The sequence below is a fragment of the Miscanthus floridulus genome, unplaced genomic scaffold (genome assembly GCF_019320115.1).
Source record: "Miscanthus floridulus cultivar M001 unplaced genomic scaffold, ASM1932011v1 fs_504_4_5, whole genome shotgun sequence".
Taxonomy (NCBI): domain Eukaryota; kingdom Viridiplantae; phylum Streptophyta; class Magnoliopsida; order Poales; family Poaceae; genus Miscanthus; species Miscanthus floridulus.
In genome coordinates, this window is record NW_027096853.1 from 1 (window position 1) to 60,000 (window position 60,000).

Consider the following 60,000-nt stretch of genomic DNA (forward strand, 5'->3'; position numbering starts at 1 on the left):
CACAAGGACAAAATTTGACATCACATTGTCAAAATATTATGTTCAGACCCTCAAAACTACAGATTTGTGTTTTAGGGAACCACAAATCTGGTCTACGAAAATAAGCAGGCATCAACTAAATCTGGGTTTTGCTGAAATTCCTAACAATGGTCATCAGCAAAGGGCCAGACCACCAGAGTCATGTTCCATAGCTGCGGTCTCCAGCATCCCCAAGGCCTGGGACTATGAAACTGCAGTACATTAGCGAGAATGAGTTAGCAGTGCAATAATCATGATTTATGCATATGTTGGTAAAAATAGAATTACCCTTTCTCATTCACAATTTGATCCATAGTTCCTGTATACACACAAATCCTGCAGAAAAGAGTGATAAGATATACAATCATCAAGGTAACCTTGATACTAAAAATGCAACAAATTTATAGAACTTCAGAATGCACCCTGGGAATCTTTGATTGAGTTTCTTGATGGCAGGAGGAGCAGCAACAGCTGATATCTGCATAACAATGACTGTTTAGAAAATAATAACCATTTTCTAATCAACAAACAGATCTGTTTCATCTTTTTCATTATTATTTTTTTTTTTTTGCTTCACGAACTTACGATTCTTATCTGACTGATTTTAGCTCCACGCTCCTTAACCAGATCAACTGCTGCAGTGATTGTTCCACCTGATGGAAAACACAAGGTAAGAAGAAAGACGACCACTCAAACACAGCATGGGTATAGGAGTGAAATCAATCAGGCAAACTCAAAAAGAATGACAACCCAATATAAGAATTGGCTGTGATATACAAGGAAAAGGATTACCAGTTGCTAGCATAGGATCCACAAGGAGTATATTACATCCTTTTGGGAATCTATCAGGTAGCCTGCACTCAAAATTATGTTCCATTGATCATCAGGAAAACAAGTACCATTGGTAATTTCATACAACACTATAGCTTGCAACTCAACTATTTCAATAGATTGAACTAGGAAAAGATCTTGTGATGCATCAAATTAACTAAAAGTGTACAATAGAAAAGAGTAAGCTGGAACACAGTTCATAATCACTGTGGTTCCAACCTTGTCTGATGAAAGTGACTTCTTCATCAAGAAAATTAAATTAACTAAAGAATATTTAACAACCTCCACTATTTGTTTCCTAGCTACAAACAACAACAACAACAACAACAAAGCCTTTAAATCCCAAACAAGTTGGGGTAGACTAGAGTTGAAACCCAGCAGAAGTCATCAAGGTTCAGACACGTGAATAGCTGTTTTCCAAGCACTCCTATCTAAGGCTAAGTCTTTGAGTATATTCCATCTTTTCAAGTCTCCTTTTACTGCCTCTACCCAAGTCAACTTCGGTCTTCCTCTACCTCTCTTCATGTTACTATCCTGGCTTAGGATTCCACTACGCACCGATGCCTCTGGAGGTCTCCGTTGGACATGTCCAAACCATCTCAACTGGTGTTGGACAAGCTTTTCTTCAATTGGTGCTACCCCTAATCTATCACGTATATCATCGTTCCAAACTCTATCCCTTCTTGTATGACTGCAAATCCAACGCAACATACGCATTTCCGCGACACTTATCTGTTGAACATGTCATCTTTTCGTAGGCCAACATTCTGCACCATACAACATAACATGTCTAATCGTCATCCTATAAAACTTGCTTTTTAGCTTCTGTGGTACCCTTTTGTCACATAGGACACCAGATGCTTGGCGCCACTTCATCCACCCCGCTTTGATTCTATGGCTAACATCTTCATCAATATTCCCATCTTTCCGTAGCATTAATCCTAAATATCGAAAGGTATCCTTCCTAGGCACTACTTGACCTTTTCAAACTAATATCTTCCTCCTCCCGAGTAGTAGTGCCGAAGTCACATCTCATATACTCAGTTTTAGTTCTACTGAGTCTAAAACCTTTGGACTCCAAAGTTTCTCGCCATAACTCCAGTTTCTGATTCACTCCTGTCCGGCTTTCATCAACTAGCACTACATCGTCCGCGAAAAAGCATACACCAAGAGATGTCCCCTTGTATGTCCCTTGTGACCTCATCCATCACTAAGGCAAATAGATAAGGGCTCAAAGCTGACCCTTGATGTAGTCCTATCCTAATCGGAAAGTCATCCGTATCTCCATCACTTGTTCGAACACTAGTCACAACATTGTTGTACATGTCCTTAATGAGCCCGATGTACTTCGTTGGGACTTTATGCTTGCCCAAAGCCCACCACATAACATTCCTTGGTATTTTATCATAAGCCTTCTCCAAGTCAATAAAAACATGTGTAGGTCCTTCTTTTCTCTATACCGCTCCATAACTTGTCTTATTAAGAAAATGGCTTCCATGGTTGACTTTCCAGACATGAAACCAAATTGGTTCATAGATGCCCCAGTTATTGCTCTCAAGCGATGCTCGATAACTCTCTCTCATAGCTTCATAGTATGGCTCATCAACTTAATTCTCCGGTAATTAGTACAACTTTGAATATCCCCTTTATTCTTGTAGATCGGTACCAATATACTTCTCCACTCGTCAAGCATCTTGTTCGATCAAAAAATATGGTTGAACAACTTGGTTAGCCATACTATAGTTATGTCCTTGAAGCATCTCCACACCTCGATTGAGATACCATCCGGTCCCATCGCTTTACCTCCTTTCATCCTTTTCAATGCCTCTCTGACATCAGATTCTTAGATTCTCCGCACAAAGCGCCTATTGGTGTCATCAAAAGAGTCATCCAACTGAAAGGTTGTGTCCGTATTCTCACAATTGAACAATTTATCAAAATACTCTTGCCATCGATGTCGGATCTCATCCTCTTTCGCCAAGAGATACTCTCTTTCATCCTTAATGCACTTAACTTGGTTGAAGCCCCTTGTCTTTCTCTCACGAACCCTAGTCATTCTATAAATGTCCTCTCCTTCCTTCGTACTCAAATGTTGGTAAAAATCCTCGTACGCTCTACCATTTGCCACACTTACAGCTCGCTTTGCAGTCTTCTTTGCCACCTTGTATATCTCTATGTTGTCCACACTCCTGTCATGGTACAAACGTCTATAGCATTCTTTCTTCTCCTTAATAGCCCTTTGGACTTCCTCGTTCCACCACCAAGTATCTTTAGCCTCGCCTCCACTTCCTTTGGTTACTCCACACACCTCTAAGGCCACCTTCCGAATGTTGGTTGCCATCTTCTCCCACATGTTGTTTATGTCCTCTTCTTCCTTTCAAGAGCCCTCTTTGATAACCCTTTCCCTGAATACCTCTGACGTCTCCCCTTTCAGTTTCCACCACTTTATTCTTTCAATCTTAGCTTGTTTATCTCTACAGGCACGCACCTAAAACGAAAGTCTGCCACCAAAAGCTTATGTTGAGAAACAACACTCCCCTGATATCACCTTGCAACCCAAGCATGCTTGTTTGTCCTTTCTTCTTGCGAGGACAAAGTCAATCTGGCTAGAGTGTTGTCCGCTACTGAAGGTCACTAGATGACATTCTCTCTTTCTAAAGAAAGTGTTGGCTACCATCAGGTCAAAAGCTACCGCGAAGTCCAAAACTTCCTCCCCCTCCTGATTCCTACTACCATACCCAAAACCTCCATGAACTGCCTCGAAACCTGCGCTTGTAGTTTCCTAGCTACAAACAAACTACATTTTTATTGAGATAATATTTCGTTCTGCCAAATGAAGTTACATAGCTTTAGTAGAGCCCCAACTACTGTGTTATAACATATCAACGACATTTTTTATCTAAATGCAAAACAAAAAGAATGGCACCTACTTATTTAAGTAAACAGAGGGCAGCAGCGTTGTCTCATCCCTGGACATACCTTCATTTAGTATAGGTAAAAAAGGAACATTAGCAGTAATCAATAAGCATGCTTAAATAAATACATAAATTTATCTAGAAAACTAGACCAGTTTTTATGTGCTAAATTTGTCCAGTAAAAGAAAAGTTGAAGCACACCATGTGTTTCTGGACATACTAGTAGCATATTCATCAGCAGAAAGTGTTTCGATCAAATATGATGTTCTTTGTAAGTCAAAAGATGAAAACATATTGCATCACAAACATCAGCAAGTGAGAAATTGAGTTTTTTTTTCCCAACAAATCAAAAGTTATTTTTTCTCACCTAAATGGAAAGTTCTAGTTGATGGCAAAATTGATGCTGCAAGATCTGCAAGAGCAAGCCCTGCTCTAAGAATAGGTACAATCTGAAATATATCAATAAAATTCAAGGTTATTTAATAATAATGCCAAATTTGCAAAAAGATACATTGAAGAGAAATACAAACCATGATTGGCTCCATCTCACTGACAGATTCAACAACCGCAGTGCCCACAGGTGTCTGGATCTCCCGTGTTACTGTCGGCTACCAGAAGAAAGTGGAGAACTATCTCAATGATCACATACTCAACGAAATAAAATTCATCATTACTGACTGCCCAGAATAAAATACATTACAAGTTTCCTTTTCACATCGCAGTGATCATTATTTTCACATCTACCCTAAATTTATCTTAACATCAAACACTTGCATTAGCACCACCAAATAAAGCATTTCCATCTAGTTTTAGGTAAGAATTAGGAACATACCAACCAATCCCGAGTTGCCTCATAGATTAGCAATCTCCCTAACTCCCCCATTGCACTCCCTGCAATTAATTGTCACCAGTAAAGCACGACGCACCAAGAATAAGGACGAGATTCAGAAGAACAATAAAAAAAAGGCACAGCACTCACTGAAGGCATGGGAAGGGGTGGAGTGATCGCGGAGCACTGAGACCCAGTGGCTGATCAGCGGGTGCCCCGGCACCACCACCTGCCAACGGCGCAATAAACCACCAACACCTTGATCTCCGACGAGTATTACGGCACCAATCACTAATACAACGTGGGAGCAGGTGGGTTCGTACCTTGAAATCGTCGGCGGCCGCCGGTCCGTTGTTACAGTTCTCCATCCTCCGTACTCAAGATTGGGACCTTTGCTGGAGGCCTTTAGGGTTTTAAGTGAGTCAGCATTAGGACGAAAAGCAATCGGCGGCAAGGGGAGGCGGCGGGATGGGAGTGCAGGATGGCAAGTTGGGAAGGCGGCGGCAGTGGCGGATTCCATAAACGAGCCAAGGGGGGTGCTGAACAATAGAAGGCTAGGAAGACTAGAAATTTTACTAGCCGTATACTAATCGATATAACAAAGATTTATATCAATTCAAAGTCCTAAACAATTAAGTGGAACATTGAAATAGAAAAGTACCAAATCAAGAGCCTTCCATAGCAAAAAACAAAAAACACATATGCTTTCACGATGTAACCCATCAATTCGCTTCCTATAAGCCCTGGACCAGCAACTATTTCATCCATATTAAGTTCAATCCGCAGTTTTTTTTTACTCAATCCGGCTATCTCACTACTCTTTGATACATATTTCTTAGGCCTTATTTAGTTCCTCCCCAAAAGTTTACACCCTATCCCATCGAATGTTTGGACACATACATGGAGTATTAAATATAGACTAAAAAAATAACTAATTGCACAGATTGCGACTACTTTGCGAGACGAATCTTTTAAGCCTAATTAGTCCATGATTTGACAACAAAGTGCTACAGTACACACATGTGCTAAAGACGGACTAATTAGGCTTAATAAATTCGTCTCGCGGTTTACTGACAGATTCTGTAATTTATTTTTTATTAGTATCCGAACACCCCATGCGACATCCCCATGTGACACTCCAAAACTTTAAACCCTGAAACTAAACAAGGCCTTAGAGATATGAAGTGTTGCAAAGTAAAATGCAATTATTAGTAACTAGATAAGTATTCAGTACATATGGGCGGCTCTTAGCCTGTCACCTCTCACCGTGCGACACTGCTGCGACGTGCTGGTCCAGGGCCGTGGAGCGACGGGGGCAGGGGCCGGGAGCCGGCCAGCGCCAGCCGCAGTGCCGCACGCCCAGGCCACGGAGGACAGAAGGGGACAGGAGAGAGAGGAGCTGCCGCCTGGACGGGGGCACGGGGATGCGAGGACGGGCGACGGGGGCACGGGGCGACTCGCGACTTCGCGAGCGGCGAGCGCTACGGCCGCTCGAGTCGGGGACGGGACGAGCCGCCGGCTGGGGCTGAAGCTAGGGATACCGGTGTTTTTGGGCTGGGCTGTGAAGACTTGCTCTGTGTTAATTCGGTCCCGCGGGGGGGTGGCGGCGGGCGGGCGGCCGCCCCTGGTCGGCGGGGAATTAGGGATGGATGGGCGTGTTTCTGCAATTGTGCTCCATAAGCGCGTGGTTGGACCATACATGGGCCAGGCTAGGCCATGTTTGCTACTCCCTTGGTTAAAAAAAATCGTCTAAGATTTATATAGGTTAAATTTGGTTTAATTAAGTTTATAGAATCTTCTTAAAAAAGTAAGTTTATAGAAAATACTATTAGTAATGTTTTTATCTGTTAATAAACTATAGTCACGTAATAATCATTTTCTTAATTTTTTGGTCTTCTTTGTTTTTTTAATAAACACGGTTGGTCATAACTTGTAAGCACGTCTATGCTTAGAAGCAGATCGAGAAACATTATATTTTGGAAGTAAAAATAGATAAAGCTAAAATCGTGGTTAACTTGTGAACTTATTTAATTTGATGTATTCATAATAACCTTAATGTGTTATCATGATACTTTTAAATCTATTATCGCATCATTTCTAAAAAAATGTTCTTAATATTTGTAGCACATGTTAGCAAAAATGATATGGGTCCATCCATGCTACCTATTGTACCAATGAGGCCATAGCTTTTAGGTAAAACTAGAAGGTACTCCGCGTGTTACTACCGAGATTGCAAAAAAAAATAAAAATGAAATTAAGTAGAGATGATATGGATAGCTTGTATTAAAAGGTTAAAAGTTAGTGGCATGGTATGTCTATTAATGAAAGATGATGTGAATAGTTAGTGGAACATGATGTGGATGTTTGCATGTTGAGATAAACTCGAGATGATGTGGATAGCTTGCATTAAGAGGTTGGAAGTTAGTGACATGACATGGCTATTAGTGGAAGATGATATGGATGTCTTGCATGTCGAGAGAGAACTTGAGATGACGTGGATAGCTTGCATTAAGAGGTTGGAAGTTAGTGGCATGACATGGCTATTAGTGGAAGATGATGTGATTCCAAACTTCAGGCAACTTTTCATATAACCAAGAGATGTTCATGCTTATGTGATGCACATGCAAGAGACATGATTAACACTACTCAAGCACATTTTGCAAAGGGTTAACATTAAGCAAAATAGTTTGTCTCTATCTTTAAAAGTTTAAGTTAGGTCTCATTTTTTAAACAATTGAACTAAACACCTCTGTCACCACTTGCAAGATTATGAACTAGAGCTCATGATCACCATTGGATATGTCTTGTTTGAGACTTGAGTTTCGTCTTAACTTGAGACTGACAACTAGGGTGTCACAGTCTACCTATGGATAATGGAAGACCTGGCATAGCTGAAGTCATCTTTGTAATTTTCTTTTAGACCCTTTGGTCATTTTGTAATAAAGTTAATGTATGTACATAAACACTAATATGTATCACTAATTGTCTTGTATGTATGAAGAAACTGATCTTGGCATACATCTGATGTGCATTCGATTCCTTGAAACTGGGTGTGACATACGGTCAGCGCAAACCGTTCCCAATCTTGCGCCGTGATTAACATTGTTGCCAAATGGATCGAAACAAACTTCAACATGATGCACATCGTCACCTAGGAGGATCATCAGGTGTGACCAAAATGATTTCTGGTCATGTGGTATGGTAGGTGCAAATCATGCTCTGATCTTGCGCCGAGATTAATAGTCTTCAAACGGAACGAAATAAGCTTCCACTTAGACGCATGACACCTAGGAGGATCATCGAGTGCGACCAAATTGATTTTCACTAGTGGTACAGTGGATGCAAACAATGCCCCAATCTTGCATTAAGATTGACGCTATCTCCAAATAGACCGAAATGAGCTTTCACTTGGCCCACGTCTTCTAGGAGGACCATTAGTGCAACCAAAAGGATATCCGACACTGTGGTAGAGTCGGCATAAACTGTGCCCCGATCTTGCGCCGAGATTAACACTATCTCAAAATGAACCAAAACGTGCTTTCAATTAACCCATGTCACCTAAGACGACCATAGGGTGCGACAAAAATTATTTCTAAGCCTGATGGTACGATCGGCACAAACAGTGTCCCTATCTTGCGCTGAGATTAACACTGTCTCGAAATGGACTAAAATGAGTTTCTGCTTGCTCTACATCTCCTAGGAGTACCATCAAGTGCGATAGAAGTGATCTACAAGCTTATGGTACGGTCCGTGCAACAACCTATGGTCTAGTCTTGCACTGAGATAAACACTATTGCTAAACAGATCAAAACAGTCTTCAACACGAAGCACCTAGGATCATGAGGTGCGACCAGTACAAACCGTGCCCTGATCTTGCGACGAGATTATCATTATCTCCAAACCGAATGGAACGAGCTTCCACTTGGACCCATGTCACCTAGGAGGACCATTGCATGCAACCATATCAATTTCTAAGCCTATACTACAGTCGTCGCAAGCGGTGCCCCAATCTTGCGTCGAGATTAATGCTATATCCAAACCGACCAAAAATGAGCTTCCACTTGATCCACATCTCTTAGGAGGACCATCAGGTGCAACCAAAATGATCTCTGATCATGTGATATAGTTGATGCAAACGGTGCACCAATCTTGCATCATGATTAACATTGTCTGCAAACAAACTGAAACAAGCTTCCACCTAACCCATGTCACCTAGAAGGACCATCAGGTGTGACCAAAATGGTTTCTAATCCTATGGTATGGTCGATGCAAACTGTGCCTCGATCTTATGTTGAGACTAGAAGTATCTCCAAACGGACCGAAAAGAGCTTCCGCTTGTCCCACAACACCTAGGAGGTCCATTGGGTGTGACCAAAGTGATTTGCAAGCCTATGGTATGGTCTGTGGAACCGTGCTCCGATCTTGCATAGAGCTTATCACTTTAGCTAAATAGATTGAAACAAGCTTCAATGTGATGGACGTTACCTAGAAGGACCATCGGGTGCGACCAAAATGATTTCCGATCCTACAACACTGTTGGCGCAAACTGTTCCCCGATCTTGCGCCGAGATTAACAATATTGCCAAATGGATTGAAACAAACTTCAACATGATGCACATCACCTATGAGGACCATCAGGTGCGACCACAATTATTTCCGATCCTATGGTACGGTTGGCACAAACTGTGCCTGGCTCTTGTACCGAGATTAACATTGTCTCGAAATAGAGCAAAACGATCTTCCAATGAGACCAATGCCACATAGGGGACCATCGGGTGTGACGAAACCGATTTCTCAGCTTGTGGTACAGTCGACGCAAATAGTGAACCAATCTTGCGTCCAGATTAACGCTATATGTGTTGACAGCAAAATTATGTTCAAGAAGAGGGGACCTCGAGGTCTAAATTTGTCAAAGGAAAGCCAAAGATATTCAGCAAGGATCGGCTAACCAGGTCGAAATCAAATAAATAAGATGAGATCATCGTTCCAAGATAATGGGCCCAATTGGCAGAAATGGCCGGACTCAGCAAGAGACGCATCGGGTTCCATAGAAAGGAAATATTAGAGTCCAAGTTATCTTAAATTAGAAAGTTTTGTTTTCTTTTCTAAGTTTTCGTAACCGGTCTTGTTCAACCAGGACTCATAGTCAAGCCTCGGGTATAAATAGTGAGCGCCGGCTATTGTAATAGACATCTCTCATCGATCAACAAAACAAATATCTTTACTTTTCGGCTCACGCCACCCCTTAGGAGTAGGAGTAGAGTAGATTTCGACGAGTTCTTTGGGCAAGCAGGGTTGCATCGGATGAACTGACCTCCGACTTGTTTGTGAGTATCCGTCACAACTTATATTGTTACTTGTGAGGCTGCAACAGACAACTGATCTCTTGCAAGTCGCGGTATAAGTTAGTTATCGATCTATATTGTTATTTGTAAGGCTGAAACATATGACTGATCTCTTACAAATCACAGTATAGATCAGTTATCGATTCGTATCAACCTTTACAAAGCTGCAACAGATGATTGATCTCTTATAAATGTTGGTATTAATCAAAGTTATCGATATCGTGCTAAATAGTTTACTGTTTAACACAATGTCACCAATTGCCAGATCTAGATTGAGATTTGTTGGTCTTATTATTTTGATCTATCGTCTGCCAATTATTATCACAGTTGAATTCAATTCTTGACGTTAGATCCAGTTTGATGACTAATCCATCTCGATCTTGATCGTACATGGCGGGTGCCTGAGGTCGTGTTTTGTTAAGAGATAGATTCATTGATCGCCATTATCCGGTATGACTCCGCTATCAATGCTGCATCAGCTGACTCGATCTGTTGATAGTGTGTCAGATTGGACATTGTCGGTTAATAGATCTATCTATTAAGAAGAGCACGACGTCAGCCGCTCGTTATGTCTCCATCTGCTATTTAGCCGATGGCCTGAGCTTCCACGCGTATAACATGCCTTCATGATTTCTTTGCGATGTAAGTAGATCCATCGATTCCTGGTCTCTGATCTAGGGTCCTAGTGTCAATGCTGCATCAGACGACTCGACCTGTTGATGGTACAATAGATTGAGCCTAGTTATTTGTAGTTTTATTTACATGCAACGGATGAGTGATCGTATGCTATACGATAAGATCTCCGGAATCGACTGTTTTAGTCGATAGCCCTGTATGTCAAGGATGTACTGGCTATTTACATGCTTTTACAGGCTGTTGCGTGTCAACGCGCGTGATGGCGGCGGAGGAGGTCGGCGCATCGACGGCAAGCAGCTGCCTAGCACCTGCTTGTCGGTGATGATGTATCGACTGACAGAGCCATTTCCACCCCTTCGTTCTCTGGATTTTGCAAAGAAACGTGATGGTCACTTTTAACAAAAGTTGTTGATCTATAATAGATCTCCAACTTTGATTAAAGAAGTGACATCCAAAGATCACTAGATTTTGAGATTTGGAATGTTGAACAAGGGTGCAGTGAAACTGAAATATGGGTTCAGTTTCAAGTTTTGATTAAGCTACTTTGGCATTTAATTAATGATCAACCATTAATCAAACATCACAACTAAATGCACAATAGCAAAGCTCAAGTGTAGGACCAAAGAATGGTACAAAAGTTGGCCACATTTTATTTGTGAAAATTCATGTAATAATTTACCAAAGTATGAATTTAAACACTGATTTCCAAGGACGAGCAAAATGGCTGTCTGAAAATCAACCTTAAATCCAACCTTTGGGCTCCAAATTAAACATGTTTAATTTAGAAACATCATCACTTTTTGATTCTACATTATAAAAGCACACTTTGTACTACAAGTTTTATTTTAGCAAAATTTTATATGTTTAAACAAATTCTCATATATAAATTCACAAAGAGCCTTAATTGATATTGTTGTTAACATTTCATGTATCACCTAAAACACATCATAATTAACATTAACATGCTTATAACTTAAACACGAAATGCATGAATAAATCAATACTTGCTAATTATGTTTGATGATGCTCATGATCAAACTTTTAATGGCATTTTAACATCTGGGATGTTACAATCATCCCCCCTTAAAGAAATCTCGTCCTAAGATTATGAAGTGATAAAAAGCCTTGGGTTGAGTAATGGAAAAGGAAATGTGTCAAACACATTAACTTGCAAAGAGTTCATAAAACAACAAGGGTTGGTTCGGAGATTACATCGAGATCAATTTGAAGGTTGCAAGTAACAAGGGATTTAGAAAATTCAGGAGAAGTACTGATGTGAATTCCCAAAAGGGATTCCAAGAGAGAGAAAGTACATTAATTGTGGACTATAATAGATCATGATCATAGACCCCGATAACAACGAGTGCCCTGTATTTCCTTATGGTGGCCAACGACAGGAGGTTCCAGGTTTCGACGCTGTACCGTTGTCACTAATCATGGTACCACCATAGGGTACAATTGCAGTAACTTTCAACCAACACACCAACACATGTCGCACAACGGCGACGTATACGGGAGCCTACGGCCGTTGCTCGTCATAACCTCATCCTCACCCTGCGACGGCGTGGCTGCCCAGGGGAGCCACCCACTCAAGCAGTGGTAGCAGCTTGGCGGCCCGGCACAACCGCCCGCTCAAGCGGCGAGGGTGGCAACGGCGTGGTCACCAGCCCACTTGCCAATCTCAGCCGATCGCGAGGGAAGGGAGAGGGATCATCGAGATAACCACAGTAGCACGAGGGTGGGTGGGAGGCTCGGGAGGGCTGAACCATCTTTTTCCACCTTTAAATAACAGGTGCATCATGTGACGGTTGTGGCTAGGAGAGAACAGAAAAAACAAAACTGACGGTATTCATGGGATTGTAACTTTTCTACTGGTGAATGGAGAATTTGTATAATTCCTAACATAGGGAATTATTATCTCTTTACGTCGGGACACATTATGGCAAAATGCTACAAACATCTGGGCTGAATAGAGCCTGTTGATCTAACAAGGCATATATATCAACACACCCTGGAACCTCCATTCCATTCTCACGCTCAGCTCCTGCCGGCATGCATGGCAGCCCGGACAAAATCTTCGCATGTCGCATAACCACTCGAAAATACATCCGTCAATGCCCCCATGACATCAAAGGCCTCCTGCATATCATCTGATGAGGTCATGTCTTCAAGCCAGGAGAGCAGGTTCTTGGACAGCCCCACCATCTCCTTCATGTTAGCCAGCTTCTCTTTCATCTGGATCTCCCATTTCTCGAGCCTGCCAGCGGATTCATCTTCCTCACCCATCTTGCTCATGCTGGATGATTTGCCCTTCTTGAAGAACTGCTGTAGCTGCTCAATCAAGCCAGTGTACACCAACATCGGCTGGACGATAGCGAAGAGCTTCTCGTCACTTGTATCAGAGGATGAACCTTCGTCTGACCGAACTGCCAATGATGACGAATCTGATGACAGCTTGAGGGTTGACCGCCCGTGCTTATGTTGCATGTAGGCGTGGTAGATGCCCCTCTGTAGGAACATGGGGCGGTGTTGGAGCCAACTCTCGTATGACTCCGACAGAAGGGAATAAACCATCATGAACTGTACAGTCTCCTCGGAGGACCCTGAACCACCACGGGACCCAGAGACAGATGCTGAAACTCGAATAGGAGAATCCAGTGTTGATGCAGAGCCGGACAAGTACGTGGTGACAGCCTTGGCCATCACATGACGCTGCTGGTTGGCACTTCCATCTGCAAGATAAGAAGCCATCTGGACCATGAATGGAAGAAACCGGGAGTTGCTTTCCCTTCCCCCACCTTTGCAGTCTGTGCTAAAAGAAGCGCCTGTTGCAAACCTTGCTAGCATCTGGAGGAGCCAAAAGCACCATCTTATGAGAACAATTATGTGTAATATGAATAAATAATCCAAACATCGTGCTGAGCAAAGTAAACTGCAGGTGATACTTTGAAATTTATTTTATAGACCGAAGTACTATCTGTTCTGCTTTAGATATCAACAATGTTCAGAAAGGCGCTAGGCGCTCTCTAGGCGGTGACCCTCAGCCTAGAGCCTAGGCAGGCCTAAGCGAGCCTAGGCGTTTTTCTAGGCGCTAGCATTTACATACATATATGTTTAAAAAAGAAAAGGAAATAAGAGATAAGTGGACTTTATTAAAGAGAAAGGTCTGTTAGCAGGCTAAAAGAAGCCCAATAGCAGTATTTTCAGTCCAAGTCCAACATATTCATATATATAGTGTGTAACCCTAAGAGACAACCCTTCTCTCCCATCCCAGCCGCCAGTCGCAGCTCATCCGCTTTCTCCCTTCGTTCTCTCCCGCAGTATCTTCTCTCCCGCTGCTTCTACCCGAAGTCCCTACCGATGGTTCTCCTGCCTCCGACGGCGGCAGCTCTTCCGCTCGCCCTTCGTTCTCCTCCCCCATGGCGGCGCTCGCTTGCTCCCGTCCCGCTGCTGCGTCTCGTCTTCCTCCCGTCCGTGCCCCAGCCTCCCCCTGCATGCGGCCTCCTGGCCGCGTTCGCAGCCCGCCCTCCTCCCAGCCATGCCCGCGCCCGCCGCTAGCCTCCTCCTGGCGCGCTCGCCGCCACCCGTTGTCATTCCCGCAGGCAGCGCAACCCTGGATCCGGGGGCACACCGCCTAGCCTCCACCTACCCCCTTAGGCGAGGTGGTGCCCCTCCGCCTAGCGCGTAAGCGCGCGTAGGCGAGCGCCTAGTAGCGCCTTGAATTTCACTGGATATCAACATGGCTTCAAATACTCCCTCCATCCCTCCATCCCACAAAGAGTGTCATTCTCACTTCCCGAGAAGTACATTTTCAACTTTAACCAAGCATATACAAGAGATTATTAATGTTTATGATACATAATAAGTATCATTAGATTAATCGTTGAATATATTTTCATAACAAATTTATTTGGAGATATAAATGTTGCTAATATTTTCTACAAACATAGTCAAACTTAAGAAAGTTTGTTCTGCACAACCCTATGTGACATTCTTTTTGGGACGGAGGGAGTACATCTTGACCCCTACTCCCTCCATTCCAAATTATAAGACGTTTTGACTTTTCTAGATGCATAGTTTTTGATATGCGCTTAGATATACACTATGGGTGCGCTTGGTTTGATGGATATCCCTAGATGGGAGATGGCGGTCCATAGACAAGCCTATGTTTGGTTCATGGGCGAGTTGAATATGGATATTCCTTGACAGAAGAATATTCTTCCAGATGCTGGATAAGCCAACAAAAAAATTGGCAAGAGAGCTCATCCATGTTTTCTAATCTTTGCCGTTAGTAAATAATTAAGGGTTATTAGTATGTTATATTATTGCTTACTAATTATGATGGCAAGATTAATTTTGATGCGCTAATATGTTGATTAGTGCATGTTTTATATGCCAATCAGGATAATAGTGGTGCTAATTAACATCTTATTTGTAGTTAGCTATTATCATGACAAAATTAGTGTTAGTGCATATTTATTAGTATAATTAGTTGTCATTTTCAAAAAATATAAATACAATTAGTCAAGTATTCTTATCCCATGCACTTTCATCCATCTAACCAAATAGAAAAATGCCTCAGCCAATCAATCAAACCAAACATGCAGCATCGATAACCATATCCCGAAATTCTTGGATGGCCATACGACCATACCCCATCTAGCCTTGTTCTCAAACAAAATACACCTTATGTTTAGATGCATAGTAAAAACAATGTATCTAGAAAAAACAAAACATCTTATAATTTAAAACAGAGGGAGTACTTTTGATCTGTGTATTAGTAACACAATTCAATGATATAGAGGCACTTATGATGAATGATGATTGATGAGAAATCACTGACATTTGAATACCATGAGTGGTCAACGATTTCTGGAACTGATAAGTATATTATTACCAATAGAATGGAATGACAACAACATTGATCACAACGATAAAAAAAGAAACAAGAATAAGCAATATGCTATCCAACTTTCAAAATATTCATCAGAAAAAAGCTTTATGTCAATGCAACAATTGATTTCTCAGGGACAAAAAAAGGCCTGCATTATCTTAGAACCTGGCATGGTATATTTCTTCTCAGCAAGAGAATTTAAACCAGGGCATGAAGTAAAGCAAAATCTAGGCAATAATACAAAGTGCAGTCCATACCAATTGAATTACAATGAAATGTATGATTAGGAATTTTTGCGTTATCTTAAAACAAAAATTTATTATAACTGAAGTCAGCATTACATACCAGCACAATGTCATATGTCAACAACCGGAGACGACTCCCATCAGCTCGTCCAAGTGAATTCAATTGGTCCCAGTACTGATCAACACACCTAGTGTACTGCCCAAGAGGAACGGATCGCCCCCTCAATGGAAAGATACAATTACACAATGTCTCATTGTTCCGCAAGGTAGCACCATCCCATTCCTTTTTTGGATTCTTCAGTGCAGCATCAGCTCGTTTAGCTTCCTGATGGCATTGGTAGTGTATGATGTTGAAGTGGCTAACAGTGGTGTAAACACAATCCCCACGGCCACTACCAGAACTTGTTGCACCTAAGTTCACTCGTTTACTGAATGCATATACTCCCAACATGTCTGTTGGTCTTAAGGTGTACCCTTCTCTACAAACCATACACGCTACACCATCCTCCTCTTCTTCCACATCATCCAAACCTTCAATTGTAGGCTGAGATACAACAATACGTCTAACTCCATCAGAAGCAAATTCTTGACGCATTCCCATTCCCTGGTATAGGGGAAAAAAGGGCAGTGCCCATTAAAATATGCATATGTAGAACCGTGGACCTAACAGTTATTATGATTAGAAACATTTGCAGAATAGAACTTCTGAAACAGGATGGATAACATCAGAAACATGGCAGCTGATGAAACTATAAGACTTACCTTTAGTAGCATCGCTCTTCTCTCAAGAGCACGGCGACGCATCTCATCCCTTGTAGCATGTCGCAGCTCTTGAATCTTCTCTCCTAGGAAACCATCACCATTATTTTCATTATTGGCTAGCGTATCCAAAAGATTTTCTGCTCTTGCACCAATTTCATTTTCACCAGGCACCCCTTCCAAAGCATGGAGCAGTGGTAATATGCCTTCTTCATCAATGCATTTCTGTGTAGACAGATGGCCCTTGGCCAGCCCCTTCAACATTGACAGAATGGGTGGAATAGATGGCAGTTTTAAGCCAGCTGTCCACTCTTCACTTGTTCTAAAGCCAGTCTGTCCTGCAGAAGCAAAGCTTTCCTTCACATGCTCAACAGCAGCTTTCGTAATGCCCTTCTCCAGAATAATATCCTTCAGCCTCTCACCACACGAACTAGTCTTGAGTGACTCTGATACACGAACAAAGTTTTCGACAGCAGATCGCTGTGTTGATGCCTTTTGGCTTATATTGTCATCTTTTGGATTATCTTCATGTTGCTTCTGCAATTGATCAAATTCAGTCCAGTCCCTAAGGTAGGGCTCAAAATGTTGAATAAGAGCTTCCATAGCTGCTGGCTCCCCATAGGTCAAGTACGGCAGGATCCTTGCCACCATCTCCTCATTCCTTTGTTGCTTGTTTGATTTTTTGGCACCTGAAGGATGACATATTCTGTCCAAAAACATGAGAACAATTTTCCTGGCCTCCTCACCAGCACCAGTCGCCTCAATACTAGTTGTAAAAACACTTTGGGCGATGCTTATGTCACTCTCATTAGCTTCCATAGTAAGACTTTCTACAATTAGTAGAATACCTTCAGCTGCTTCCATTGCATCCGCAGAAAATGCACGTCTAGCTGTCTCAAGCAGCAAACCCAAAGCACCCAGACGTAATAGGGCACATCTATTTTCACGGATTTTGCAACAATACTTGAGAAGGTTAAGAACAGAAGCCAACTCTTCTTGATTAGATCTGAACTCATCATCACGCAGGCTCTGCCGAAAAAACATAGGAACATTAATACAAAAGTGGTCAATCTCAAGCCTTGTTAACAAAACTGGAACACAAAATTCACTTTTTTTCAAGTTCATGTGGATAGCTGCTCAACAGATTGGAGAGCAAGGGATGAAGGTAAGGTAACCAACTCAATGTATAAACTTAAAAAGCGCATACCTGAATTATGCTCAAAATAATCTCAAGGCCTCCACATTCCCTAACAGCACCTGCTATAGCAAACTCAATTTCAGGATCTTGTGATTCCTCCCTTTCCTCATCCAGCTCTTTAATCATAGGCTCAGTAGCTTCACCATCTAAACCCTGATCATAAAATACGAATGTCTTATGAACATTACACTGAACCAATGTTAGTAAAGTCAGAACGTCTATGAATCCATCATGAATTGTCTGAAAGTGCTTAACCCAAAGATGCAAAGAATCACAACAGGCACAATAAATACTAAGTAACAGAAAGAAAAACACTCTCCTCCAGATTAGTTTATTATAGTACAACAATTTTATTTTAAAAACAGAAGGTGTAACAGGATTTGACAAATCTGTATGAAGGCACGCAAGAAATCAGCGTCTTATTGAGTATATGTAGATGCACATCAATATAGCAAATAAGCGACACACAGAAGTTCCAAGTACTAGTGGACATTATACTAGTTTAGTTTATTCGCCGCTAACAAACAGTTCTTATAGACAAGCATCAAGGTCCCTTTGGACCAAATAGGTGATAATCAAAATAAAATATTAAAGTAAAGAAAACAGAAACCTTGATCCCCATAGCTAACCTGCAGTCTGTAGGTCACTGTCATTGGCGGGCAATCTCTGATAGATGAAGCAGCAGTTATTGCGCTGACATTGGACAAAGAATGCTGAGTTTGACCATGGTGCTTCCTCCATACTTGCTCATAGACTTGGGAAATGCTCAGATCAAGTGAGATTATACTACCACCAACTAATAATTCCATACCATAATCATCCTCCAAAAGTCCAATTAAATCAAGCTGGTTACATATTTTGTTTTTCACATCCCGCATTAGAGGGCCAACATCCACACTGGAGTAAGGGTTCTTTGTCATAGAACCCCTGATGAACTCCTCTTGAGTATGTGCCTTGTTCAGTATCAAAAGATAAACAGGCTCTGGTTTCACTGGGCAAATCAGATTGCAGAGTTGCTCCACAATAAACTGCAAAAGAAAGTTTTTGATAAGACAAAACGGCAAGATAATAAATAAGTTATTCCCTCCATTTCTTTTTATAAGGTGCATTACGATTTGAGAGTTTTTTGTCACATATAATCCTTGTGTCTACTGACTATCTAGATAGTACTAGTAGTATATGGTCTTTTACTTGAGAGTTAAGCCTTAGTGCTTCTCTCTAAGTTACCTAGTTATCTCTGTTAAAGCTGTACCCAGCTTCTATCTTAGCATCTAGAATATGCATAGTATCTACTTTATGCAGTTAGAATATGCTGTAGTAGTTGGGATGCTTTCTTATGTACCAAGTTTAGTTTTCCTATATAATGAACCTAAAGGCAACCATGGTTAATTGCTGCCATCTAGATCCTGAGTCCAATTCCCCACTTGTATGTGTTACCTGGCCAACATTACTAGCTGCCAACATACGTAAGTCTGACTATATGCAATGAAAGCGAGCTAGTTTGCTTCAAACAGAACCTGCCTTCTCCCTTCTAAACTCCAGCTACTCTATTCACCTCTGCTCATCCTATAGCTGCTGCATTTCTAACATTTTCAAGAAGTACTTTGACCATTAATTCCTTGTACAATTATATTATCAACTACTACAAACCAACATCTTACTAAAAGATGTTAAATACAAATCTAGATGTGCACTAAACTTACATATAGTTTGACCAATTGATGACCAAAGTTTACAATGTTTAACTTTTACAATTTCCGAATTCTAATTCACCTTACATTCAAGTTCAATGTTTAACTTTTATGAATCCTAATACACCCTACATTCTGAAATGGGTAGCATGCATACTATGTTTAGAGTTGCTATCAAACTATAAGCACAATATCAAAAAAAAAAAGGTGCTCATACCAAAGACGTCCGTCTCTTTTTTTCCTTCACATGCTTCTGCAATCCAGAGATGCAAGCACAAATAAATTGACGTTTGTTTTCAGTACTCTCAACAAGCAAGCTATCAAGAAGGTCTTTCAAAAGACGATTGCAGTCATTAATTAACTTTGTCTTTTGCACAACAAGCCCACGGATCACCAGAAAAGCTTCCAGCACCTCAGATAGTAACCTATCACTCATAAACCTATGAGGGGAAAAAGGGTAAGGACATCGAAAAGTAACCAGGCATATTGGTAGCTTAATTAGGAGCACAAACAAGAGTTTTACCTTCCTCTGATATTGGGAATTTCAAGGAACTTGTTCAGGAGCTCAACAAGCTTATGGAGAATGAATCCCTGTGATATATCAATGCTTAGGCTTCTTTCCTGTGATTCAACATTGGACACTTCTTTTGTTATCAAAGAACATAATGTTGTCAAACAACCACGAACAGTTAGGAAAAGACGAGAAGACTCTGAATCAATCATGGTCCCAAGTAACTCAAAGTACTCTGCTGCACTGTCACCAGCTGAGAGTGTTCGAGGAAGTAGTGACATGAGCAAGTTCAATAACTGAAATTGTCTAGGAGTGTTTGATGGGCATAGCAAGCTTATGAGAGTGCATATCTCAGATCTTATTGACTGGGAACACGAACTTAAGATCAAGTCTGACACCCAGTAGCCCAAGGCAAATTTCGAGAAGTCACTCTTACTTGACTCCAGACATGCACGACGCTTCCATCTGAGTCCATATTTGAGAACCAGATAATCGGACTTATATGAATCATGACGTGCCTTCTGAACAGATCCTTTCACTGCCTGGGATACTTTGTACTGCCTCCGGACGAAATCTAAATATGATGCACCATTCTCCCATTCAGAATAGCTCAGAAGTGGAATATCCTGGCCTCTTCGACTTCCATAATGGATTTTTCCAGATATATCGGACTGAATCTTAGCACTGGGGTTATTAGATGTGTTACTAGTTGTATCATCGTTCTTAGAGTGCAACGTCAAGCTAGATACTCCCAAACCTGACTCTTTGTCCCCACCATCAGATTTTGGAGGCGTGCAAGCCTGAGAAATTATCCTCAAACAAGGAAGAATAATATGTTCCGAAATTGCAGGATGTTTTGCTCCAACCTTAATAGAAGAGAACAACAGTTGAAAGGTGACACGTAATCTTGCCTCCCAAAACTCATCCACAAGAGCACAAGTCTCTGATAGCAGCAGTAACTCTTCTCGTGTTGATTGTGCAATGTCCATGGAACGATGGTGCTCAAGACAATACATCACCTTCCTCTGAATCAAGTTGTTTAATTCCTGAACCGCATCTTCATCACTTTCAGAGAATGAACATAGCACAGCCCTAGCAAGAGTGCGTGCTGTCCTAGGGCCCTGATGAATGTTGTTTTCAAATAACTCTGATAAAATTCCAGCACTAACGAGCTGCTTCCTGCAGTATTCATGTTTTGAAAGCACTTGTAATAACTCTAAGCATTGTGTAACAAATGTAGTACTACACCCATAACAACTATTTGGAGACCTTGGTATTGAAAAGGCTGGTAATGCATTGGTATCACTAGAACTTTTCTGGTGCAGATATGTCATTAAAACACGGCGCAGCCCTTGCAATGTCTGAACACTTTTGCTCACAGAATCAAAAGCTGCTTTGCATTTTTCACCATATAGAACACCAAGAAGTGCAATCTTGCGATTTACCTTGCATGTGGGCCCAGGCAAGGACACCATCATCTGCTGGACAGCATCCTTATGCTGCGAGTCTATCTCGTGTTCACCTATGCTTGACACAAGTTTGATGAGAGGCTTTTTAAATCCCATCAGTTGCTGGTACCGCCTATGAGCATTTTCCGATTCTGACTCTATTGCTGCCAATCCTTTTCTCATGTCGTCATCATTTTCCATGTCGTCAAATGAAAAACTGGGTTTTGCCATGAAGTGGAATTCAAAACGACCATATTTGCTGTATCCACACTCATTGCAGAGGAAAGAATCAAGATTTTCGTAGTTAATATTTCTACACTGCCGGCACTGATATGCATTTTCATGGCAATTACTACATATGCCGTGCTTATCAGTGACAGACCTGCTACACCGTGGGCATTGCAGTGACTCAAGGGAAGAAGCTTGAAGATTCTCATAAAATGAATCAAGCTCAATCATGAAATTGCATGCTGTAATCGGAATGGGAAATTCAACCTTCAATTCTGTCTGATTAAATGCAAGATGGCAGCTCTTAGCACGCTTCCAGAGAGTCCAATTATTCTTCAATTCTGACAAGTCAGTCACAGGCCTGTTGTTGTAATACAGGTTGAGTACTTTCACCGATTTAGACTTACGAGCATCATAAACATTCATTGTAACTGACTGTATAGTAAAGCTTCCAGTGCATTTTATTATAATTCTGTTGTCAGTAAATTTAGTCTCGGACTTGAGGGTTTCGAGCTTCGTCCTTGAATACGGAACATCTGGACAGCTGCAGGTAACACAAGGCTCACTCTCTAAGTAATAGCCATCAAACTCCACTAAGCAACTCAGCGTGTTGTATATACGAGAATTTGGATGATTTGCCAATAGCTCATTCTGAGAATGGAGCGTGTCAAAGATGCAGCTTATGACCTCAGATGTCAAACATTTATTCACAAGTTCAGAGTCATTCTGCTTTGCACTCAAGTCATTCACTTTCCCAAGTAAACATGTCATGAGGTCAGTGTACTCAACAATGTTTTGTCCATATATTGGAAGATGTATCACCTTCTGTAGTAGAATTGATAGCATTGTCTCCCTAAGTGGGTTTTTTGCATGGTACCACACTCCAAATAGAACACATTTAGCCTCATGACGGACACCTGCTGAGTTCCATTCTAGCAAGAATATGTCAATAAAGTGTTTCAACATGTCACCTTTCTTGTCACTGAACATCTCTACAACCTGTTCCATGTCCACGCAAGATTTTTCCGAGGAACCTTCAGAACAATCATCAGCCTTCCGCTTCTTTTTCAAATCTGAAGACTGTGAGGTAGTTCTCGTAGAACCCCCGACGTCAGTATTCTCTGTTTTTTGTGCATTATGATTGGCATCTTTTCCTGAATAGAAAGCCAAATTTAGAAGCTTGAGAGTCTGAATAACACACTCTTCACTGAAATGGTAAAAATTGTCCATGAGAAATGGAAGAAGATCCATGTGCTTCAAGCAGAACTTTTGCCAATTCTTTGGCCTTGCCGCAGCCACATCACAAAGAGTCGACAAACATTTTATGAGCTTAACACTTCTCTCATAAGGCACAGGATTTCGGAAGCCTCCAGACTTGTTTATGATCTTATTAAGTTTCTTAACTTCATGGGAGTATTGCCACGAATCCCTCACACTATAGTAGTGAGTCTTGCTGCCACATAAATGAAGGAAGAGCCTCCTTGCATACCTCCGAACAAATGTAGTATGAGGATTGCTAATATAGCTGCAAAGCACGTCTTGATATCCATCCAACTTTAGATCCTTGGTGTTGGGAACCTTGTAGCATCTATCCTTCTCAGCAGACTTCTCCTTCTCTGGTCGAACCATACTATATACAAGCCGGAAAGTATTCTCCAACAATAATTTGTAGTAGTCCATGAACAGATCAGTTGGATGAGATTTAGCGTATGAATCTGAAAAAAAGGGAGAGAAATTTCCAGCTGGCAGTTCTCTTCTTATTGTCAATAGGGATCCACAGCCTGAACCAGAAGAACCAGCTTCTCCATTTATGGATGATGACTTGAAAACATGAACAAGTTGCAGCAGAATATCCATAAGATAATTCAAAAATGGCTGCTGCCTGAGGGCAGAACAGGCACGGACTAACTGGGAAGCAAACTCATTTTTATCCTGGTCAGCACTGGATGGCGGAAGAGTTATTGTTGTTGACGCCAGAACCTGATCAGGACCTTTCTCTGTCAAATCAGAGCTCCCACTTGACTTTGAATGAGAATTATCACTCCCAGGCTGATGCCAGTTGCGGAACATAAGTGTGAAGAACATGAAAACAAGGATCGATACTTCTCCAAAAGTGCATCGTGTTTTGGCAGGGAACGGTTTATTTACGTTGACTTCATCCATAAGCCACTTCACAAACTTCTCCAAATCCAAATTTTCTGGCTTTGAACTATCCATGAAAGGACCACCAACTGCAGAAGAAAGCCTGTAGAACAACTGCATTAAAGGTATGGCTCGGGTACCAGCAGTGGTCCCCATCCAGCCTCTAAGCTCTTCAATTAGATGGTTAAGTACCAGGGAGTTAATGGCACGTTTTGATGCAGAAATTGAAACAGTTGTCTGGTCTGTAATAGTCTCAGGTAAGTCTGCAGACTCATGTACATGAATTGGGGAGGTCTGAACACTCCTATCAGCATGAAGAACACCAGAATCCGTTAGCTCATCGACAGAGAAATGGATTTCACTGCCTTCACCTCCAAATGTATCAACTTCAATCGGTATTGCTGACATCGGATGATCTTTTGAATGGGGTGCTGGTAGGCGATCTGCATCAAGTATCTCATAGCAAGTTTCACATAGGTCAAAATCTGGACATATGCTACAGTGCCACCTTTGCCGAAGTATTGGAACGGTGGAACAGCCATCACAACAGTATTGCACTGATGATGTGGCAGGATCTTCTTCAACCATAACCTGAGAGTTTGCACTGGTGGAATTCATAACAGAAGCACTTGCTTTAGCTTGGTTTTCAGGAGCATCATCATTAGCTATCATTGTCTGCTTGGGGAAAGGGACTTGGAGAAATCGGGATGAGATAGCCAAACTGAAAACCAGCAATAAAACACAACTGAGAAAATCGTATAAAAAAAAACAAAGGAAAACTAGCAAATGTTAATAGTGGTACTCTAATTGATTTATAAACAATAGAAGACAAAACCACCTGCTAGAAGTCTGTACTGCTTCATATGGTGCAAAGAGCAGCTTCTTCAGCAGAGCAACTGCAGGTCCCACTGAAACTCTAGGATTTTCATTGGAATGAAGAGCCAGGCATTCAACGTAGCTATAAATAAATTCCACACAGGGCACAACAAGACTATTTATCGTCTGTGTGTCCGGCCTGTCTAAATCTAATATACCCCAGAAAACTTGCATAAGACCATCAACTAGTTCTGTACCTGCACAATATATAGTCATTATAATAGATATTTTTATGTTAGAAAATATTTGAAATTAGAAATGCTTCACATTTTCTATGCTCAAACTAGTAGATACAAATGTAGGTTGGAGAGTCAAGTTGCCCAATAAAGGAGTCCACAACACAAGTTGACAAAGTTGCACATCAAAAACAACAAAAGCAGCAGCAGAATAATTGCTGTGACATCTTTGCAGTTTCATATAATTTAAACTGCAAAAGTACTCCTGTTTACACATGTTAACCAGCAGACAAGAAGGATAACCTTCAGAATCATCTAGCCAACCTTCTTACGAGACTTAACTAAGCATGCAGGTTATCTCCAGAACAGAAATAAAGGAGGCAAATACAAATACAGCAAAAGAAGACAAATAATTGACACATTGAGAAATATCACTACATTCCAAAATGATTTTTATGTGCACGTAGGGGCCACATAAATGCAGCCTATGCCATTATGCTGATTGGTAAAAATTAATATACATATCTAATCCTGAAATCAACATGCAAAAGGTGAAATAAATCAACAGACAGCAGTAGTCAAATATCCCTTCTAAGAATGCAATAGTCAAGCAATACAAATTTGGTTAAACAAACAGAAGTACAATTAATACCATGAGTTTCAAGAAAAGAGGCCAGGTTTGATTTCCTATGCAATGCAACTTTGGAAACTGTATGGATCTGGGCTAGAAATTCTTTTATCACCCAGCTAGATGCAGCGCCTCCAACTCCAATTCTTGAAGTTATTGCTGGGAGTGATTTTATTACCCCAAGGAGACGCATGGTGTCCTTAACCTGTAGAAACATAATCCATAAGTAAACCAAAAATGGTGGAACAGAGGGAGAAATTGACCCATGGGCAATAAGATAATAGACAAACTGGTATTTACATGATAGTACATGTCCTTCTTTGGGAACACAGCCTGAAGGACACGACATGCAGTAGAATGTAGCAGAGGTTCCCTGTCACTTTGAAAAATGGTTTCCAATAAAGCTCGGCACTTCATATTATCAAGTTCCATGCCTGCATCAACCATGTCAGTAAAGCAGCTTGGTTGGCATAGCAGGTATATGCGTGAGAGAATCCTAAGGGCATCTGCCAGAACTTGCTCCTGGATAGGAGCAGCCTTCACGTTTTGGGGTCTCTTTCCTGATCTACCACCAGTAGCATTACCACCCAGTGCTTCCATATCAAGCGCAGCATCCATTTTTTCTTTCCATCCAAATTCATCTTTGGCTCGACCATAAATTTCAATACAATCTATCCTAGGTATAGATGAACCATCGAACGTTTGACCAACAGTAATTGTGAACTCTTCGTCTGCCTAGAAGTGATTCAGCAGTAGTAAATGGAATATCATACCATGATCTCATGCCTTCATCAAGCTTAATGACTCTATGAAAAAATGTGATCTCAGAAGGAATGCTGCTAGCAGATGTGTTGCCCACATGGATCCGGCTACCAACCATGACTATATCAGGGTTAGGATTCGAAATAACCACCTACAAACAAAAAATGGAGTGCCAAATGTTATTCCTACATCAATTGGTTTAGGCCACTGCATAAAACAAAATCACAGTACAAACAAACCAGAACATCCTACCTTGAAGCCAGCAGGTGTCAGACTCTCTAAATACCCATCATCTGATGTCAATCTTTGTTTAATGCTTTCAGAATCACCACTCTTGGTTGTTTCACTATTAAACTTAACGTCACATGTAAGGCAAGTTGTCTTCTCAAAGAAATCAAGTGGAAATTCTGGTTTTGTGCCAGTGTAAGCTCTACTGCTGAGTATGCTGCTGCCCAGTTTCTTTGTTTGCTCTGCTGTAAGGTTCGTCGAACCATCACCTCCACTAGGTGTATGAGAGTAAATATGAAGGCTTCCATCATCATACAAAAGAAGACAATGTGTTTTATCTTTGGATAAAGGCTTATAGGCAGCAACACCAACCACTGAAGAATTTGCACCAGTACTGTGCCTCATATTTTGTGCAACCAATTCATGAGGACCCAACGACACCACAAGAGGAGCATTTGATTTAAATTTCGATAGGCAGGTAAGGATACCACTGCCAGATACTAGCTCTCTCCAGCAGTAAAGCCCAGCTGGCTTGGATTTACCATCATGATCCTCACTTATATATGATAATTCCGTTATTGATGAAGAATCAGCATTCAAGCGCCCCATGAAGGTTGTACCATCCTGATGAGATACAAAAAGAAGCCTGTAGGTTGATGAGAAGTACAATGACAACCCTTTATGCATGGATATGACATCTTCGACCAAGACTGTTTCAGTCAATATCTTGGCACCAACATTGCCCTCCAATGTAATATTCAGCCTATATAAAAGGCCCCCTTCAGATAGAACAAGTACCACCAATTTCCCCATTGAGGAGGGGACGAGGGTTGCATCAACTATCACATCATCAGCTACAGTAAAATAATGCATGGGGCTAATATTATCCTGTGAGAGATCATATATCTTCACAAACAGGTTTGTTACTACCATGAGCTGTACCTGAGAACCTTGAACCCATTCCAAACGACGAATATATGCTCCTTCCAGAGCAAGTTCTATGGCAAGGCGATCAGTTACTTCACCACGACTATTTAATGTTAGTACTTGGCAGTCCTCATATCCAGCAACAGCAAGGTAATGGTCCACCAATGGATTGTAAACTAAATGGACAATTTCAAAGCGAACAATATTCCTGGAAAGGGGCTTCACATTGGTTTTGTCTGCGGTAATAGGTACTGCAGTAGGCTGTCCAATGATTTGTCCCACGTCAAATATAGCAACTTTATCGCCTTCTCCAACAGCAAGCTTACCTCGAGTGCTGATACCGAGCAATAATTTAGCAAGAGAACCATTAGCAAGATGTGACTTAAGCTCCCTAGAATTTGGATAATCAGCTTTTATCTTCAGATCCAGTGATCCACTTTTAAATACTTTCTTTAGTTGGAAGAAGTCAAAGGAATGTGACACCAGCACATCACCTCCTAACAAAACTTTCCTGTCTTTCAAAAGATTCAATTCCCTTTGGCTGAGTATAGTAGGCAGCAATTTTTTGCAGATTTCAAGCACCCTAACCTCAATATCCTGATTTTTAAGAAATAAAGGAAGCCCATTGCTGAATTCGTTTGGCACAGATAGCTTCATGGTATTATCAGCATCAGTAGAAATGTCATCTTCAAAATCAGAACCACTATCCAGAACCTGCTCCACATCCTCGTGATATGGCAATATGGGGTGGAAGCTGCTAGCAGCAGGCGGTGGTACAGTAGAGGTGCCAGCGAATTTCCGAGGTTTCAGACACTGACAGCTGCTACCTCTCACACCTCCAGCCCCACAGTCGCAGAAGAAACGGCTTGATCTGGAGTAAACTACACGATGCCCTCGATGACACACCTTGGCACAGACTGAACAGCAGCCTTTGGAAACTGTTAAGTCACATGTATAGCAGAAGTACCAATGCTGTTCCATGAAATTACTGCCACTGGATGTAAATGTGCACACTTTTGACGCTAGAGCTTTATCACTGTTTCCATCGTCTTCGTCATCTCTATCAATGCTCCCTAATTCCCCATCAGATGTACCATCATCTTCGTCTTCCTCACCAGAGCTAGCATCACAATCAACAGCAGTATTACTTACTTGATTCGTGCGAATGACAAGGTTTTCTGAATTTTTCAACTGTTTTAGGATGAGAGAACCTGACCCAAAACTGCTTCCAGAAGTTTTTGATGAAAGTCTCTTAAGCTCACTTCTACTTAGTCCAGTATCACCGAACACTGCCTCCACAAAAGAAAATAGAAACTTCAAAGTTTGCAGTTTACCCTCATCCTCAACCATTGTCTCCATCAGCATCAGAGTGTTTTCAAACAAGCGCTTGAAGTGTGATTCCTCACTTGATAGTTGAACAAGAAAATGGAAATATGCTCTAGCAATCTGGAGGTCATGTGACAAAAATGCTTGATCAAGTAATGGTAGCATAGAGTTGAAAAGGTGATGCTGAAATTCTTTGCTCAATGTTTCATATGGAGGACAAATGAGATGCTTAAAGAAATCCAGTGTCAGTTCTCTAATTGCAGTGCTTTCAGCTTTTACAGAGGGCCCCAATATTATAAATTCTAACCACGATGAAAAGCAGGGCACATCCATTCCAATAAATTTGTTTTGCAACTTCTCTTTAAGACCAGGACAAAAACCATTGCTTAATATATCAGTCAATAAGTGGATAATCTTCAAATTAACCTGCTCATATTTGCAATCCAAAACATCAATAAAGACTGACATATCAGCACGCCCAGATGCAAAAATACGGCTTGCTCCTTCAGGAGCTCCTTCTGCATCACCAAGGAAAAATTTAAACACCTCTGATTTAGATTGAAGGTCCTCCACTACATCAACAACTGTAGAAACCAAAATCTCTTTCACCCCGCTATCCATGCTACCATTCAAGTTTATGTCAGCCAGGAAACCTTCTAGCTGCTTCAGGACAAACAATTCACTGTATCTCGCAAGATCATTCCTGTTGTTAATTAGACTCATAAATATATTATCACAGTCTCCATGAACAGGTCCAAATATATGATCTGATCTAACTTCCATCACCATACCAAGCAATTTGGAAATAGCACCCTCATCAACTTGGTCCCCGTCTCCTGGTTGTGCAACCTTTATATATCCAGTAAAGGTTTGCATGATCTCATTTATCACCAAAATGCAAGAAAGGAGAGCACTGTTGCTAGAAATGTAGTCCGACGGAAATCCGTGTAACAAGCACTTCTGGAAATAATATTTTCTCCGCCCTTCACCTAGCTTTGTGGTGACTCTATCTATCCTTGATGAAACCTTACATATGGGTTCCAGCATTTCCAAATATGAACCAGATTTCTCAAAAAGAAGATGGTGCTTGGATTTGTCAAAGACAGAATGCTTGAGCAGCAGGGAAGGATAACAAGTATCCAAGGAAGACCTTTCAAGAAATGACAGATAAGCTTTCTTAAAAGTACGAAGGTAGGTCTCCAAAAGAGAAGATAGGATATCCAAACAGTGTCCACTGTTCTCAGTTATGTAGATAGACAAATTCTTCCCACAAGTAAATAGGTCCTCGCCATGAACCTCCTGTATTCTTTGTGAATCCACCTCAGATTCTCCACCTGTCTGCTGCCTCCAAAGAACAGAATTAATGTGAGAGAGAATAAAGGAAATCCATGCTCCTTTCCTGGGAAAATCCCAACTCTCCAGTGTACTTGAACCAAGAATATCAGAGTGCAATAACTTTAGGAGTTGAAATATTAACGCAGGTAGATCAACACCAACATGAGATGAAGCACCGCTGCTGATACTAAGAGCAAATGTTAGGAAGGCATTGACATCGGCAAGGTCAGGCTCCAGGTAATAATTATTCGGAACAGAATCATTGCCTTGACAGAATATACCAGAGAGAGTACTCCAGCAAATCAAAAATATATATCTTTCCACAATGAGATCATCAGCAACTTCAGGGCTCCTACCACTCCAAGAACCAAGGATTTGTGACATAGTTGCACCCAAATAAGCCAAGTTCAAGCCCAAAGTTTCAACAGCAGCTTTATCAAAATAGAACTCGGCATGAACTGGAGTAACATCAATTAACTGAGGGAGCAAGTTACTAGCTACAGAACTCTTTTTGATAGAACCACCAAACAATTCCTCAACAATAACAGTGGCAAGGGATGGCAAGCAGTCATTCGTGGAACTTGACTGGCCTTCCTTCAACTGGATATCCCACAATCTGGATCTTAACCTTGTAAACAACCATGATGGGTATGTGAAGGGGTACAGCAACATATGGCGCAGGACAAGCAGAAGCCTTGATAGGAGCAATGCCCATCTTGTCAGCCCAGCCACAGTTACACCAGACACAGGCTGTTTCATTTTTTCTAGGGAAGAGAGTACAATTTTGACCAAATCAGCCTTTTCTGACTCTGTGGTTAAATGGAATGCTGCCAAAACAATTTCCAGATGAAAAGGACATGGGAGACTTGCACAGAAATCACTAACATTTAATGAGCTGGATGATGTATCATTTGCCTTCTCCAAAAGATAAGTAATATACTGAACAAAAATCTTTCTTCCGAGACTAAAACCTGAGTTTGATGTGTAAGTCATAGCATGCACAACGAGAGCAAGTGTGTAGTGGTTATAGGTATACTTCCCACTTTCAACATTAAACACTTTTTCCACAAGATATTCCCTTAAAGAAGCAGGACATTCATCACAAACAAGAAATGTTTGTAGAAGTTCAAAACAAGCTGCATTAATGTGTGGTAATTTATTTTCAGAAGAAGACATCATATTTCCAGTGCTGCTTTCATCAGGGAAGCAAGCTTGGCACTTAAGTATTGAAAGAAATTGATCTAGATGACAGGTACTGAATTTTCTGCAAGCATCCATATATATAGCACTGGACCACTCAGGAGACAAGATGGATGTCTTCATAAAGCACATCAGATCAGCAGCTAACTGAATAAACCCCTGCTGGCTGTTTGATGGACTGCTCCCAAGAGATGTTGACTGTTCAACACTTTCATTTAATCCTGCAGGACGTACTTCAGCAAATAGATTCCCAAAAAGTGCATCTTCCTCATGACTTGCCACAGACTCCAATTCTGACACAACAGCTTGTTTTGTGCAACTCAGATGTTGCTTCTCACTTGTCAATGATTTCAGTCCTTCTTCATGGAGGAAAAAAGTGAGATGTACTAAACCACTCAACCATTGATGTCCTGAAGGGAAGATAAGCCATAGATACTCCTCACATGTATATTTCTTAAGCAATGGTACCTCCTCCGAACGGATATGACAAAACAGGTCACTTGTATCTTTGTTGCATGAATAATCCATGACATCTTTGTCTGGTTTGTCCCTGTCAACACGACTTGTCCATCGTTTGGCGTCTTTAAAAAGTTTCAGCACAAATTGAACAATGTGAGGAGAGTAAGCTAAAGGAGGCACCAAGCAAGTACCACATTTTTCATATCTCCATATATTAGGACTGAAGATTTCCAGCATGGATGAAAGAATGCATACTTTAACTGTGCAACAGATATTACTGTTGCAAACACTAATGTTTTGCATTACCTGTAGAAATTCTTCCAGTATCTGCAGCAAGATAGTGCCAACACCATCTACAGAAAAGACTTTGTCATGATTAGAGAACTTGAACTTCAGTCTGAACAAGGCTGGAAGACTATCAGCACATCTTGCTACCGAGGATAACATCATGGCATCAGAGGCATCAGGAGGGAACTCCATAGTGAGACCACAGACTAACTTCAAAATTCTTTGGGTGAAAGACAACCTCAAGTCAATGTTTATATCTTCAACCATTTCCAAAGCAGGAAACTGGCAAAGCTTCTGCACCAGTGTAAGAAGGCGTGGCATACAACGTAAGTGAGCAACCGCAAAATGCTGCACTAATGGCACCATGGCATTTGGAGATACTGCACTGCATGATTGGGTATTCTCTAAAATAACATAATCTCGCTGCAAGTATTCTGGTAATAAGGCCAAACAAAACCGCTTAAGGTCATCTTCACTTTTCGAGCAGTTGAAGCCTGGTAACGAAGAATTGAAGATAAGTAAGAACTCATCAAATGAAAAGCTGCGCATAAAACATTGATTCCCTTCGCATGGGAAAGGCCCCAGGAGTTTACCTTTTATATAGCAGAAATATTTCTCTTGTGGGCTCATGCGCTCAGTTTCAGCTTGCACAGACGTCCACTGTGCAATGATGTCATTTATAATGCTGGGTTCCAATGAGGATGCCTTATTGAGAGTACCATTAAGCAGTATAGATTCCACAAAACAGGCAACCTCATTCTACAAACATGTGACATAATTGTTAACAAATAAATAGTGCAACAGACTTCCAAGCATCTATGCAGAATTCTGGCTCAACAAAGATGGAAACAAAATGGTAGCAGCCTATCAAATTATTCTTAAGATAAACATCTTGTAAATTTTGAAGGTTGGAAACTCAGACGAAAATGGTGTGGTGCCCAAGGGGGCTGGCGCCCTCTCTATCTCAGCCGTTGCATGCGATTGCCCCCGTCAACTTTAACGAAAAACAGGTTAATGGTGGCATAGTAAAAAAAATATTTACAGCAGATAGAACTGGTTGTATATTGGATTTCTGTGTAGTAGCAGATGATGTTGTGTTGCAGATTGGTGTATACCTGGTTTTTTTGTAATATAACTTTGTATTCCAGATCACTTTGTGCTTTAATTAATGTATTACAAAGCTCCACTTTATGGTTTCCATATTATTGGGCCTTACAAAATCATATGTGCTTTATAGCCATCATGCTATCTGTATATGGAACGCAGGTACCATGGTGTGCAACTGAAAATTATGGAACTATACCATGAGTAGTTCAACAGAGAAGAATGAACCCCATACAATAACATAAGCACATCATTTTGATTCACAGAAGTTATACAAGTACATATTTCTTTTTTTTTTTACTGGATGTCCAGCCTGCTGTCGTTAGTGTCTGTTTGAGCAGCTTTTCAGAATTCAATCCAACAGTGTGGATAAGCAGGGCGCCAGCCACCAGAGTGCCAAATGCATACTAAAACTCAGAATGATAGCCCCAACTATTTAAAACCAAGCCAATAGAACTTACCAGTAAGCCAAAGTCATCACACACATATGATGATTTTTCTAGATGTAAGAGACAAAATTCCAAAGATCTCTCCACAATCTCCACAACTGTTGGCTCCACTTGCTCCACTGATAACAAAAGGTGAGAATAGAAAATAGAAGTGAGAAACAGATCAAATCCTAACCTACACTAGACCTATAATGGTTAAAGAAGGACAGGAAACAGCAGAAAAGAGGCAATAATATTGGGGAAAAATCTATTAATTACTATCTAATAAGTGTGAATGAGTACTCCAGTAATCATAGGCAAGAAAAAGAAAATGATTTCAAAGAAAGGCAACTTTGCAACAATGGTGTACAAGTTCTACCATTTTATTTATTCAACACCAAGCATCAAAAAGAAGTTGAAGCTTCAGTGCTTTCAGTGTCATTCAGAAGGTCACTATGCTACTAAGGGCATGCCAAATATCAAGCGAGGGGCATGCCCAATATCAAGGGAGTGACATGGAATGCAACAGAGATTGCTTCCTAGTATCTCATCGAGAATCCTGTCAAGATCTCCATAATCAATACTCCAGTCTGAGCACCATATCTGATATAACAATCTATTTACAGAACTAATTTATACATTTCTCATCAATCAATAAAGTGAATAAGTGAGACGGACTGCTAGGGAGGAGAAATGATACATCTCAAGATAAACCCACTGTCTAAGATGGATATTAAATACTAAGTGCAACATAGACAAAAAAAAAAAGACCCCCAGAAGAGAAAGATACACCATACTGAAGAGCACAACCAAGAAGGCAACAATCCACATGCTCAAAGGTACAGGAATGCAATAAAAATTAGTGTTTCTTCTAGGAAGGAGCAGAGAAGTATCCAAAACACAAAACCATAGTCCCTCACTAAAGGATAAGAGAGCAGAAACAGAAGGAACAGCAAAGTATACCTGCCATTGGAGAGGATTTGGACAAACCCATCCTTTAACCACACCCAAATCCATATCCCAGCTACCCATTTTACACCTTACCCAAATTTGTCCACACCTGTTTCCCCCATACCTATGGCGTATGGGTAATAGGACAGCGCTAGTGTCCAGCAACAATGGCGGCCTGTGCCTGCTTGTCGAAGTTCTCAGCGGAATCGGGGTGTGTCGAGGCAATGGCAGCATTGGCACTTGTGGTTATGGGCAGCGTTTCAAGCTTTTCGATGGCATCCTTGGCATTCTTGATAAGCCAGTCAACCCCGCTGCCATGCTGTACACAGAAGGGAGCAGGCACTGGAGCTCACAAAGCAGCTGCTGCGGCACGACAAGCTGAAGGAAGTGGCCCATGGTGTTGATAACGACCACCTCCACTGTCATCATGTGCTTCATGTACTCCGCCACGCCGGGGGGGCGTCACGAAGTCAGGCTTCACCTGGACGACGGTGCACGGCACGGTCTCAGCGTCGAGGAACCCCCGCTGGTCATCCAGGAAGATTATCCGGACCACCTCCAGTGCCACGCCCAGGCGCATATGGACAGCATGCTCTTCTTGAGTGCTGGAGCAAAGGAAAGGGTCGCTGGCGGCGTTGGGGACGAAGCCCATCACCAAGGCATTGAAGTGACGACATGGCATCCAGCATGCTGTCGATGCTCTCCCGCTCGAAGCCGCCCACATACCCCTTCTCCAACAAGTTGATGTGCCTGGGCGCAGCCGGCGTTCCATTTTCTGAGAGCTTGAGGGGCGGCGACGCGACGCTTCCCTTGCGTGCAGGCAACGGCAGGAGGAACTAGGCTGGGAACCGAAAGTGACCGGATAAAACGGGTTTTCCCCTCCCAATACCCTCTTAGCGTGTGTTTGGATAGGGGGTTCAACTGGGTTGGAGTGGGTTGAACCCATTTTTGTAGCTGTTTGGTTTGGGTGCCAGCAAAAGTGGGTCGAACCCAAATGGAATATCCGCAGTAGATGAGGTTGGCTCAGCACCTTGAAATTGGGCGGACCGGGGCGACCTAGATGGAGCAGCTCATGGTGGGAGCATGGAACAACGGCGGCGGCGCGACACGCGGAGCAACTGCCGCTGCCCGACACGCGGAGCATCTGCGGCTGCGCAACCAGCCACGGCGCCGCGCGGGGCCTGCGGTGGGGAGCAGCATCAGCATCGGCGCGGCCAGATGTGGCGGCGAGCGCGCGGCCCTTAGTATGCGGCGGTGGCCCTGCAGTACGCGATGGTGGCCCTGCAGTGCTCAAGCGCTGGCGGTTGCCGCCCTGCTCCTGTTTCCCTTCCCGACGCGCTGCTGTGTTGCAACTGTTGCAAGCTAGAGAGAGTGTGGGACGGAGGCTGGGCGCGCGGGGACGAGGCACCCCTGGGGAAGAGCAGCAGGGTACGGCAGAGCAACATCATCGGCGAAGGAACGGTCGGCCATGAGAGAGAAGAAAACAGAGAAAGGAGGAAGAAGAGGGAGGAGAGGATGACAGGTGGTCCCCACACGTCAGCTACCTCATCCCACCTTTATTTGCCTTGGAACCAAACAAGGAACTGGGTCGGACCTATCCCTAACAACCAAACACGAGATGGGTTCAACCCAACCCAAAAAACTGGGTCAGGTCCAACCCGACCCACGTGGTCCTCGAACCAAACACACTCTTACAAGTGGGTACGCCCATATCCTACCCATTTCAAATGGGTGAAAGATTTTCGATCCGTACCCTACCCGTTTAGCCTGGATACGGATTTGGGGATGGACATTGGATACCCAGTGACAGGTATACCGCAAAGTAAACAAGGCTCAGGTCACCAAGGGGCTAATCCACGAGCTTAAAACAATGCTGAAGGGGTGACAAAAAAATTGCAAGGTTCAATCCAAATCTCAAAAGTTCTCTCCAAACATTAGAAGTCTTAGGGTTTCAAGATGATAGAGATCACACTGGAACAAGGGAAACATGAGGAAACTAACAAATTCATTACCCTTGCTTGACATAGAATAGATACATTGGTAAGACCTTACATTTGGAGCACTTGACCTCTAAGAACAATCTTTTAATCCAAGGAAAACTATCTCTTCACACTGGGTATATATCTATAAGGAACTTAACCGAGCATCAGCAAACAATGAAACTAATATTCTTGTTTTTCTCAAGCCTATAAATTGTTGGAAATAATCCTACGTGTCTAGGTGCATGCTAGTGTCTAGGTTCATAGCCTTTACTTTAGCTAAATCTCAGCATGGAATAGTAGGCTGATTATTTGGGTAACATTCTGCATTAATTAGGAGGCTATCACAACAACAATTTTACCTCTCAGCACTATATAAAGCTAGGAGGAAAATTAGAAAAAGGCTAAGTCATTCCAGCCACCAAACCCACAATGTTCATGTTGTTCTTGTGTGTGTGAATGTGAATTCCTGGTGATCTGTTGGGGGGCTATTTGCCTTTCATAAATTACATAGTGAAAGAGAAATCTGGTGGAGAGTATCATTCTGAAATCAAACAGCAACCAGACAATTATAGCTGTTAACCTGAATCGGTAAATCGTGGTCTGCTTGTTCATGGAACAAAATTTATATAAGATTCTTATAGGCCCTGTTTGGCACAGCTTAAAGTTAGGAAGAAGGTAGCATTTCTCAAGCTGCCCACAGCAGCCGCTTAGTGGAGAAGCTCGGGCCCAGAAAAGCTAACTGTTTGGCAAATTGGCTTTTTCTCTAGCATCCATGGTGGCTTCCACGCCAGATCTTGGAGATGGAGACGGGGACGGCCAGATCTCCGAGATGGAGACAGAGATAGCCAGATCTCACAGGAAGGTGGGCTGATCTGATGCTGCACCCATCTGAAGGGTGCAGTGGCGGAGGGTGAACCAAGGGGGGGTGCAATCGTGAAGGAGTCGATATGCAATGAGAAACCACTCGCTGTAGAAGGCAAGCTCGGTGGTTCCAGCAAGTGTCGTAGTAGCGCCAACGGCCGAGGTCTCACGTCAAAATAAAACTATCTTGCAAAGGTTACTCAATTTAGGAATTATAACAAATTATGATAGTAGGACACATCTTATTCTATACCAGCGTGATGCACCATACTGCTTTCACGCCTAAGATGGGAAGTCAAATCATAAAGGACAATAGACAAAAAGACTAGCTGCAGTCACATAGGAAGCTTCTGTCGTTCATCCAAGGTGACCAAAACCCCTCTGTGAGCGTCAACTAGCCACACTAGCAGAGAGGGGCAGAAGTCCAGTATCGCCTCTACGAGGCGCTGCCAGTGGAGGGGAGTCAAAGGCAGAGGGGAGGTCACTGGTGGCTTAGGGGACTTGAGGGTGGTCACAGGGCAGCTCAATGCCACCAGAGGAGAACTTGAAGCCGTTGGACAGTGTGGCTGATGGTAAGTGGCACGAACAGGGTAGTGGAGGCAGAGGCGGAGGCCGGTGCGGTGGGAGGAGGCGGAGGCTGGCGCGGTGGGAGGAGGCGGATAGCACGCGGCTGTGTGCAGGGCTGGTGGAAAAAGCTAAGAAGCTGCCTGGGGACTGTTTCTACGAAAAGCCAGAGTCCAGATCATCTCTGAGGAGCGTTGGGGCAAAAAAAAGGCACAATTGAAGCAACGTGTTCAGCTGCCTGGAAGCTTTTTTTTATGGGAAGCTGCTGAATAAGCAGTTCTAAACAGGATTTTAGTCTTGCTATTTTCAGCAGTGCTCCAAAATCTAAACACCTAGCTCCATAGTTGGCAAGAAATGGGAACCACAGATCACCACTGCATCAACTTCTACCAAATGATAAATATCGGTAAAGAAAAAATGTGTCCAATCTACACTGACTGCTGATCATGCAGTTCAGCCACTGTACCACTGAGAACTCATCCTGATAACCAAGCAACAACCAGTCCAATATTAGGTAAAGGTAAATAATGATTCGTCAACCACAGGGAGAAGTATAGTGAACCTGATCCATGCATGAAGCATGCATTTTTAGTGCAACTGTGCATATAAAGTTCTCAAGTGGCTAAAACTAGTTGTAATGGGTCTCTTCGTAGTCATAGTATCAAAAGACTCACAAAAATATATAGAGAAAAAGCAAGCATTCATGACCTCATGGCACCCAAGGATGACAAAGAACAAGCAAAACTATAAACCTCACATCACACAAACATAACAGACTGAAGCAGAATGCATAAGTGGACCATGCCCTAAAAGAGTGAAACAGAAAAATATTTAGGATGCCTAAACCTTTCTGACAAACAATTTGAGACTGATACTAAATATTAACCGAAGAAAAGCAAACAATATTATAATGTTATATAGATCAACTGAGAGAGTGTGAATTATAGACTAACATCATATCTAATTCCAAAAGAGAAATGAAGCAACTAAAACATCATATCAAAATCCAAACGAGTAAAACATCCTATCAAAATCCAAAAGGAAACGAATCAATTAAGGATATCTAAGTTGCTCCACAAGAATGAATATGAAGCTTTCATCGATCAAACAGAAGGCGATACTTATCTTACTCTCTAATAACCATAAGCAATTTAAGATCACACAATAAAAGGTAAAGCAGCAGCATCGCGTCTAGTATAGCACCCCAACAGTTATAAATCTACAACCCCCGATAGTAACAGCAAAGCTACCACCCATGGTCCACACTCCACAGCCACCACCCATGGTCCATGGAATCCATCTTAGACAGAGAGACGGGAAGGAATTAGCGGGCGGGATCGAGGGAGCACACCTGAGGCAGGGAGGACGGCAAATACGACGGCCCGGGCGGCAGCGAGAACGGTGCGGGCGGCGGCTGGGTCAGCCGACTGGCCGGCGGCGAGGGCCCCCGCTAGGGCCTCGAGCCCCGGGCGCGCCGCGGGCAACCGGAGGCGGCGTACCGGCGGCTCCGGCTCCCCGGAGGCAACTAGGAGGTCCAGCATCGCCGAGATCTCCGCCGCCGCCATGGTGCGATCGGCGGCGGCCCCTATACAGAGAGAGGAAGCAGGCGTCGGATCTACGCCCTTGTGATGAGAGGGTTTTGAGTGATGAGATAAATTAAGAGAGAGGAGAGAGATGTGCATGCGAGTGATGCGACTACCGGAGGAAGGTGATGCTGCGAGCGGTTTTTTTTATTTATATCATCATACCACAATTGCTTTTTGGTTTTGTCTTCCTTCACGAGTAAGTGATGGCAACGACCCTCGATACCTGATACTTTGCCCCCGATACCCGACGGATATTTGATCCATTAGGGAATGGGGATGGAATCGTATTTTTACCCGCGGGTATTTAAATGGGCAAAAATCCATCCCCGATGGGTATAGCGGGTACGGAAACGTTCCCTGTTTACCCGTCCCCGTTACCCGTTGGGGAACCCGACTATTTGAGCTGTCATACGAGTATTAGGCCCAAAGAAGCTCAACATAGGTATTTTGGTCCAAATCTGAACAATCATATATATAGTTTATGTGTTCTAGGAACCCTAGTTTAATTTTTTCTCACAATCTCCGTCAGCAGTACAAGCACGCCTGCCTCACGAGCGCTCGTGCCCCTCGCTTCCTCAGTTCGGTCTCTCTGCCACCTTTGCTTGTCCTCCTCGCAACCTCGCTCCTTCTCCTCGACATCTCCGAGACTCCGACACTTATACCCGGGTGAAGAAGAATCGTCTCCGATTGCAAAGCTACGACCCCAAGTGTCCTTGTTTATCGGGTATGCAGTACCCGTCGGGTATCTGTTACCCGACCGATACCCGATGGGTACGGGGATGGGCAAGAATCTATACCCGAGACAGTTAATGGGGATGGGGACGGGATGAATTCTCCGTGGCGGGGAAGAGAACGTTCCGGCAATACCCGACGGGTACATCCCCGTTGCCATCCTTACGAGTAAGGGTAGATTTCATTGGATAGAGAATTTCCTTTGTACCTTAAAAAATAAACTCCTTTGTCCATCCCTGCTATATATATAAAAAAACAACGGAAATGCGGAAATTTAACTATGCTGATTTATTATGAAAGGAAAACATTGTCTGTTCGCTGAAAAGTACTGTTGCGCTGAAGTAGTGCTGTAGAACAGGGCGACTACCGAGCGCGCAGGATCTGGCCGCATGCACACCCGCGACGGTCGTTCGATTCGCGCGGAGGAAGAAGGAGGCCGTCCTATTCATGCCCGTGCCCGTGCCCGCCTTCGCCCGTGCCCGCCATCTTCTTCCTCGCTCGCGCCTATAGTCTTCTTCCCTAGCTCTGACTAGACGGCTTGGGTTCCAGGGATCGTGCCACCCCTTCTTCCCCAACACCAATGAGCTTAGAAGAGAGGGGTTTAGGGGAGGAAGGTCGGTCAGGTGGTGGTGACGACGGCAAGGTGATTTAGGGGGCCATGGCGGTGGTAGAGGGGACCAGACCAGGTCAGGACAGGGGTGCTATGCCCGGAGGTCACGACTGCATGTGGGAGGGGGAAGAGGGGGTCGCCACGGGCGGTAGGGTCTCGCTGGAGCTTCGCAGCCGTGGCAAGATCCTATCGTCCGCGGTGGGGCGATGGGCGGCAGGGGCGGTGGGAGGTGGTGGAGGCAGGGCCGATGGCAAGGGCGGCGTCGTCGGATCTGAAGTCGAGCGGGGTGAGGAGGAAGCGGAGGAGGCAACGCTGGAGGCAGGGAAGACGTGGGGAGGAGGCGGGGGTGGGGAGGACTGAGGAGGAAGAAGACAGACTGTACGGACTGTTCGCGTGGGCGTGCGCCTCCTAGGAGCATCCTAAAAAATGGGTTACTGGGTACCACAAAATCATGTTTTTTCAACCCCTGTACCACTACGACTACCGCTTGTTTTCTGAATTTGGACGTTAATTGTGACCATAAAAAACTAATATGTCCCTATATATTGTTGGTTGCTAAGGGCATGTTCAACCTATAGAGAGAGGGATGTCTATAAGTTTTTGGAATCTAGACACAGATAATTAAATTGACAGTTTGTAATGGAATGCCTTGTTGCTTGTCTGCAAGTTGATTAATGCTTTACATGTAATTAAGATCAGTCACTAATACCACTTTTGTAGACCCTTGTGTTGCTATTTGATAAAAAATAGATCAAGCTAAAATGAACATGATTATAATTTTTTTAGAAACCATATCAGGATAGCTCGAACTAATCCCCTGTGTTGAGCAACAACTTTAGATTTTCAAAGGGAAAGAACAAAAATCAAATTTCAACACACACAAGAATTGCTCAGTGCTCCTTTTCATACAACTTTTATTCAGACAAAATCAGCACATACATACACATTGATGTACCCTTGTCTTCAACATAGTGTGTTGACACTTAAAAGTATCCCAACGTGGAATATGGGCATCTTCAACAAGTTCCTGACATCATGGGCATGTTGGAAAATAAGTGGCACGACAAATGGTGAAAGAACAAAGCAAGAAGGAAATGGCGCATATCCCTGCACCAGTCGGCTTAGCGACTCCTATGCACCTAGTCGGCTTAGCGACTACCCCTGCCTGTGCCGGTCGAGCCACTATGCTAAGCCCATGGAAATCAGCTTAGCCGACTCCCTCGGTGTTCTGAGTTGGTTTGGTTGCCAAATCGGTTTTGGGCCTGTTTTGGACATGGGAAACTTGGAGAACATATTTTGTACCTGTTTTCTACTCAGATAAGACCACCCCTCAGTATATATGAGAGGATCATGGCCGATTGAGGATCCCAACTTCTAATCATAAAAAATACATCTACTACACCCTTTTACCCCTTCCTCTCTCTACCTTATTGTTCGTCATGTCTCCCTGCGAGATTTAGCGGCATTCTAGGTGGCCTTGCCGACCCTAAGACAACCTCCACGTGCTCCTCCCTGATGGGCCTTCCTAAGAGGTGTTCGGGAGTCTATCAGGAGAAGAACGGGCTCAACATCGGCCTAACCAGTCTCTAGATTGGTTTTGTTGGTTCGTTGTGTTCTTGCTACGATCAAGATCATTTGTCTACCATGGACATGCTAGCCCTTGCCGGTGTATGATCCGGTTCCTATGTGGCATCAACACACTTTTTTGTGACTTCGTTTGGGAAGAAGAAAAAGAGCAAGATCCATCTACTAGCGACATGTCAGGCAAAGGTGATGATGATAAGACCAATCCTTTCAACCAAACCAACATCAATTACCCGACGTTTGTTGAAGAGCTTCCCAATGAGCTACGCCAGAAGCTTTAGGCCAAGCTCAATGCCGATGTAAGGGCTTTCTTAGAGAGCTTGTGGGGGGTACAACCCTGGATACCCATGGCAGACTACATGGCGGCGTCCCCAGGGGTAATCCAGCCACAAGACGAAGCCTTGCAGAGCACGGCGCTGCTCGGCGCGCCCCACAAGACATCAGGAAGATATCCTAAAGATACTACGAGATCTGTTAGTATATGTTCGATCCCATGATTCATGTAATCTGTTATTACTTTCTGGTTATCTCTTAGATCTAACCGACTTGTAACCCTACTCTCTAGACTATATAAGGTGGGTAGGGACCCCCTCAAAACACACGCAATATCATACGATCGCCAATACAAACCAACAAACCACAGGAGTAGGGTATTACATTGTGCTGATGGTCTAAACCTATCTAACTCTTATGTCTCTGTTGCCTTCTTGTTATTGATTACGCGCACCTCTACCGATCAATCTACCTTCATGGGATACCCCTCGAAGGACTGCCGAGCATCTTTTGTCGATAGTTGACGCGCCAGGTAGGGGTGTGTGTGTTGTTTCTATGACGAACAAGATAGTATGTTTTGTAGGCTCTTTGTCCTCCCCAAAGCCTGGCCAGATCTTTATGGTCGGATCGATCTCCTGGGTCATCAATGTTGATGGAGACGGAGATATCATCGAGCCAGTGCAAATCAATTCTGCGCTGACCACACCCATACCTACAACAGCAGATCCGATCTCAGAACCGCTTTCGAGGTCGTCTTCACCAATAATCCATCACCCGCTCCCCCGCTATCCAAGGAAGCGAATTGACAATGATGGTCTGATCGCATCCATCCATCAGGTTGGCTAGAAACTCGCCGACTGCCTCTCCATCGTGGAATCGGCTCTGACCACTCTGGTTCAATGCCAACCACCATTCGATTTTGATCCATTAGAGGCCGATTAGGAAACTCCATGGGTTACAGCCCTACCCTTTAGGCTCACCAGCATCGCCGCCTCCTACGAAGATGCCCTAAGGGGCAAATTCGCCGACCAGGTGGGAGACATCTATCCTCTCGCCGATCAGATCGCCGACCAGCTCTTACCGACGGTCAACATGCTGCAAATCGGCCGATGTCCCGAAGCATCCCTCCAAACCATCCTGGAGGAAAACCCAGACTCTGAGTCCTAGGGCTCTACAAAGACTGTCGCCGAAACCACAGCCGTCCAACCTCCTTTCCCGCCTTTCTAAGGAGGTGGGATCTTCAATGTCAGCGTCGACAGCCCTCCATGAGATGGAAAAACCGACGAGGACCGCGCCGCTTATGTCAATAGGAACGCCAACTGTGCGCAGCGCTAAGCAAATGAGGCCGCCATTGTGCTAGCCGACGCTGCTCGCAACGAAGAACAGCTCGACCCTCAAGGGAGGCCATGCCCACTCCACCACAACCTCAATGATGAATTCATCCATGTCGATGGCCATGATGTCTACAAGACTCCAAGCGCCAACTTGGCCATGGCTGCTAATGAGTTCGCTCGGCTCGAGCAAACGCCAGAAGTCACCAAGGTCGTCGCCATGCTTAAAACAGCGCACTGCCAGGTTAACGGGATCCGCCAGGATCAGAGACCTTCCTACTCGACAAGCTTGATTCACCGATCCATCGCGCCAAGATCCAATCACCGCCCCAGCTGAAGCCGTTTCATCGACCAACAGCGTGATGATGGACAACCCCTCCAAGGGGAGCTAGGGGGAACCGCATCGACTACCCTCACCAACATGACCAGGAAGCCGACCAAGATGTTCGAGCACACATCAATAATCTCTAGGACGCACGACATCATATCGACGAGTGCCGTTTCTCTCACCATGAAGAAGAAGTATGTCGGCGTCAAGAACACGAGTAAGAATTCGATAATTCGAACGCTGCTCTCCAGCCACTTAACATCGGCAATACCGCCGATCATGATGGTGACGATCCCAAAGGGCCCTAAGCATTCACTAGAGCACTCCGAACACTCTAGTGGCCTCATGGTTTCAAAATCACCAGGGTCGAGCCCAACGAGGGGCAGATGAACCCCAGATAGTGGCTACAAGCTTATGCCACCGCTGTGCGCACCGCCGGGGGAGATACCTATGTCATGGCAAACTACCTTCCCGTCATGCTCACGCCAACCACGATGAACTGGCTCACGAGCCTCGCCTCAGATTCCATCGGATCATGAGAACCGCTGAAGAAAGTCTTCACTGACAACTACATGGCTACGTGTACTCGGCCGGGCACCAAGCATGATCTAAATCACATCTACTAGAAACCGTCTGAGCTCCTCCGTAGCTACATCAGGTGATTTTCCGAGATGAGGATCTATTCCCAACATCACGAAAGCAAAAGTCATCACCGCCTTCGTCCGAGGACTCCATCACCGTGACCTTCGCTCCAAATTCAATTGCAAGCCACCAAAGGGGATCGGCGAGATGATCATGACCGCCGATCAGTACGCCGATGCCGAAGAGGCCAAAGTTTGCTTCAACGAGGATGCAGGCAATCACCGCCCAACTCGCCACAGCGACGAGTGCCCCGACAAATGACATCATAGTGACCGCCGCTACAACAACCACGGCCACCTATCAGGACAGTGGTCGTGATCGTCCAGAAGGGTCCAAAGCTAGTCAATATCGCCGCCGCTGACCAGACCACATCATCACCGCCGTTGACGAACCTCACGCCAAGCGCAACTATGATGAGCAGTACAAGAAGATCCTCAAAGGCATGTGCCCTCTCCATAAGAATAGCAAGCACAAGATGAAGGACTGCCTTGGTTTGGCTAAGGAGTTTCAGGCCAAAAAGATGACGACGACAATGACGATGAAGCCAGAGGTCGCCGACCACCTAGGGACAACAACAACGCCTTCTAGGATCATGACAAGGTGGTCACCACTATCTTTGGAGGCCTCACCACCGCCGAGAGTAGAAGAGATCGAAAGCTCATTGCCCGCCGGGTGCTCGCCGTTAACACAAAAGATGCCATCGCCAACCCTAGCTATCGTCCCTGGTCTAAGGTCCCCATCACCTTCAGCAGGGCCGACCAGTGGGTAGACATCCCTTACACGAGGTGTTTCCCCCTTGTCCTCGATGCCACTGTCAAGAAGGTACCCTTCGGGAAAGTACTTATTGACAGCGAAAGCGCTCTGAACCTCCTCTTTGTCGGAGCCCTGAAGGAGCTAGGCCTCGGAATAGAAGACCTCACTCCCTCCGACTCCTCCTTCTGGGGTGTGGTACATGGTGGGGCATCCAAACCGCTAGGAGAGATCACTCTCCTAGTACAGTTCAGCATGGCTAGCAATTTCCGCGTCGAGCACATCAACTTCTACGTTGCTGACTTCAACACCGCCTACCTGCCATACTTGGTCAGCTAGCTCTGGCCAAGTTCAAGGCCATACTGCACTATGCTTATCTGGTACTAAAGATGCCTTTGCCTACTGGAGTCTCGCCCTTGCCAAAGCTACCGATCTCTCCATCTAGATTGCTAGCGTGGTCATCGACGCCAAGACGGTGCCCACCGATGACCTGGAGATCCTAGCGCTGGAGCTTCCACGTGCCTCCGCCAAGTCTAAGGAAATGAAGGAGGTCGGCCTCGGCCTTGATGACCCCACCAAGATTGTCAAGATTGGGGCTCATCTTGACCCCAAATAGGAAAGCGCGCTCGTCTTCTTCCGACATGCCAACACCGATGTGTTTGCTTAGAAACCTGCAGATATGCGGGGGGGGGGGGTACCATGGGAGAAGATCGAGCACTCCTTGAATGTCTCACCGACCGCCAAACCGATCAAGTAGAAACTCTGATGATTCACGCTAGATAAGGAGGATATTAGGGTAGAAATAAAATGGCTCCTAGCTGCTGGATTTATTAAAGAAGTGTATCATCCTGAGTGGTTAGCAAATCCAGTTCTTGTTCAAAAAAAGAATAAAGAATGGAGAATGTGTGTTGATTACACTGATCTCAACAAACACTGCCCTAAAGACCCCTTTGGTCTGCCTTAGATAGACGAGGTTGTAGACTCCATCGCCGGCTGCAAATTCCTCTCCTTCCTCAACTATTACTCCGGCTATCACCAGATATCTCTCAAAGAGGACGACCAGATCAAAATGTTGTTCATCACGCCTTTCGGTGCATATTGCTACACCATGTCCTTCGGACTCAAAAACACCGGGGCAACCTACCAAAGGGCCATCTAGATGTGCCTTGACCAACAGATAGGCCGCAACATTGAAGCTTACATCGACGATGTGGTCGTCAAGTCCAAAACCATCGACAATCTCATCGCCGACCTCGAAGAAACGTTCGCCAACCTAAAAAGATATAGATGGAAGTTGAACCCTTCAAAGTGCATCTTTGGAGTTCCATCCGGCATACTCCTAGGCTACATCGTCAGCGCCCGTGGTATCGAACCCAATCCAGACAAGGTCTCCGTCATTACCAATATGAAACGACCAACCTACATAGAGGATATACAGAAGCTCATAGGGTGCATGGCTGCTCTTAGCCGCTTCATATCATGCCTCGGCGAAAAGGGACTGCCATTCTTCAAACTACTCAAGGACTCTGAGTGCTTCTCCTAGTTGGAGGAGGCTGATACAGCCTTCGTGCAGCTCAAGTTATTCCTAATGAAGCCTCCGATCATGATGGCACCTCGACCAGATGAAACCCTATTGATCTACATCGCTGCCTCCTCTCACGTCGTTAGCACAGCCATCATCGTTGAGCACGAGGAAGTCGAGCAGGCCTATAAGGTACAACATCCGGTCTACTTCATTAGTGATGTTCTTAATGAGTCCAAAACTTGTTACCCTTAGGTCTAGAAGCTGTTATACATCATCCTGGTCACATCGCGCAAGCTCCGCCATTACTTTGAGTATTACAAGATCGCCGTGGTCATTGAGTTCCCTCTGGGGGACATTCTTCGTAACAAAGAGGCCAATGGCCGCATCGTCAGGTGGGAAGTCGAGCTCGGCACTTACTCCATAGAATTCAGAAGCAGACCTACCATTAAGTCATAAGCGCTGGCTGACTTCATTGCTGAATGGATTGAGATCCAAGAGCCTGAAAGGATCAAGATGCCCAAGAGAGGAGGGTGAATTGGGCTAACTCTAAAATCATTTGCAATAATCAAACCCTATACTTAACCCACTTCACCCCTTTTGCCTAGAAAGTGTTTCTAATGTTCTACGACACAAAAGTTTTGCAACCTAAGTTCCAATCCTACTCTAGCATGGCAATTCTATGAATGTAAAGACAAGAATTGAATTGCTCAAAGTAAATGCTTAAAGTAAAGAGAGAAGGAGGAACGCAATGATGTTTTGCTGAGGTATCAGAGAGTCTCCACTCTCCACTAGTCCTCATTGGAGCACCCACGCAAGGGTGTAGCTTCCCCTTGATCCGCGCAAGGATCAAGTGCTCTCTATGGGTTGATTCTTTGACACTCCATCATGGTGAATCACCCACAACCGCTCACAACTTGAGTTGGGTCATCCACAAGCTCCACCGGATGATCACCAAACTCCTAATCACTACTAAGCCGTCTAGGTGATGACGATCACCAAGAGTAACAAGCAAGAACTCTCACTTGACCACAACAAGCCTAATAAGAAGGGTGAATGCACACTTGCTACTCTCTTTTCACTAATGAGGCCTTTCTCTTGGATTCTCAAATCTCAATCACCTCACTAGGACCTTGCTCTCCTTAGCACTCTCAAGGGCGTTTCTCAGCTATTGAAATGACCAAAAAGTAATCCCTTGAGTGAATAGAGAAAGTATTTATAACCCCTCATTCAAAACGAACCGTTATGTGCCTCTATGGGGTGACTAGACGCTCCGGTCAGTTCTCCCCGCCACCGAGCAGTTAAGTTATGACCGGACACTAACCAGCGACCGGTCATGAAAACTGCTCTCTAGAACCTTACTAATATTGATCGGACTCTAGCACCCAGTGTCTGATTACTTTGCTGCTCAGCGTCTGGTCAGTAGCCGAAACCTGACCAGCGTCCGGTCAGCACTGACCGTACGCATCCGATCCGAATTCTCCCTCTCTGGAACCTTACTGGAGTTGACCGAACTCTGGCACCTAGCATCCAGTCACTCCTCTCTCAGCGTCCAGTCACAACCAGATGACTTCACCTTGATCAAATGAACTGACCGGACTCTGCGCCAGCGTCCGGTCACACCAGAACCAGCATCCGGTCAGCATTTGACCCTCTATTCACTTCAAACTCGCAATCATATGTGAATAAAGTTTGTTCCAATTGATCTTAAGGCTATTTAGAAGCTACCTAGTGCTAGATTTGATAAGTGTGCACCACACCTAACCCACTAGACTCACCTAAGTCAAGCTACCTATCCATACTCCCCTTAATAGTATAGCTAAAGGAAAAACAAAGCCCTAAACTACTCTAAGTGTCTCTTCAACACCAAACGACACTTAGAACTAGTCCATCCTTAACCTTGTCGTCCATCCTTTAAAAACCGAAATGATTTCCATCATAGGGGTATGATAACCATGATTGCCCAATCAATTTCCATTACCATGACCTAACTTAATTGCATATGCAAAACACACGTTAGTTAAAGTAATCTCATATTGTCATTAATCACCGAAACTCAACTAGGGGCCTAGATGCTTTCAGAGCCCATCCTTGTCACTTGCCCTGAGCACTAGATAATGTATTTCGATGGCACCCTCAACATCAACGGTGCTGGTGCCAGCATTTTGTTCATCACTCCAACCAAGGACAAGCTCCGATACGTCCTCCGAATTCATTTTTTAGCCTCAAACAACGCCGCGGAATATGAAGCATGTCTCCATGGACTCCATATAGCCATTGAGCTCGGTGTCAAACACCTCATGGTGTACGGAGACTCCGCGCTGGTCATCAACCACGTCAATAAAGATTGGTCCTGCTCTAGTGAGAAGATGGACGCGTACTGTGCTAAGATCAGGAAACTCAAAGGGAAGTTCTACGGTATCGAGTACCACCACGTGGTACGAGATCAAAATTAGCTCATCGACCACCTATTTAAGATAGGCTCCTCATGCGTCATGATTCCACCTGGGGTCTTCGTTCAAGACCTCTTTACGTCGTCTATTAAGGAAGAGAAGGAAGTTCAAGAGATCCCCCCGCCGAGCAGTTGGTACTTGCAGTACCTTTGCCGACTGTGGATTGGAGGGAACAGTTCATCAAGTACCTCACCAGCACCGATGTACCCACCAATAAGATAAAAACTGAATGCCTCATCTGTCGCAGCAAGCATTACATGCTGGTAGACGTGAACTTAATGAGGAAAAGTGCTGAGGAAGGAATACTGTCGAAATGCATCACCCTAGAAGAGGGAGTGAAACTACTTAAAATTCACTCTAGCTCCTGTGGCAATCACACGGCCTCTAGAAACCTGGTCGACAAAGCTTTCCAAACTGGTTTTTACTGGCCCACGTCCATCCCCGATATAGAAGACCTCATCTGATGTTGTGAAGGATGTCAATTTTTCGCCAAGCAAATACACGTGCCAGCGTAGGAATTGCATACCATCCTAGCTTCTTGGCCTTTTGCATGCTGGGGACTAGACATGATTGGGCCTTTCAAGCCAACGCCAGGCGGTTTTTGGTACGTATACATCACCATTGACAAGTTCTCCAAGTGGATTGAATACAAGTTGCTTGTTTCGACTACTGCAAAGAAGGCAGTTGAGCTTTTCGAAGATATCATCCACAGATTTGGTCTCCCGAACAGCATTATCACCAACCTCGAAACTACATTCACTGGCCACAATTTTTGGGACTTCTACGAAGACCGATGCATCTTCGTCAAATATGTCTCTGTTGTCCATCCTAGAGCCAATGACCAGGTCAAATGGGCAAACAACATGATCCTCGATGCCCTCAAAAAGAGACTATACCAGAAATAGGAAAAGCATCTGGGCAGATGGCTCAAAGAGCTCCTAGCTATGGTCTAGGGACTGTGCTCTCAAGCTAGTCGCAACACTAGTGCATCTCTATACTTTTTGGTCTACAACTCAGAGGCCATACTTCCCGCAAACATTGCCTTCTGAGCACTTAGGGTGGAACATTATAATGAAGAGCAAGCCACAACTGTTCAGATAGAGGATGTCGATAGGGCCGAAGAAGAATGCCTGATCACTTGCATTCACATAGCCAAATACCTAGAAGGCCTGTGAAGATACTACAATCGCAATATCAAAGGTCGTTCATTTGCTGTCGGTGACATTGTTCTTCATCGAAAGCTGAAAACCGAAGAGATACACAAGCTCTCCTCCCCCTGGGAAGGGCCTTACTTGGTCAAAGAGGTTACCCGACCAGGGTCTTACCAGCTAAGTGACATGGACAAAACTGATATCCCTAATTCATGGCACATCATGCACCTTATATGTTTCTATCCTTGAAACGCTCTAGATATGTACTCTCCACTCCATGATGAATAAAGTTCTTATTGCCATAATTTGTCTCCACTATTTCCCCACTTCGTTTTAATCTCCATTTGTGGTCACCAGCTCTAAGCTACTCCTTAACAAACTTCAACAATTATATGTGATCTCCATAAATGCTCCACCCCGTTTCTCTATACTAAAATATCTCCAAGATATTTCGCCAACCATCGAGCAGCACACGTTCTGCTCTGTGTTCTTTGGAGAAAACCCAGTCTCCGATCTCTCCCTACACATGCTACGGGCTCCACGCTCTGTGTTATGGGTGGTCGGCTATGGTTCCTCAGTCACACCTATCCCTCCTACACATGCATGGGCTCCAGCGCTCGATGTTATGGAATACGGGCTAGCCAAGGCCAAGAGCCTAGTAAAGAACTAACTGCTCGGATGCTACTTATACCATGTATAAACGCGTCAGGGTTAACAAGTTTTTTTTCACCGAAAGTGCTAGCAAGCCACATAAACATGCACATGTCATCTACATACAACATTTATACAAATACATAAATGTTTGCTTATGCCCTCGCGCATCTAACTCTCCTCTCTAGATGTCCCATATAGGTTCCTCTCCACTCAGGTTTGGCCCTCACCATCTGCCTCACCAAACAGATCAACATCGCTGGCCAGACTCTTCGCCGCGTCTTCCACCTCATCATTCAGCTGCTCCTGTTTTATCACCCTCATCCCTCTAGCGAATCCAACCCCTATAGCTCGAAGATTGATGGCAGGGTAGTGAGACCGGACCACCGCCAGGGCGTGTGTCATGATAGAGATAGTGGCGTCACGGTTGAAGCTCTTGAAGTTCTCCCACGCCATTTTGCACCTATCGATGATGGTGTCCGGACATGGTGGCCTATCATTGGGCTGAGGAGCTACCTCCATGTCAATATAGTCAAGCATCAGCATGACTTCGGCCACCACAGCATCGAGTTTTCCCCTCTAGGTTTGTGCCTCTAGCTCTAGCACATCGAACTACACCCTGGTCCTTCGACGGTATTCTATAGACACCAAAGGGATTCATCAAACGAAGCAATCATATTAGCAATAACTTTGACTATGAACTATTCACCTTCCAGATCCTTGGCTAGTTTCTCCACTTGCCTAGATGCCTTCTCCTTCTCTTCTTGGAGTTGACTGATGACTTGGCACAACTGGCCGAGCTCCACGTCTTGCTCTACAAACATGACGTTCGTCAGCAACACCAAAATTGTTTGGCAATGCAGAAAAGATTCACTGATCTGCTGTACCTTTCTTCTGGTCAGAGATGCTTCTCAACTGCTCGGAGGTGCACTCTAGCTGCTCAAATAAGGCACCCTTTTGGTACTCCAGGTCCCTCACATTTGATTCAGCAAGATCCCGTTTGCGTTGGGCCCTCTAGATGTTCTTCTCCATTAGCTTCACTGCCTCCTTCAGCTTTGCGTTCTCCTCGGCGAGGGGCTCCATCCTCTTGATCAACTGCTGCTAGTGTGCGATAGTTTACTATATGCCCTACAAAGCACCAAGATGGTAAATGACCTTATTCTCCAACGCTAAAGATGGACATCGCCGATGCAATACTAACCTCAATTTTCTTCATGGCTGTGGAAAGGGTGGACCGCAACCTCTTCACCTCCCTAGAGGTATCCTCCTCCTCCACGATGACAACTTCATCCCCCCGCTTGCAGAGGATGCAGATGGCCTAAGGTCATGATTCTTCATGCTCAATCTCCTCGACCTTGTCCTCTTCCTCCATAGTGGTGGCGCTCCCTGGGGGCTCGGTGGCCGCACGAAGTGACCGACCATGCCCCGTGGCATCTCCAGGTGCGCTGCTTGTTCCTCTAACGCTGTCGGCCTTTGTGCCCTAGACTCTGACACGATGTTGGCAGCTCCCATGTCCGCCTTTGAAGACTCGGCGGCTCTCACCGTCGCTCCTGGCGTCTCCCTCGCATCGGCCGCCGTTGTCGCCAATCGCTCTCCGCTGCCACCTCCATCAGCCGCAGTGGTCGACTCCTCCACAGACCGATGAGCACCCAGGGACTCCAGGATGGAGTCCATCCACAATGTCTCTACACTAGGAATAGCCCCGGGCTGCTTGCCAGTCTGGCCTGAAGGACTCAGGTCCTCCGTTGTAACACCCCGGGTGTTTAAATATTAAAAACATGACATGTCATCATATGCATTGCAAGGCATTGGTCATATTGCAAACTTTGATATGCATTCACTAAAACAAGTTTACATTTATGTTATGAGTGTTGAATTGAATTGTTTGAATCAAGTTCAAAATTTGGTTTGGATTTGAATTTTCGAGAAAACCCTGATTTTCAGCATTTAAATTCTACCCTGAAAACACATTTCAAAATCTAAGCATATTTTGGGGTTGAGCCTAAAAGAAAAAGTCTAGATCTTGTCATGTTATACAAAGTTTGTTTTTGGAGTTTTCAAAGTTGTTATGAAAAATTTGAAGTAATTGAAAAAGGCGTAATTCGTTAAATATTCCCTATTTGAATTCAAAAGTTCATTTCAAAATGTAGACCGAATTAGGGGTTGGTTATAAAAGCAAAGTTGTAGAACTTTGAATTTTGAACAACTTTTATTTTTGGAGATTTTTGAGTTGTTATACAAATTTGGGAGTAATTTGAATTTGAAAACGAATGGCAATTCTGTAATTACTGTGAACAATGTTCACCGCCTAAGCTACATGGCCGGCGACCTTCTTCGGCGTTCCAGGCGCGTTGTGGCCGTCTGTGGCATCACGCTGGCGCGGGAAAGGGCTCCGTCGTGGCTTCCTTGAGCTTCTGAGCCGCGTTATAAGTACTGAGACGCCGTCGTCGACCTTCCCTTCGATGCTCTGTTTTTCCCGTCGCTCTTGCTCATCTTCGGTGAGCCCTCGTCGTCGAACCAGTGCCTCTGCCATCGCAGCAAAGCATCCATTAGTTTCGCCTACTCCTTGCACGCCTAGCCATCCTACTGTGGTCGTCTGATTCCGCCGGGAACTGCCGCTAGCAATCCTTCTTCCTCGCGGCCGGCAACCTCACCCGAGATTCCGTTTCACCGCGGCCAACGTCATCTGGTGAGCCATTGACCTCGCTTGTTGCCCCTACAGCTTCATCTTGATGCTGTGGTGCTTAATCCATTCTTGCTTGGTCATTTTGCCCACTGCAGTCGTCGGAACACCGTTGTCGACGAAGTCTGCTCCACCACGACCGCTGTCACCGTCGACCCGCGTCACCGTAGCTTCTCCGGTCTCGTTCTTTGCTTCAACACATTCGGGGTGAGATGCTGATCCTTTCTAAGCGCTTAGTTTGACTGTTACTAGCCTTGTTTTGCCGGCGTAGTGTCACTGAGATGCCACGTCCGCCATGGCCGACGTCGAGCTAGTATAGGGCCGTAATCAGTATAGATAGGGACGTCAATCGATGCGCCTAGTCATGGTGATCGTTTTGGTACCTTGGTCGTCGCCGTTGGACTCATCGTCGGTGAGTTTACGTCGATCAGCGCGGTCACCGGCGTGGTCAAACGCGCGAGGTTAGGGATGACAGGTGGGACCCGATGTCAGTGACACATCGTTCAAATTGGATTTTTCTATTTTCATAATTGAATGAATAGTATCTATTTTTGTTATTTTTGTGTAGATTTATTTAAAGCTCCCAAAATTATGAAAATTTTTCTGTGACCTCTCTATGATGTATATTATTTAAGAAAAATGTGAAATGTTATTTTCAGCACTTTTTGAATGTGATGAAAATTGCTCAATTTATTAATAAATGGATTTCCATGATTTTTCTAGGCTTATTTAATTGGCTAAAAATTATGAAATTTGTTTTGCCACTTACTTATCATGTGATAAATATTTACAAAAATTTTGAGGTCAATTGGAACAAGTTGATTTATTTCATAATTATTAATTAAATAATTAATTCATAAAAGCAAATAGTAACCTTTAGTGATTTAGGTTTTGTTTGAATTTTTGATTGAGTGATGTACTTGGGTCATTAGTTGGTAATGATCTTTGGCAATTGATGTTAGTATTCTAGAAAGGTTTAGTTAGTTTGACTTGTAACTGTACCGCGAAGAAAAGTTGTATTCGATTTGTTAATTTTACATCCATCATCAAGCATCATGTTTCGTATTCCGCATCATGTTAAACCTGGCTTTGTTACTACCTGTAGTGAACGAAGGTGAACACATGGTAGTTAATCAAGTTGCAAAGGAGGGTAATCCATCTGTTGAGATCGGATCGAATACTTGTGGAACGTCGCAGGAACCGGACTTTTCCGTCAACGAAGGCAAGCCCCGGATGCATACAACCCTACCTTGTGTTTTATAAATTAATTTCGCTTTTGCTTTTCTGTACTGCATTAAGTGATTAGGAGTTAAGTAAAAGCCTAATTGGTGTATTACCAACATTGTTTTTCCGTATCTACCTTGTTACCCGTTTTACGTCATAAATGTCTAGTTATGCTTAGCCATGCTTAGACAGGTCAAAGTCTAGTTATTACCTGTCACCTGTAGGTTTTAAATGGATCTTTGGTTACTTATGTTATCATATGATATGAGCATGGGAAGTAATAAATCTAGACCGGGCGGACTCGGTGTGTGTGAGCCACAAGACATGGAGGTCTTGTGAGCGGTTCCTTCCGTCTGTGTCGGTTAAGGTTCGTACCGTTGTTGAACTGTGTGCGGTGAGACTTTGTAGTACTAACTACATACTCCAGTAAGCCTTAACTTAGCTATTCTATTATGAGAATGGCTACTCGCGCACTGGGAGTGGAGAGATGGTGGGAATAGCGTGTACCCACGTGGCAATGGGCTGGATTGGTGGAGTACTGTATTTTCGGGTGGTGCAGACCCGTTCTTATTTTAGAGGATCCGAGAATAGGTTGGTATATGTAGGTCGGGGACCTGCATATGTCGTGTGGTCTGGAATCCCCAGCTGGGTTATAATCGGTTCGAATCATCGTTGCTCCTCGGTTATGGAGACTCACTTCTTTGTTCAACATCGTAGTTTAATAACTAAAATTTGAGAAGGCGTTGGATATGAAGTTTTATGATCTCAATATGGATTGTGTCATCTTTGTATATGATTTTATGAAGTTTTAAATGTCGAATTAAAGGATTTTGTTAAAAAGCTTTTACGCAAAATAACTATGATGATTGCTAAATCTATACCTTGAATCCCTGAGCCTGCATTCCTGAGTTTATAAGTTCTTATCTCGGTTAAGTCTTGTTGAGTACTTTTGTACTCAGGGTTTGTTGACCCTTGTTGTAGGTGAGCCTCATGAGCAGATCTATTTTGGATCGTGCTGCATGACTATTATTCGATCTGACGATGAGAGGTAAATGTGTGGCCCTTGGGCAGGGCAGTTCTATTGTGTGTTTTGTATTATGTATAATGCCACTCCACTACTTTGGTTTGTAATAAGTATCGAACTTAATTGTATGGTTTGAAATAAATGGTTTGTAAACTATGTTATTGTAAGTCTTCCGCTATTTTTACTCTGATGTATATATTTGAATAAATGTTGTAATACTGCAATGACTCTGTAATGTGATCCTGCTCGGAAATTGTGGATGTTTCGGGGTTCCCCGAGGACACTCGATAGACTTCTTAAGTTACCCAGAACATGTGCATGGATGTCAAAGGTCGTTGGACAGTGATAAGTGCATGTGGGCCCTATAATTTAGGAGGTTCTACCACAGAATGGTATCAGAGCGATCGTTACAAAGTTTTTGTTGTATTGTTTTACAAAAACTTCAAAATGATTTGGGATGACTAAATTTAACTTGTTAATTTGGTCCAAATTGCTTCTGACTTATCTTGTTTCTTTCTCACCATTCCTTATTTGATTAAAAAGGTTTTGTGTGGTGGAGTAGTAATCTTACTATGCCCTATATAAAAACAAATGTTGTTTATGTGCATTATAAGCTTTGACGGTTTTGTTCGTAAGAACGATTCATGCATCATGATTAATTCACTCGTTACTTCCTTCATCTCTGAGTCTAGGTTGGGTAGTGAGTCTGGGTTGAGTTGTGTAATCCACCCCTGCTGCTATTGAGACTATTGTCAGATTGTCTTACTTGGATTAATCTTGCTCCATACAGTATGGCTCATACCAAGATGACACCCCATAAGTCCACTGGACCCAAAGGAGTTCCTTGTCACCAACTTGCCCCTAGAAATGATGGTGCTAGTAGTAGCAGCTCTAGGCCTAATCCCCAAGCAGAGATACAGAGGATTTCTACAGAGTTAGCACAAGCTACTAGAGATAGGGTTGTGGATGCTATCCAGGTAGGAGAACTACAGGATCAATTGAGACATCTCACCACCATGCACAGGAACTGTGAATGTATGTTAGTTCATACGGTGGAAGGAAGGAATGAAGCTTGGCATAGGGAAAATCTAGCTAGAGCTAGAACTCATGAGCTAGAATTCTATGTAGAAGATTTAGAAGAACATAATACTTATCTACATGAAGAAGTTCATAGGCTAAGCAATCTCCTAGATCCAAATCATGAACCCCAAGCCGATGCCATGGACCCCGGTGTCATCCTTGCCGATGATGACGAATCAGAAGAGGAAGAAGAAGAAGATCCTAAAGAATTAGTAATGATCGATGAAAGTGATAATGAAGGCGGTAATATTTCCGGAATGGATACCGAGCCTGAAGTTTGAAGTGATCAAGGAAAGGAGTAGAGTTGTATAATAGTTAGTTCTAGTTAAGTTATGTAGTCTTGTTTTGGTACTTATGGGTTTTGTGTTTATATTAGTAAACTCTATGTAATGTGTCTGGAGTAAGCTTTGGTGCAATTCAATAAAGACTTGTAATAAAGTTTGGTTTGTTATGAGTAGATGCGTCGTACGCGGGGTTCGTATATTCCGAGAACTTCACAAGATGAGGATGGTATTCTAGATCCACCACCAGTTCCAACAAATCCGACTGATGCTATAACCGCACTTGTCAATGTGACGGCCGAAAATTCTCGTTTGCTTCATGAGATTGCTCAGAGTAATCAGAATCAGATGTAAGGAAACCATGGTCACCACCATAATAGACAGGAGGCTACATATGTTGATTTTACCGACATAAGACCACCGGTGTTCACCAAGGCAAATGAACCATTGGAGGTTGATGACTGGCTTCGAACCATGAAGCAAAAATTTGATCTTATTCCATGCACGGAGTATCAAAAACCTACGTTTACCGCCCAGCAACTTCGAGGAGCAGCAAGTGCTTAGTGGGCAAACTTAGTGGCTATGCAACCAGCTGACATTCCAATAACTTGGGCTAAGTTCCATACTGCCTTCAGAGCCTATTATATCCCTGAAGGAGTTATGGCTATGAAGCTAGATGAATTCCTTGCTTTCAAGCAAGGAGTTCAAACAGTGATGCAGTATGTGGGAAGATTCAATCACCTATCATAATATGCATCTGAACATGTCAATACTAATGCTAAGAAGAAGAGGTGGTTTATGAGAGGTCTGAATACCAAGCTGCAGACAATGATGACAACTTGTACTAATGTTACTTATCATGAGGCATTAAATATTGCAATTGCTTCAGAGTCAAAGTATCGGCAGTATAAGGAGCTCAAAAAGAAAAAGAGTATGCCGTCTGGATCTTTTGGGGGAAATCAAAAGAGGCAGAGGGTGATCTATCATCCAGTAAATCATAATCGTAATCCTTATCATCTGCCGCAGTCTCAAGCCAGGCAACAGTCAAATGTCCGTCTTGCTATAACCTACCCGAATTCACAGTCGACCAATGCTCCTGGTGGCAATGCTCCAATGTCACAGGGTCACAATTATCTGTGTTATAATTGTGGAAGGACTGGTCATTTCTCCAGGGAATGTCCATATCCTAGGCAGGCTAATCAAAATTATTAGAAGGCCCCTGCCAATCAACAACATGGTCAGGCACCAAATAAGAACCCCAATCAGAATGCTCAGAAGGGCAAAGATGAGAGAAAGATAGGATGGGTGTTCTATATTCAAGCTGGAGAAATTCCAGAAGGGGAGCCAGTGATGATGGGTATGTTTCCTGTTGCCAATCACCCTGCAGTTATACTTTTTGATTCGGGTGCATCTTATTCATTCATCAATAGAACATTTGTGGTAAAGCATGAAATTTCAATTGGGGCAACAAAGAAAATTTTCTTTATACAGTCGCCCGGGGGACGTCTGTGTACTAAGAAAATGGTATACCAGGTACCCGTAAACCTGGGTGGGCATATTTTTCCCACTACCATGATTATCCTTAAGGATCAAGATATAGATGTAATCTTAGGAATGAATTGGATGTATCAGCATAAGGCTGTTATAGTTGCTTTGAATAGGACATTAATGGTGAGTTTGCCTGATAGTAATTCTCAACTTCTCATCCAACTTCTAGCCTTAAGAAGATCAGTGGGCAAGGTTTGTGCAACTGCTGTCAAAGAGACTAGAGATATCCCGGTAGTGTGTGAATTTCCGGATGTGTTTCCTAAAGATTTACTCGGTCTACCACCTGATAGGGATGTACAGTTTAACATAGAGTTGCAACCTGGAACAGCTCTGATTTCTCGAAGAGCTTATAGGATGCCACCCAAGGAATTGGCCGAGTTGAAGACTCAGTTACAAGAATTGATTGAGAAAGGGTTTATCCAACCTAGTTCATCACCTTGGGGATGTCCAGCAATTTTTGTGAAAAAGAAAGATGAGACCATAAGGTTATGTGTCGACTATCGTCTGTTGAATGAAGTGACCATCAAGAATAAGTATCCCTTACCTCGAATAGATTTGCTTTTTGATCAATTGGCCGAAGCCAAAGTTTTCTCCAAGATAGATTTGAGGTCAGGATATCACCAAATCAAGATAAAGCCTGAAGATATTCCCAAAACGGCATTTACTACAAGATATGGATTATATGAATACTTGGTAATATCTTTTGGTTTGACAAATGCTCCAGCTCATTTTATGTATCTAATGAATTCAGTATTCATGCCT

The 60,000-nt window shown here is 43.6% G+C and overlaps 1 protein-coding gene and 1 pseudogene across 2 annotated transcripts; both read right to left on the reverse strand.

Annotated features, from left to right (window-relative positions):
- Window positions 1-6: 6 nt before the first annotated feature.
- Window positions 7-5,998, reverse strand: LOC136532013 (uracil phosphoribosyltransferase-like). 2 transcript variants are annotated; one of them, XM_066524651.1, is made up of 12 exons: window positions 5,860-5,998; window positions 4,917-4,996; window positions 4,744-4,822; window positions 4,597-4,655; window positions 4,295-4,372; window positions 4,132-4,213; window positions 3,780-3,828; window positions 811-872; window positions 604-671; window positions 441-496; window positions 307-354; window positions 7-230 (listed from the first exon to the last, which is right to left on the reverse strand). In XM_066524651.1, exons 2-12 carry the CDS (start codon window positions 4,959-4,961, stop codon window positions 179-181), a joined length of 678 nt encoding a protein of 225 aa, XP_066380748.1. In that variant the 5' UTR covers window positions 4,962-4,996; window positions 5,860-5,998; the 3' UTR covers window positions 7-178. The 2 variants fall into 2 exon arrangements, with proteins under 2 accessions (XP_066380748.1, XP_066380749.1); XM_066524652.1 differs by having other exon boundaries at window positions 5,853-5,989.
- Window positions 5,999-11,970: 5,972 nt separating this feature from the next.
- LOC136532012 (auxin transport protein BIG-like) lies at window positions 11,971-39,492 on the reverse strand (annotated as a pseudogene).
- Window positions 39,493-60,000: the final 20,508 nt, after the last annotated feature.

Coding starts and splice junctions, on each gene's coding strand:
- LOC136532013 (XM_066524651.1), bottom strand. CDS start 4,961: ATGGAGAACTGTAACAACGGACCGGCGGCCGCCGACGATTTCAAG. Junction 4,823..4,916: donor CGGCCGCCGACGATTTCAAG/GTACGAACCCAC, acceptor CGCCGTTGGCAG/GTGGTGGTGCCGGGGCACCC. Junction 4,656..4,743: donor CACCCCTTCCCATGCCTTCA/GTGAGTGCTGTG, acceptor AATTAATTGCAG/GGAGTGCAATGGGGGAGTTA.